The following is a 70084-nucleotide window of genomic DNA, read 5'->3' on the forward strand; positions in this document are numbered from 1 at the left end:
CAAATCTAATATTTTGTGGGTCCTGTATTTTATATGCCTTGTTTTTAAGTTTCTTTTTTCAGTAAATCATTTTTATTGTATTTTACATAACTGTTAGTCTGCAGTGGGTTGGAAATTGTTTTCAATGGCCTTCCACACAGACAGTCTGAGGAGCCCGGTGCTAGAGAGCGTGGCTGGCTCAGAGGGGTGCGGAGCTGCGGGTCCCTCCGAGCATGTGGTGGGAGGCTCAGGAGGCTCCCCTGCAGCCTCAAAGATGTTCTCACCGCCTGAGAAGCAGAGCAGATGCGGCAGAAGACTGCGCCCAGGGCCTGACGGTGAGGGTCGCAGAGTGGTAGTGACAATTAACTGCTCAACCTTGCTGGCATCAGTTACACATGGTAAGGACATAGGGACCCAGGGACATGGGATAGGGACAGTCAGAGAGACACAGAGACTGAACTATGAATCCCCAGATGCCCCCAAACCCCCTTGACAGCAGAGGCCCCTCCTGCCCGGGATTAGCCTCCCTACATAGAGGCCCCCCAGTGGCTGTGCCTGGTCATACCTGTGTCCCTCAGGACCCGTGGGCCCACAGCAACCACAATGCACCACACCCCCAAAAAGTGACATGGCTTTGCTAGTCCATCCAGATGGCCAGGAGCCCAGGGAATATCTGTATGGGGGTCATGGATTCTAATGCATTCGACCAAGGGGTGAATGTCAGACTCAGCCAGCCCCAGTCAATCATGGATGCACCTTATAGTCCTGAGGGATGTAATGTGCTGGCTTGCAACAGGGGACTGATGCTGTCAGTTAGCCAATGGGAAGCCTGAAGGAATGTGGCTGAAATGTTGGAACCTCCTGGCACACTGAGCAAGGAGACTGGAGGCCTAGGAAGATGGGCATTTGGTGTCACATAATAGGTACAACCTGTACCACCACTGCCCAACCACCATGATGGAAAGGCCTGGAGTCAAGCCCTTCACCAAGGCGCTAAGCCAGGCTTTGGTGAGGGCCACCCATATCTCCAGAAAGCTCGATGGTGGCTGTCTCTGTGGGCTAGAAACACAGTGGGGGATGTTGCAGTGGATCTGGGCTTCCCAATCTCAGTGGGAATAATGGGATGCTGGAGGCCAGATGGCAGCACATAATCAGCAATAACGGTAACCAGGTAGCACAATTGTCACAGGCACAGAGTCAAAGCAGAGTGGTGTGACCATGGGGACCTGCAGTGGTGGCTAAATCACCACAGAACCATTGAGATGAAACTAACAGAGAGAAATGTAACTCGAGTTGGCGCCATGGGGATTCACCGCCTCTTACCAAATTCCTAGGCCAGGCGTGCCTGAGTGGACGGGGAGGCCGTGCTCTGTCCGGAAGACGCTGAAACACAGCGTCATGCTGTAGAACTTCCCTTCTGCATTCCCCAGTGGGACTCGCTGTCATTTGCCAGAGTGACGATGCCCTGGGGGGAAAATACCTAGACCTTCCAGGAATTAGATACCAGCTCTGAACTGACGCTAATCCTCAGAGCCCTGAGACGGCCCACTGGTCAGAGAGGGCTTACGGATGTGAGGTGAAGGTGGAATCTTGGCAAGGTCCACCTTATAGTGGCTCCAGTCATTGTTTCCTCAGTCCCGGTGTGCACAGTGAGAGCGACATGCTTAATGCCCAGACAAATCCCCACACTGACTCCCTGACTCGAGGCTATTATGGCAAACAGCGCGGAGCCTTGGCATGCTCCCATGTCCCAGCAGGATACTAACCTGAAAGCAATGCTTTGTCACTGGGGGTTGTGCAGGGATTGGCCCACCCTCCAAGACTTGAGAAATGCAGGGTGGTGGCCCCACATCCTCACTTAACTCAGCTGTATGTGCAGGGTAAACATTGGGGGTGGTAGAGAATGACAACAGATTACTGCAGACTCCATCTAGCGATGACACTGATATATCTGCAGTTCCATCTGTGGGGTCTTCACCGAAACAAATAAACTCAGCTCCTGGCACCTGTTATCTAGCCAGTGGCTAGGAATTTGTTTTTCCTATTCCCGCCAATAAAGGAAATCTGAAGCAGTTTGTCCTCATGCGTGTGTCCATTTCACTTTCATCTTGAAATCCCACAAAACAAAGTACTGGTCCACCTCACTGATCACATTGTGCCCCAAAGGTCTGAGGGGCGGGGAGCAGCAGGCCTCTAAGGAGCCCTAGCAAGACTCATTCCCACCGGAGGGCCGGAGGGGAACCATGGACAATCTCAGGACTTCCACAGCAGTAAGTCTCTCAGGGTCCAGTGAGCTAAAGTGAGACTAAAGTCGCTATACCTCGCTCCGCCCACCAGGACAAGGAGAGGCAAGAATCTTTGGCTTTTGGAGGCAACGTATGCTACCTTTGAGTGTGCGTTGCAACCATGTCCTGGACAAACGGTGGTTGTGAATGGGGCCCGGAGCAGGAGAGAGCCCTCCCAGACGGATGCTTGGGTCTCCCTTCTGCCAACACGCTTCTCCACTTGAAACAAGTTCCTGATTTACTCCTGGGCCTGGGCACAGCGGGTCTTTCGAATAACCCAAAATGTCCAGCAGGAACTGGGTGTTATCTGAACCAACAAATCACAAAACTACATGAGCAAAACAACCTTCCATCTTCAAATGGAAATGGCAAGTGTAAGCAGGTCTGTTCACTGAAGCATATTTACAATAGCCAAGACGTGGAAGCAACCTAAGTGCCCATCAATGGATGAATGGATAAAGAAAAGGTGGTATATGTATAGAGTGGAATATTGTTCAACCATAAAAAGAAGGAAATCCTGGCATTTGCAACAGCGTGGATGGACCTTGAGGACAAACGCTAAGTGAAGTAAGTCAGACAGAGAAAGACAAATACTGTATGAGCTCACTTATATGTGGAATCTAAAAAAGCAAAACAGAACAACCGAACTCATAGATACTCTAGGGAACAGATCAGTGGTTGCCAGAGGTGGGGATGGGGAGTGGGAAAAATGGGTGAAGGTGGTCAAAAGGTACAAACTTCCAGTTATAAAATAAATGAGTCCTGAGGATGTAATGAACAGCATGGTGACTATAGTTAATCGTACTGTATCGTATACTTGAAAGTTGCCAAGAGAGTATCTCACTTGTTCTCATCACAAGAAAAAAAATTATAACTATGTGTGGTGATGGACATTAACTAGACTTATTGTAATGATCATTTCACAATATAGATAAATATCTAATCATTGTGTTGTACACCTGAAACTAATATAATGTTATATGGCAATTATACCTCAATTTAAAAAGAAAAGAAAAGTTGGCCAATCCCTACTATCACTACTGGGAATTATTGGAGCCCTTGTGGGACACAAAGTTTTCCCTGGATGGATGAATGCTGAGGGCAGGAAGGGTAGACTGTTTGCACTGTCTTCCATGTGCCCCTCCCCTCTCTGCGCTTGTCCATCCTATTCTTCATCCCAGGAGGCCGATCCATGTGGACACATCAAAGGGCTCTCTTTTCTTCTGACCTCCCTTTGGGTTCAGCAATGGGAGGCAGGAGCAGGAGACTGGAGGGAGAGAGGAGAGTGAGGGCTCTCCTACAGGGTCACCTGCCTCCCAAAGCTCAAGGTCACAGCTTCTATCGGACGACTTTCTCCACGTGGCCCTTCCAGTCTCAGAATTCCAGAAGCTTCTCCCCTTCAGCCCCAGGAACGGTAATGGTTTCCTGATGTTACTAGCACCAGAAGACTGCCTGCGTTTTCCCTCCACACTGTCCACCCCTTCACAAAGAGTCCTTTTACAAACATCTTCTCAAACCACCCAATTTGAGGGTGCTACCTGATCCTGCAGGAACCCTGACTGATACAAAGTATAGCTTTGTTTATTTTTTCTATAATTAAACTTAATTTGAGTCCACTAGGATTGGGTTCAATTTTGGTAGATTTCTGGTAATCTCTGTTAATTCAGGGTTTCACACACGTGCATCACATGCACCTGCCCTGCCTTCTCTGGGTTGTGTGTCAGCGGAGTGACCCTACAACTCATTTGCGGGGGATAGTCCCAGTTGACACCTATCTTGGCACCATTATTAACAGTGCTCTTTTCACTCTCAGAATCCCTGTTTAGACAAGAAATGATGTGGTGACCCTACATAGAAGGTGCTGGGTCAGTCTAGGGGACAAGCTTACTCTTTGTCCAGACTATCCAGCTGGCATGAACCACATTCCCCCTCATCTAGTCCGGCCCCAAGCTTTCAATCCTTGCAGTTTCCAGTGGCATCCTCCTCCTCTCCCCTGACCACACGGCCTTCCCTGGTCTGTCTTTCTCTCAGCTTTCTCTGCTTTCTGTTCTAGGCATTTAGGATTTATCAATGAACAAAGCAGGGAGAAAAAGCCCTGCTTGCACAGATTTTTCTTCTTTCTGATTTTCTAAAAGATGTTTTTAAGGCTATGAACTTTCCTCTGAATACCACTTTGTATGCACTCCTTGGGTTTTAATAGGGATGTTCTTACACAATTTCAGTTCTAACTTCTCTTCTGATCTAGGGTTATTTAGAAGGATTTTATTTTTTATTTTCAAGATTTTTTTCTTACTGTGCTTTTATTGTATTCATTGTATTCCATGAATTTTCCTGTCACCATCTCTTGTTTAATCCTCACAACAACTCACCCAGGTGAAGCACCATCCCCATTTCACCTATGAGGAAACGCAGGTCCAAAAAGGGCCAGCAGTTAAGGGCCTGGGGCAGAGCAGGACCAACCCTAACCCAGCAGGCTGGAAGAGGCCCTGCTGCCCCCAGGGAGGGTCCAGTGGGGAGACCGGGGCTCTGTGCAGGAGGAGCCTGCTGGGCAGCTGTTCTCAGCCCTGGCCCGAGCTTTGCGTCTTCTCAGTGGGTGACAGCAGACGAACGAGGTTCTCCAGTCAGGAATGTCCAGCTGCTCTCTCAGGCCTGAGATGCTACCCCCAGCTCCCAGCGGCAGACCGATTTGCTTGGCCCTCCCTCTGTGCAGCACAGGGAGCGAGGTGCCAGTGGGGGGCTACCTACAGCCCCATCCTCCCAGAGGCAGTGGGGTGACCCAAATGGGGGCTGGTCCACAAGGGACACCCCAGGAGCACTGAGTGGGTGGTGGGTGTCAGGCAGGTAGCCAGGACCATCACACGGCCACTGGCAATAGCGACAGTTGCAGGGGCCTTCTCTGAGAGACGACGTGAGCCCGCCCTGCGTGGTGACTGGAGTTGGGGAGCTTCCAGGCTGAGGGAACAGCAAGGGTCAGGGCCTTGAGGAGGGAACAAGTGACTTCTTGTGCCGTCCACTCCTTGTCACTAATCGAGCTTAGGCATCTGAGCACGCCCATCAGGTCTTTCATGTCATCTCCGGGCCTCCAACTTGCTCTTTGTTCACACACACACATGCACACGTATACATGTCCACTCATACACACACAACACACACACAACTGCCCAGAACACTTGGGCCCCTCTAATAACATTCTGAAGCAACATGGGCCATGGGTAGGTTTGGGGGGTGATGGAACGTGTGCCAAACCCGGGAGCACCACCCCATCTGAAGGGCCAGTGTCAGCACCAGCCAGCGGCCGTCCAAGGGTCCCCGACCCAGCAGTGACTGCACGATGCACCCAGCCTCTCCAGCCCCTCCTCTGTCTGTCCATGGGGCAGATTGGCCCAGAAGGCCTCAGAGTCCCAGTGGCCCCCATAGTCTGACTCACTCGACTACGAACTCTGCAAACAGGCAACACACAGCTCGTTTTCCTCGTCTGTTGATGACAAGACAATCTCCAAAAATCCCACTGAGTTGGGAGGGCTGACAGAAAGGCCATCTGGCCAACACCCGTCCCTATGGCCAATGATCATTCATCTCCCAGCTGTGTTTTTACGAGAAAATAATTAAGGCTTCGAACACTGCCAACAGGGTGGCTTCGTGCCTGTCCTTGGCAGTGATCCCGAAGCAGGGCTCCCACTGCTTAAGCTCCCTTGCCCTGGCTGGAGCCCCATCTGTTGGTCCCTGCCATGGCCACTTCAGTTCAGCTAACAGGGCACAGACGCAGCCCCTCTCTATGGGCAGCCCCAGCCCCGCCCTGGGCCGCAGCTCTCAGACCCTCTCTGGCCTCACCCAGCCCTGCCACTTGCCTGCTGTCCTCTGGGCACCTACTGTGTGCTTCCTGGTGTACAGAGCTCATTCTCATCTGTCCTCACCATTGCCTGGGAGCCCGGCCTTCTCAGCCCCATTTTACAGACGAGAGAGCCAAGGCCCAGGGAGATGAAGGGGCTCAGGGTCCCAGGCCAGTGAGGAGGAGCCAGAACTCTGATCAAGCCTCCAGACCGGAATTCCTCAGCATCCCGTTCCCCGACACTCTCCACCTCTTCAAATCCACGTTCCTCAACTTTGAGTCCTGTCACAGCACAGTCCCCTCTCTGAGCTCCGGACTCATATACAATGGCCTTCAGGACCCTCCACTGGGGACAGGAGTCTGCAGGAGGCTCAGATTCAACAGAACCCAAACAGTCGTCTCCACTCCCACCCCTGCTGCCATCTTGTATTCCCAAGACCAGCAGCCCAGGCTCCTACAGCCCCAGAGACCTCTCTGAAGTGCAGGGCTTGGGGTCACTTCTGCTCGACGACTCTCACTGACCCTCCCTCCTGCCCCTGCCCTCCCTCGCTGTGCTCCATGCAGTCGGAGGTCTGGTTCCACCTGGTGAGCTCCCCAAACACCTCTCTTCTGCCTGACCCGACTTGTCCAGATGTCTCCCTCCCCCCAGGCAGACTCCTACCCATTTGTGATGGACAGAAGGTGTTTATAACCCATTAGCCATGTTCTCAGTCTTATGACAGCACCTCAGATTTTACTTGGGGATGTTCTCCCCGCCCCCACAGTGGGTCTGTAACCCAGACCTATGATGACTGGCTCAGGGATGCAAGATTCCCAGGACAATCTGAGGAAATCACAAGATTTCTGCTGGAGTCTTTGGGGAAGGATGCTCCTGCTGAATCAGTAAGATATAAGCCTGGAGCTGTCAGGGATCCCCAGGTGAGGAAAGCTGACTTGAAGCCAATACGGAGAAAAGTAGAGCTGAGAGACTGAAAGAGAAGAACACATTATCTGAGCACCTGGATCCAGCTGTACCTGCACCTACCCCCTGACTTTTTCAGTCATGTGAGCCAATAAGCCCCTTTTAATTTGCACCAGTTTGAGGTTTTTTCTCCCAGTTACACACCATCAAGATCAGCTCAAATGACCCTCTACTTTGGGTAGCTTCCTCCACTCACTCCCTGTTCCCCGTTGTTCTTTGCAGCACAGTAAGGATTTACATCTGCCTCTCAGCTTGACCATAAACTGCCAAGGACAAGGATGGAGCCTGATTATCACTGTCCCTCAGTGCCAGCACAAAGCCGGTGCACAGTTGGCCCAGGAAGTGCTCGAAGGATGAAAGAATTCTCTCCCTGAGTGGGAGAGGAAGCCATGAGAGCGAGAATTTTCCCGAACAGATGCACATCCTTGCCTTTGCTGTTGCTACACTCCCTACCCCTGCCCCCAAGAAAGAGGCAAGTTTGTTTCTTTCTTGAAAAAGAGGAGAAACGGAGAACGAAGGTTTGCTGCCTCTGCAGCCTCTCCCAGTCTGAGCCCCCCTGCGACCCTCAGATGCTCAGTGAGTGCAGTGGGTGGATGTGGTCCTGGACCACCCAGCATCTTCTCCCTTTCCTAGCTGGGGACCGTCCCCTTCACCTCTGGTTCCAGGTGGTTGCAGGGTGAACTCCAGTCGCCGGCTCCCAGGACTGGTCCGTGACTGAGTAAGTGAGCTCACGTCTCATCCCTCACATTGCATAGGCCGGCCACCAGGAAGGGACACCTGCCTGAGCCCCAAGACCACCCGGAAGCAGGCTGAGTGGGAGAAGCAGCGTGAAGACACGTTTGTGTCCCTGGAGCTACTTTCCAGAAGAGTAAATTTCCTCCCTTTTTCACTTGAGCTGATGTCTTAGTCAGCGCGGGCCGTGGTAACAGAACAACCATGGACCCTGAGCTTAAACAGCAGGCCTTCACTTCTCCCAGTTCTGCAGGCTGAGAAGTCAAGATCAAGGCGCTGGCAGATTTGGTTCTTGAGAAGGGCCCGTTTCCTGACACAGGCAGCCACCTTCCCGCCGTGTCCTCACTGGCCTTTCCTTGGTGTAAGCCCGTGGAGAGACAGAAATCTCTCTCTTCCTCTTCTTGCAAGGACGCTAACCCCGTCATGAGGTCCCCACCCTCATATCTCATCTAACCCAATCACCTCCCAGAGGCCCCACCTCCAAACACCAGCACATTGGGGGTCAAGGTTTAAGCATACGAATTTGGGGGGGACACAAACATGCAAACAGCCAGTTTGAGGCACATTTGTGCCCCATAAACTGAGCAGAGGCCTGAGGCCAGTGCTGTGTGGGCCTCCAGGCTGGCTGCATGGCAGGGGTGGTAGAGGGACAGAAGGCAGGAGGCGGGCCCACCCAGAGCCCTGTGCTCGGTGGAGACCTAGGGGGACCCATCACAATGAGCCGTCGAGGTGCCCTGGTCACAGGAGTACAGGGATTTCTGGACTGCACATGAGAGAACACAGTGTCGCATGCCAAAGTATCTTCAGTCAGCCAGGTGTGGAAGGCACCTGCACAAAGCCGCACAATGGCCAGAATCCCTGGAAGGGGCCGTCCCCATGACCTGCGCGTGTCTTTAGGGTCAGTGGGCGCTAAGACAGGGTTATCGTGCCCCTTCCAGGAAAGGCTTCTGCGGCCTCTTGTTACCAGTATCTCTGCCGTGATTCCCTCTGTGCACATGGACATGCTGGGCTGGAGGGCTGGGAGTGCAGATGTCACCTATTTTCAGTTATTTTTGTCCACCAACACCTGCAGACTCCAGAGAAGATCCCAAGCATTTCACTCAGCAGACCAAGATTGGTCAGCTTCCTGACAGGAGACAGTTTGCACCCCTAGAGTACAGGGAGCCCCCCTGGGCCTCAGTGGGCGGGCTGAGCCAAGAGAACCACGATCTCAGCTCAGTGGGCAGGAATGGGTGGGAGGGGTTCCGGGGACCACTGAGAGGAGCTGGTGGTGGAGGGGAGGCAGGGCCCCATCACCCCTCTGTGGGCACTGTCCCTCCAAGGAATTTGAGGGCCCTGGCACTCAGGGACATGGTTCCCAGAGGGCCTGCACGTGCCTCCACAGCCCTCGGCTCACAGTGCAAGCAGAGGCCTGAGTCACAGGCCTGCAGCCCCTCACTTTGCAGGCAGGACAGGAGGCCCACACTGCTCCTCCCAGGCGAGGGGCTGGCTCCATGCTCCCCAGGAGCACCAGGCCCCTTAGACAAGAAGCCGTTCCGGCTAGGCTTGGAGGCTCTTGATCTCTTTTTGCAGGAGGATGATGAAAATGTTCTGAAGTTGATTGTGGGTCACACAACCCTGTGACTATACTAAAAACCTTAGAATCTTATGCCTTAAATGCGTGGCTAGTATGGCATGTACATTATATCTCAATAAAGGTGTTACATATAAAACAAAGCACAGGGAGAATTACACACTGCATGGCATTGTTGTAGCCTCCTTTTCTGCTCAACAGCACACCTGCACACACATGGGCTGCCCCCTGATTCTCAGGGCTACATTTCATGACGGGAATGCTCCATTCTTCATGTAACCGGTGCCCTGTTGATAGACGTTACCAAATTTCTCTCTAGCAGCTTGTACCCACTGACACACTCTCAGGCAGTGCGTGAAAGTTTCTGCTATCTCCATCCTGTGGAAGAAGAGAAAGCCTTGTTCAAGTCCCCACCACGAGGCTGCAGAGAGCCAGGGCTCACGCCTCGCCAGCCCCGCTCTGGGGCCAGAGCCTCTCTGCTCTCCCGGAGCCTTCTGGCCTGCCCTGGCATCTCCATCCTCCCTTGTCCCGCACCTCCTGCCGCTCCAGGCTCTGGGACTGCTGATTTTCCAGCTGCGAATGGTCCCCGCACAGCCTCCTGCCTGCTTGGAGCTGTTGGCATCCTGATTTGAATCAACAACTCTAAAAAGACATTTTTGAGACAACTGAGGAATATTGAATCTATTTTAATATAAATCAATATGGAATATAAGGTGAGTGTCAGATAATATTACGGTATTACCATTAATTTTGTTTGGTGTGATCCTCATATTGCAGTCATAAGAGCCTTTATCTGTAAATACACATAACGAATTATTAACGATTCAAACCATATCAGGACTTATTCCAATGAAACAAAACCTGGAGTGACAGGCGAGACAAGATCCATTAAATGTCGGTCATTGTTGACTCTGAGTGATGAGTACATGGGGTTCATCAGACTACTTTTGAAATTTTTCATAACAAAAAAAAAGTCTGTGTGTGAGTGTGCCTATCTGCCAAAATCAAAAAGATTTTCTAAATATAATATTGTTAAGAAGGGAAGTGAAAAACTGCACACTCTGGTTTCCGTTTACAAGAAAGAAAGATGGTTTTTGTAGATGGGCCAAGTTACTCCAGAACATGAACATGAACATGAACATGAACGGAGCCTGGCTTTACCGGCCCGTTGTCTTGTTTGAAGGAGGCGTTTTCTCTCCTGGAAGCATCAAGGCCCCTTACTGTCAGCTCGGGCCAGGAAGAGGAAATCTCCAGCCCAGGCAAGGACTACCTTATGCCAAAGCCAAGCAGACCAGCAGCAGACCCAGGTGGGCGAGCCCTCCGGCGATCTCAGGCCGGTGTCCTGGGCACTGTGAGCTGGGCACCCACTCCCCACACTCCACAGAAGGTAGGAATTATGATAACAATCAGCTCACAGGTTATATAAACAGGCCATTGTGCTACCCACATCTAGTGAGAAACCTCAAGGAATTTCACAAAGATAAATGCTTGGAGGACCATGTCACAGGAAGGACCCACTCCTGCAGGGCACTGCACATGAAGGTAATGAACGCCTACTCAGTGACTGGCAGACCACCTGGAGGCCCCCAAACATGGCCAAGTGTGGGGCAGTAGGGGCTGGGGAGGGGGCAAACAGTGCAGTAGTCCCTGGGGGCAAGGGTCAACCTCACCAGGTAAACCAGGGCCCCCACCCAAGCAAGGACAAAATACCTGAGAAGTCCAGTCGTGAATGCCTTCAGGTAGGGCTGGATCCAGGTGCACAGATCTGCTTTTCTCTATTTTGTCTCCTCTCCTGGATTCTCCCTACTTGGGGTCAAGCTGGCCACGTTTTAATACCTCAGTAACTTCACTAGAAAGAAAGCCCCTCTTCTGAGGAATCCAACAAAACTCCTCCAAGAAGACACTCGCTGGTTCTCGAGGGCCTGATTCAGGTCCCTTGCCCAGCACAGATCCAATCCCCCTGCCCTTCATTCTCCAGGCCTGGGTCATGTGCCCACCCCAGCAGCCAGGGGACAAGCCAGCCCCAGGTGACCCACCAGGCTGAGAGAAGAGAAGGGGAATCCAGGTGTGATCCTAGAGGGGAGGGAAACAGGCCCTGATGTCCCCTCTGTCCCCTGGTCACTCCAGAAGTCACCATTGCTGGCATGCCTACTGACACCCAGGCAGGCCCTCCCTGAAGCCTCCTCCTAGCACCAGCAAAGTCTGGGAAGGTCTCATGACCCAGCTGCCTCAACAGACAGGGAAACAAGGCCACACATGGCACAGGAGGGGCTCCAGGCACACTCCGGGCCGGGCCCCCTGCCCTGTGGGTCTGGAGTGACACTTGCATAAAAATGCCCTCATTGCCCTGTCTGCATGGCCCACCCAGAAGCACCCCGTCTTCACTGTCTGATGGAGAGGGACATCAGAGGAGTCTGGGAGCCCAAGCTTCACCCTCTGTCCCTGCCCTGGGCTCTAAGAATCATAGCCAAATGCCACTGCCAGACTGGACAACTTGGAGGGGGCATTAGCCACCACCCTCGGAGAGCCCCCTCCTCCACCTGCCCCTGTCCCTGGGAGCTGTCGGACAGCAGCAACATGTGGAGGGGCCGGCTCAGCTGCCTGCGGGGACAGGTGGGAAACCCAGGCAGGTGGGACAACCAGCATCAGCCGAGGAGGGTGACAGGGAGAAGATGGGCGGCAAGCCCCTCAAAGGACACAGCCATCCTCAGTGCCAGGCAGCTGTTGCCCCTCGGAGCGGGGCCAGGATTGCCAACTCTTTAATTGGTCACGAGAAACTGGAAGTCCAGAGCACTGCCTGGGCCCTTCTTAACCTCGGCTTAGCAGACAAGAGGGTGAGGAAACAAGAATGTGGCACCAGAGCCTCTGCAGGAATCGGTGGCATCTAGAGTGACCAACCATCCCAGGACTGAGGGATTCCCTGGCAACGGGCACTTCAGTGCTAAAACCAGCACAGTCCCAGGCAAACTCAGGCAGCAGTCACCCTGGGCCGTGCCCTTGGACAGGGTGATTCAGAGCGTTTCCTGCAGGGGTGTGCAGGGTTAAGGAGACCCACAAGGCATGTCAGCCACGGGGGTGCTCAGCCACAGCATAACCCACTCCAGACCTGAGGGGGCCGGCCTCAGACAGGGCAGCTATGAGCCGCCACCAGAGAGAACCTGAAGCCTGGGGGAGAGGGTGAATGTCCTGACCACACCCTTCCCTCCCCAGACCTGCTGCTGGTTGTCTCCCGCTGGCCAGAGCCAACCAGAGCCAGAGGACCTGGGACTCTGATGAAGGCCAGCCCCTGGGGGCACAGGGCAGAGGGAGGGGTGAAGGGCATATCTGCCGGGGCACAGAGGTGAAATTTACGCCAAGAGATCCTGAAGAATCATCGGTGAGGACAGGGTTGGGCAAAGGCCCCTCAGAAGAACACAGCCTCACCAGGCAGGCTCTATGCTGACCTCCGACCCCCAGGTGTCCTCAGTCACCATGGCGGCTCAAGTGAGCAATCCAGACAATTCTGTGCTCCCCTCGCCTGCATTAGAACACCCCTCCCAGGAGGATGTGCTCTGGGAAGCCTTGAGTTCCCCATGCTCAGGGGTCCTTCCCCCGGGGCCCCTGGACAGGGCTGCAGGACAGGGCCAGCAGCATGCACTCATCTTTCTGGGAATAGCATCCAGACCTGGCCCTCTGCGGGCCAAGGGATCCTTGTGCAGCGTGGGGAGGCCTCTGGCGTGTCAAGAAGGGCTCTGCACTCCATCTCCTGTGGACCCCGCTGGTCTCCTGAGCCTGCTTCTCTAGACTTCCTACTGAGTGTGTGAGCTCCTCACTCCTGCCAACAGCAGCTGAAGGAGGGGTGGGCTCTATACCCCATACTGGACCAACAGGGCCTTCCTCTCCTGAGGGTTTAACTCCGTGGCAGCCCGGGGCTGAGGGCTTCCATCAGAACAAGGGTCAACAAACCTCCGCCCACAGGCCAAACCCTGCCGCAGACTTGGTTTTCTATGCCCAGCAAGCTAAGCATGGTTTTCATATCTTTAAAGGATTGTAAAACACAAAAGAAAACAAAAAGAAGATGTGACAGAGAGAGATTCTGTGGCCCACAGAGCCTGAAATACTTACCTAATGAATTCCCTGCTGTCCCACTTCTCTGAGTCACCACCCAGCCTTCATGCCCCAGGCCAAGCTTCCCAGCCAGGCTGGCCGGGGCTGCGAGGGCAGCCTCCCCTCCGGGATTCCACAGGGGAAATGACCCCAACAAAAGCAGAGGCTCGGGTTGGGCAGTGGGCCAGCGTGCACTGGGACTGCTGCCCTGTACCTTTCAGAGCACCGGAGGGGCCGGGCTTTCTCACAGCTGCCAGGTCAGCACTGGCGTCCCCAGGCAGAGCTCTGTCCCCAGCAGCACCGTGCTCCGGGCTTCCAGGAAAGATCTGTTTGTAGAACAGACAAATGAATGAAACGTAAAACACCTACCTTGAATTGTTAAAAAAGAGGCTCATAAATTTGGGGGTCCTCTCTCCCCTAATTGATCTCTGCTCTGTGGCCACCCTCACCCGCACAGAATTTTTTTTCTTCTTTAATTATTTTATTGAGGTCATAATGGTTTATAACATTGTGTAATTTCAGGTGTACATTATTATTTATCAGTTTCTGTATAAACTACATCGTGCTCACCACCAATAGTCTAGTTTTTGTCCGTCACCGTACCTATGTGTCCCTTTACTCCTTTCGCCCACCTCCCAACCCCCTTCCCCTCTGGTAACCACTAATCTGTTCTCTTTGCCCCTGTATTTGTTTATCTTCCACAAATGAGTGAAATCATGCTGTGTTTGTCTTTCTCTGCCTAGCTTATTTCACTTAACATAATACCCTCGAGGTCCATCTGTGTTGTTGCAAATGGGATGATTACGTCTTTTTTTATGGCTGAGTAGTATTCCATTGTATAGACATACCACATCTTCTTTATCCATTCATCAGTCATTGGGCACTTGGGTTGCTTCCACATCTTGGCTATTGTGAATGGTGTTGCAGTGGACATAGGGGTGCAAAAGTCTCTTTGAATTGTTGATTTCAAGCTCTTTGGATAGATACCCAGCAGTGGGACAGCTGGGTCCTATGGTATTTCTATTTTTAATTTTTTGAGGGACCTCCATACTGTTTTCCATAGCGGCTGCACCAGTTTGCATTCCCACCAGCAGTGTATGGAAGTTCCCTTTTCTCCACATCCTCTCCAAAACTGGTTATTTCTTGTCTTGTTAATTATAGCCATTCTGACAGGTGTAAGGTGATACTTCAGTGTAGTTTTGACTTGCATTTCCCTAATGATGAGTGATGTTGAACATCTTTTCATGTGCCTTTTGTCCATACATATATCTTCTTTGGAAAAATGTCTGCTTATATACTCTGCCCATTTTTTGATTGGGTTGTTTGTCTTTTTGTTGTTGAGATGTATGAGTTCTTTACATATTTTGGAAGTTAATCCCTTATCAGATATATGATTTGCAAATATTTTCTTCCAGTTGGTGAGTTGTTTTTTCATTTTGTTGATGGTTTTCTTTGTCTTGCAGAAGCTCTTTAGTCCAATGTAGTCCCACTTGTTTATTCTTCTTTTGTTTCCCTTGCCTAAGTAGACATGGTATTCGAAAAGATACTGCTAAGACCCATGTCGAAGAGTGTACTGTCTATATTTTCTTCTAGGAGTTTTATGGTTTCAGGTCTTACATTCAAGTCTTTAATCCATTTTGAGTTAAGTTTTGTGTGTGGTATAAGCTAACGGTCTACTTTCATTCTTCTGCATGTGGCTGTCCAGTTTTTCCAACATCATTTATTGAGGAGACTTTCCTTTCTCCACCGTATGTTCTTGGCTTCTTTGTCAAAGATTAGCTGTCCATAGATGTGTGGTTTTATTTCTGGGCTCTCAATTCTGTTCCATTGATCTTTGTGTCTGTTTTTCTTCCAGTACCATACTGCTTTGATTACTATAACTTTATAGTATATTTTGAAGTCTGGGATTGTGATGCCTCCAGCTTTGTTCTTTTTTCTCAGGATTGCTTTGGCTATTCGGGATCTTTTATTGTTCAATATAAATTTCAGAATTCTTTGTTCTATTTCTGTGAAGAATGTCATCAGGATTCTGATTGGGATTGCACTGAATCTGTAGATTGCTTTAGGTAACATGGGCATTTTAACTATGCTTATTCTTCCAATAGCCTCATGCCCTGTTTTGGTACCAGAAAGAGGTTTAAATGGAACACATGGTCCTAGTACCCACAGTCCCTACTGCTCCCTATCATTTCACCCCCCGCCCCCATCTTCCTTATTTACATTACCTGCCTGGACCCCCGTGGGCACCCCAGACAGGTGTAGAGGGTTAACAATTATGTATGCTTACTTCCCGTGCCTGACATGGTTTTTCCCACCCCTAGGCGTTTGCATACACTGTCCCCTCCGCCTGAAATGACCTTCCCCACTTCACTTGCCAGTTGAATTACTTCTCAACTTACAAAACTCCGAATCTGAACCACACCCTCTATTTTCTGTGTGCGTGTGTATATGTGTGTGTGTTTGCCCACTAAGACTGTAAGTTCCTCCAGGGTGGAAACTAGGTTGGTCTCCTTTCCACACCTCCTGGGCCTAGCACAGGGCAGGCATGTGGAAGTGTCAAGAACATTTGCAGGATAAATGAACAACCATGCTTTATTTTACCGAATGATCCATGAATGTGGGGCTTCCCCTGCTCTAGTAGGGACCTCAATATGTGCCTTTTTATCCCAGATGAGATGCCTGTCTGAAGTAACCGAGCTTGAACTACTATGCCCCGAGTGGGGTGCCATGCAGTTGTGGAAAGGCAGGCAGAGCCATCACCAGCCCCTGCCCCTGGGCCAGAGAGCCTCCAGGGCGCTGGCAGGAGTGGGCCTGCGGTGTCTACTCACACTGTCCCACAGCCACTGCTGGTGCGATCTCAGGTTCTGCCATAGGCACCAGTCCCACACAGGCCCCTCCACTCTCCTGGCGGAGTAGATCCCAGCTTTTCCTGGGTGCAGTGACGCCAGGAGTGCACTGGGGACAGCACTGGCACTCCTGGGACAGATCTGAGCTTCGCAGCACTGTTTAAAATTCTTTCTGATCAGGGTCGAACTCCAGCTACAAAACAGTATTTGCAGTCCAGCCACAGGGCTGTTTAAATAATGACTATAGATGAAAAGGGGAATGTTGTGAGGTGTAAAAAGTTGACAGTGGTTAACTCCTAAAATTTTTTATTGTTTATTTTCTAAAAAGAATATGTATTTCTTCTGGAAGAAAAAAATTATAAAGATTTATAGTTAACCCTATTTGTTTTACATGAACTTGCAGTCATACAAGAATACACAGGTTCAGCCTGTGGCAGACCACCTCCTCAGGCCCTGCAGGAGACAGGGAACAAGCTGTGGCTCCAAGGACCTCCTCAGGAGGCCACCTCTGTGCAGCCCCCACCTTGCTGCAGGGGGGGCCCTTCTTGCCTCAGAGCCGGCATGAGGGTGGGGTGGAGCCATCTGGCAGCCAAAACTGAGCTGCACAACGCTCCCCCTTTTCCAGGCCCCAGACAAACTTGAGGCCTTCCTCCCCCAGGCTTTCACTCTGTGGAAGAATTCCTGCCTCAGTTCCCCATCCTGCTCTCCATTTCTCGCTATCCTCAAACCCTGGCCCCAGGCCAGGCTCTCAGACCCTCCTTAGCCATGGACCTTTTGAACCCCACCCACCCCATCCCAGCCCCACAGGAGGGAGGGGATAGGGGCTGGGGGTTGGCTTCCTGCCCCACCCCAGGTCTGGCCTCATGTCTTGCTGCTTCCTGTCCTCTCCACCTCAGGTCTAAACTGAGGACCAGCCACCCTGAGGTGGGGAACGCCATCCAGGTCATGACATCTGGGATTTCTGGCCTGGTCTCGCCAAACCCTGTCTGCTGTGAGCAATACTCAAGGTTCCCCTAGAATCTTATGTCCCCCCGCACACTTGGAGTTATCCAATGCAGGGATCCAGCTGCAAGCCTCAGCTCCCTGGACTCCCAGCTCCTCGGACCCTCCACCGAAGCCTGGAAGCCCTGTGATCCACAGTTCTGGGCTGGCCTGAGTCTCTGGGCTCAAGGAGCCAACACTGAGGTCTGCTTGGCATTTCTGCTTCCAGAGGGGAACAAGGAGATCAGGAGGAACAGGTGACCGTCCCAGGTCAGCTAGTGGCCACAGCCCAGCTGGGGCAGGTGGAGACTGGTGGTAAGGAATCTGATGACCACATGGGAGCTGGTGAAAGCCCAGTCAGGACTCCTGCTGGAGTTAGAAGGCAGCCCTCCTAATACCAGGGACCCTGTAACCCTCCCAAGGCCCCAGCAGAAACATCACAGGGAAAAGCAGCTGAGCAGGGCCTGTGGCGGGGGCTAGCAGGCACGTTCCATGTCTACCGGGACAGCCATGAGACTCGGCTGGCTTGTCGGGGGAGGAGGAGAAAGCAGATCCCTGTGTTGTTTGGGAGAATCCAGATCAATGAGCAAATCTCCCAACTTTATAAAAGTTAACTTGAGGTTTGAAAAAACTGTACAGGGGAAGAAGCCATGTCTGTGGCTGGTATTTGCAATCCCAGCTTCTGGTCCCACCCTGCTAGCCAGAAGGGTCGAAGTCTCTCCTGGAAAGTAGGGCCACAGCCAGGGCACTGGATATCTGGGACACACAGGGAGCAGGCACAGGGCCCTTCTCTGCGAGGCCCTTTGGGCTTTGGACTCCAGCTGCTCAGGCTCACCCTCCTGGAAGCACAGGTAAGAGGCCAGGCTGGGGGCAGCATCTACGTGTGGTCCTACATCCTCCCTCCTTTGAAAGAGACCAAGCCTGGGCCTCCTGATTCAGACCAGTCCCCACTTCCTGGCTGAGTAACTTTGGGCAGATTGCTTAATCTCACAAACCCCAGGGGCCTCCTGGGCTCCACCAGGTCCCTGACAAGCCTGGGGGCAGGAAGGGCTCCAGCCAGCAGGACCTCAAGGGCTGAGGACCAGCTGCCTAACTGCTCCCTGGCCCTCAGATCACAGTTTCAGCAGTTTGAAGGGGCCAGGACTCTACTCGGTTGCAAATAACAGAAGTCACTTCAGAGTGCCTCAATCAAGCATAAGAATTTATGGAGCACTGATACTGAGAATTCCAGAGAGAAAGCCTGGCTTCAGACCCAGCAGGATCCAGGGGATCCAAAAACATTCTTCTTTCTCCATCCTAGGGATCTGCTTTGCTGTGGATTGCTTCACTCTCAGACGGCCTTTCCTCATCCCACTCCAAAGGTGACAAGAGGGTCCCCAGCAACACCAGTCTACTCTCCTGCTGGCTGCACCACCTGGCAGGGGACAAGCTCATCCTTTCTGCCAGTATCCCCCATAGGCCACATGCTGATTCCTGAACCAACACCAGGGCCAGGAGGATCTAGTGCCTTTACGGCAAGACCCAGGCAACTGGCCTCCCAACGGACTCTTAGGGGCTGGTCCCCAAAGCAGGGGGGATGCTGGGCCAGCAGCAGCTGCAGATACCTCCACAGGGGTCCTCACATGGTCTCTCCTCCCACTCATAGGGGGCAGTGAATCCCCATGAAGGGTGGGGAACAGATCTGGACCCTGCTAGGACCCCAGGGCTCCTGGTGTCCTGGTGCTAGAGGAAGGCCTGATGACATCATCCTGTCCCCACCTCAGTACAGAGTGTGGAGGCTGGTCTGGGACAGAACAGCCTGCTTGCCCGGCCCCAGCTCTAGTCCTCTGCAGTGGGAACTTTGCACATGTTCCTCCCTTCTGGAGTCTGCTAACTTCCTCTGGCAACCTGCCCTGGCTCCACTCTGACCTGCACGAGCCCCAGCCCCAGCCCAGTCCCAGGCAGAGCCTGGCATCCCCGTCATCAGCCTGGCCTGCCCCCCTCCCTGTGTCCCACCTGGAACTGTCTGCCTCTCTGTGTGACACTGGATAGTGTCTGCCTCCCACCACTTCGTAAGTGCTTCGAGGACCCGGGTGGGATTATCCCCACTCATCGTTAAGTCCTTAGCATCAGGACAGGCACGAAGCAGCTTCTTAAGAACGCAGGGAGGAAGGAATGACAGTGGCCTGCGCAGGGAAGGGTGAGGCCCCTGAACTGGCTCTGCTATTTCCCAGCAGGATGACTCAACCAAACCCCCTCCTTACTCTCTCTGAGCCTCAGTTTGCTCAACAGGCAAATGGGTACAGTAAACACCTCCTCCTACAGGGCCTGCAGAGCCGAGGTAAAGCTAGAGAGAGATTATGTCAGGAAAAACGCTCTAGACAAGACGCGAAAGGCTCGTTTTGTTCTCTAACACGACTGGGGAGGAGTTGTTTAGAATTTCAGGATTCCTTTTTTTTAAGTAAAATAAAAAACACCAGATGGCTTCAAAGTACGCAAATGTTGGGCCAGTTCTCGTGACCTTCCTCGGGAGACCCGGCCAGAGCGCAGTGGGGAGGGAGGGGACGGCCGGGAACCAGGGCGGGGAACGCCGGCCCCGGTGACGCTGGCGGGCGGATCCGGGCTCCAGGCTGCGGGGGCGGAGGAGCCCCGGCGCGCTCGGCCCAGCTGCGCGGAGGAGGGTCGGCCAGTGCCGCTCCGGGGCTCTGGGGGCGCGGGGGCGGCTTCCTGGGTCCCCCCACCTTGGCTCACGACCTGGGGAATCCCTGCCTCGGAGCTCCGGCTCTGGAGTCAATGCCGGGTTCGAATTCTGCCCTGTTGAGCACAGTCCTTTTCCTTCTGCGAGGAGCGTCAATTTTGTCATCAATCAACGAGGCCCTGGAGTCCTCTCCTCACGGGAGGGAAGCAGGTTTGAAGGCCCGAGAGGGGTCTGCGCGCAGAGGGGCGCACGCCCGGAACGTGGACATTGCACCCGACATTGCGCTCTGCTCACCCCACAGACCGCCTCAATCCTCACCCCGGTCCGGGAGCCAGGGTCCATCGTTATCCCCATTCTACAGACGGGGAAACTGAAGCACAGAGCGATTCAGTCCCCTGCCCAAGGGCCACGCCTAATCCGTGGTGGTGTCCGGGCCCGAAGTCAGGCGGTCTGCCACCCCAGCCCATCTCCAGGACCTAATGCCCAGCGCCCTCGCGTCACAGCAAGACCTGCGCCTGGAAGCTGCCCCTAGCCCCTGCCCCTACTCCTGGGGGCCCAGTCCCCGCCGTTGTCACGACAACCGGCGACCAATGGGGAGCAGGCGGGGGGAGGGCCCGCCCCCGCCCCGCCCCCGCCCCGCCCCCGCCCCGCCCCCGGCTGAGGCTCCGGGCTATAAGAGCAGGAGGCCGAGCCCCAGAGCGCGAGGCGCGGACCGAGAGTCGAGCGTCCGGAGCGTGCGGAGCCCCGGATCTGCGAAGGGCGCGGGCAGTGGCCACGATGTGCGGTGAGTGCGGCCTCTCTTCCGTGGCCACCGCGGGTTCCGGCGCCCCAGCGTCTCAGCGCGTGGGCGGGAGAGCCCGGCGCCGGGGCCCGGCAGGCGGCGCGGGACGGGGGCGTCGGTCTAGCCCAGTCCCCGACCGAAGGGCTTTCACCGGCCCGGCCTGCCTCCTCCTGCCCCGCGCCCCCGAGTGGGTGTCTCAGGAAGATGTAGGGGAGAGGGGTGCCCAACCTTGGTCCCGGACTTGGTCAGGGCCACCCTGTCTTCCACAGAGGGGAGGGAATTGGCCCTTTCCCGGGCCTGGACCCTCATAACGCAGAGGTGTCCGCGTCCCATGTCCAGTAAGGAATGCGCCCCCAAGTCTCCCACAAAGGCGAACACGCGCAAGTTCGCACATCCCGGGCGCCGGGTGCCCAGCCCAGCTCTCAGCCCCCCGCAGCCACCGAGGAGACGCGACCCCACCTACACCTCCTGGTGCGCTCGGGAAGGGCCTTCGCGTCCTCCTCGCGACCCAGAATGAACCCTCTGTCCCTAGCAGGGTCGATTCCGTGTTGCCGCCTCTTTGCTGGAAAGAGCTCTGGGTGAGGCGCCGGGAAGAGGCAACGATCACCGCCGAGCCTCGGACCGAAACTGGGAGAGGGCGTCCAGGGCGGGGAGCGGGCCGGGCTCTGGGCGTCCCTAACACCGCGGCGACCGGGCGCTGTCCGGCGGGGCTGCGCGGCCGAGGCCCTGCGCGCACATCTGCAATTCCTTACACTCCTGGCTGGGCCGCCTCCGCCGGCTGGGAGAGGGCCCGGAACTTCTGCTGGGACAAAAGGTCACTGTGCCTTTTTTTTTTTTTTCTTCTTTGAGTGGGATTCAGTTACCCATTCCAGCCTCCTGTGGCTGGAGGACCTGGTGGAACTTTTGAAGCCATGAAAGGCCTCTGTCTGCTTTCTCCGAGGGCCGTGGGGTGGGGTGGGCCGGGCCAGCGGTGAGCGCTGGCCCAAGGCCTGTCCGGGCCTTGTTTCTGAGGCCAGGCGCTCCTGAAAAAGTGAAAAAGGAGCGACTGACCAAGAAGGGAGCAGCCAACTTTGGGGCGCAGCCTTCTCCAGACCAAGCAGGCAGCAATTTAAATTCCGGAACGCCCAGCGAATGTCTCAGGACTCGTGGCCATCGTTCGCAGTGTCTACGGCTTCCTGTGGGCATTTCTGGGGACAGAGATGAGGCAAAGGTGACAGTTTTACCAGAAGCCCTTTGGGTTCCAAGCCCTTCAGTGTGGTGTTCAAGGCCCTTGACCACGTGGTGGCCTTAGAGTCAGACTAGTGCACCAAGACCTTGCTGTGGGAGAGTCTGCCCGTCCAGCTCCAGCAGCTTCCTCTCTGCGTCATTCTGTCTCCAGCACCACCCCAAGCTTCCATCCTGCTTCCTACTTGCATCCAGCTTTATCGGTTGTCTTTCTGAGCCTGGGAGGGGAGGCGGGCGAGGGTTCCATCTCCAACTCTCAAAATCACCAGTTTTGTTCTGCTTTCTTAAAGGGCCGCTCATGTTCTGTCCCCTACGGAAAGGATGAACTGTCGGTTGTAACTACCTGTGTCCTGACCTTAGGGCTCCCTGCTGGCACAGCCCACCCAGCAGCTCTCAGCGAGTCAGGGAGTCACATGGAATTCCTACATGGCAAAGTTACTTCCTTTTCAAGTAGCCAGGAGAAAGTCGCAGCTGGGTGCTAATGTGTCTTTACATCTCTCTGACACTTGCCAAGCACCCCTTGCACTAAGGAAGCCATCCCAGGCTCAGCGCACAGGGGCAGCTGCCTAGAATTGAACACACTGGTCTGGTTGCTTTTAGATTATGGTCTGTGTATGTACGGCAAGTGGTACTGGTTTTCCTTTTACGGTTACTTGCTTTTGTAATGAATTCATATACATTTTTGAAAATTCAGTCAATTTTATAGAAAGAGATTAAAGAAATGATTGTGCATTTGGTACAAGGATACAGCAAAACATGTGAAGATGCTCCTGGAATAAACCACTTACCCTCTTCACTTTACTTTTGGGGAAATTGAGGCCCAGAGAAGTCTCTGCACACCTGTGTCTGAGCAGGAGTTGTTCCAGGTCCTTTCTCTGGGTTGGCCATCTCCCTGCTGAGATCCACTACCTTGAAGCCACTTCAGAGCTCAGCTCTCTGGGCTGTCTGGCAGGAGTCAGCAGGATCTGAGCTGAAAGGCCTTCCTGTGCTCAGATTGGCTCTCACTCTCCCTGGTCTTCGATGCTTCTCCCGCAAAAAGCCAGACCTGGTATTAGCTGATCCTCCACACTCTACGCAGATGACCCTCACAGTTCCAGTGCACTGAGAGTTTAGCTGAAATGACACGGTATTCATGGGTGGTTTTGTTGACATCAAGAGTTGCCGTCATTTTGCTGACTTTCTGCCAATAGAAAGGTTACTATATTCCTTCTCTCCCTGCCTCCCTCCTTTTCCCATTTTCTTTCCTTCTTCACTCAGCCATTAGTGAATGGCTTCTCCTAGAGAGGCCCTGGGGCTGTGTGGGCGTGATCCTCCCCAAGAGAAGGAGCAGGTAGTTGGAGGGATAACGCAGGAGATAAATGCTGCCGTGGAGGGAAGAGCCTCGGGCACAGGTGCAGCCTGGCAGCCCCATGGCAAACCAGCAGGCAGACATCTTTCTGTTTGGTGCACAGGGTTCAAATTTTATTTTTTAAATTAGTTAACAAATTACAAAATTGGGAGATTTCACATAGGTAGGTGGGATTTTCTACTTCTCTTGAAAAAACCCAAGGTGAGCAACCTGTATTTCTGAATAGCGCCCCCAGGATGATAGGTGCAAACTCCTCAATTCTCCCAGCCCCTGCCCAGCTGCCTCGCTCACTGATGGTACCTGTCGGGCCCTGTGCAGTCTGAGCTTGGGACCCTGGCACAGCAGAGGCATGGAGCACTGACTCCCAGGAAGAGAGGGAGGAAGGGAGGAACCTGGGACAGTGCCATGAGGGCCTGGCCTCGTGTATGAGCTCTGCAGAGAGAAAGAGGTGATGGGGTGCCAGGCTGCAGGCCCAGCATATGCAACGGCACGGCAGCATGGACTGTGCCTGCACGGGGATCTGACAGAAAGGACTGCACTGCCCATCTGTGAATTCTTAAATCTTCCCTGTGCTTCACGGCTGCGTTTAGTAATCTATGGGGGGGGGGGGCAGGGGGAGGAGGGGTGCTGGCTTTGGAGAATTGGATAATTCTCAGTTTTTGCTAAAAGGTAAAGCCCTTGCCTTGCATTCATCATCTTTTGTCTTAGTTGGTATGTTAGTTTTCTCTGGCTGCTGTAACAAATTACCGCAAACTTACTGGTTTAAAACAACATAAATTTATTTTCTCATAGTTCTAGAGACTAGAAGTTGAAAAATCAGTTTTACTGGGCCAAAACCAAGGTGTCAGCAGGACCCCACTTCCTCTGGATGCTGTAGGGGAGAACCTCTTCTTTGTCTCTTTGAGCTCTGGTGGCCGCCGGCATCCCTTGGCTCGGGCCACATCACTGCCTTCTCTGTCTCCCTGGTCACAGCGCCTTTTCCTCTTCTGTGTCTCTCCCTTATAAGGACACTTGTGATTGCATTAGGACCCACCGGTGTAAGCCAGGATAATCTCCTATCTCAAGATCCTTAACTTAATCACATCTATAAAGGCCTTTTTCCATATAGAGGAACATTTATGGATTCTCGGGGAGAGGACCTAATATCTTTGAGGGCCGTTATTCGTCCTGCTACAATTGGGTTCTTGCTCTCAGGTGCCTTCCCCAAGAACAGCCCAGTGTTGCCAATCCCACATGCTTAAGTCAGGGCCACAAGGACATTGACCAGAGGGCTGCTAGGACCCCTCCCACACACACCCCCAAGTCCCCTGGTCCCAGCACCCTCAGACTGGACTCAGCACAGTCAGAAGGTGAACACAGGCATCAGTTAAATACCCCATCCTGCACTGGCAGGTGTCACACACCCAGTTGGACCAAACGGTTTTCACAGTTTCTCTACAAATCAGTTCTCGGGTCACGTAAGTACGGCGCTCAGAGGATCTTGCCCTCCGTGCACATGCATACCCTTTCCACTCATCTTCCATGCAAGCAGCACGCATGGTTTTATTCCCCAGAATCAAGAGGAGCCAGGACATGCACAGTCTGTTTACTTGCACGGTGGTCTCTCGGGAGAGCTTGCCCCTCATCTCAGCAGATGAAACAGCAGTCCAGGGAGGTTATGTGACCCAGCAGACAGCTCACCCTTTTGTCCCAAACTACTTCTGGCTCTCAGAACCCCATCCTATTGACACTCCCTTCCTCCCTATACCAGTTCAGTTCAGGGACAGATGCCTCACAGGGGACTGGGCTGGAGTTAACGGTGCACAGACTCTGGGGTCAGATCACTTAGCTTGTTCTCTCTCCAAGCCACAGGGGCCTCTCAAAACAGAGCCCCCTACTCAGTGATGTGCAGAAAAAATGCTTAACAACAGCTCCCTGGTTTGCCCGTTTCTGTGGTGCCAGTATTCTCCCCATGGCTAATTTCTGTTCATCAATATAAGGTCCCTGAGCGTGGAGCTGGGAAGAGGTGCACACAGTTGGCTCTCGGGAGCTGCTGGTCCTCCCACACAGCTCCCACACACCACTGCTCCTGCTTCCGGGACTGTCGGGACCGCCGTGGGCATTCTGGGATAGCGGCCGGTGGGCAGGGCTCGCTCAGCACTGCCTGGTATCCCCCTCGCCTTCCTCCTCCTCCGCGTCATCATGCCGTTTCTCTATCAGTCGGTCTTATTCATCAGGGGTTTCCCAAATTTAGGGAAACCTTCCGGAAATTTTGTAATGTGGCATGAGTAAACAGTGCTTTTAAATTGAGGCGTTATTTTATATTTAGCAAAATTCATTTATAAAGGGAGATTAGCATGAGGTTACAAACACTCTTGAGAGAAAATCTGAAGATCAATTTGGTAAAAACAAAATTAAGTAATTTAATCTTATCGTCTCCCTCTTTAATTTTCAAAGGAAATATTTCTCTCACAGAGAAAAAAAAGGTCTAGTTTTTTTTAAAGCCAAATTCTGGCAGTTTAAATAAGACTTCTGGTTTTTCTCTTAAAAGTTTTTTTGGTATAATTTAGAGAATATGTTGCTTCCCCTTTGCTCTTGGTGATATCTTAACCTGATAAGGACACCAAGAACTCTTCTATTAAAAATAGAAATGCCTTGCCCACGTTTGCTGCAGGAGGCAGTCTCCTGTCATCTCAGGGACTGCTGTGGGGCAGTGACTTTAACCCACAGAGTCCCAAGGAGGCCTGAGGCAGGGCGAGGCTGTTCCCAGAGGAGCCAGCTGCTCCCGATCCTGAGCCAGGCCTGTGGGTCCCTGTGCCTTTGTGTGAGAACCAGCCTGTGGGACCTCACGCTTCCTTGACACCCCCACCTCTGCTCTCACTTCTGCCAGGAGGCAGCAGAAATTGTCATCTCCCCCTCATCAGTAAAGTGGCATTCCTCAGTCTACACGAGTGAAGACTGGACGTGGAGAGAGGCCGCAGCCTCCTGTGCAGCCCTCACCTCTGGCCCAGCGGCCTCCCCAACTTGGGGACCTCCTGCAGAAGAGTAGACTTGTCCCCCCGCCCCCAGCACACCACACAACCCCCCGACACTCAGACACAAACCCGCGCACTTACATGCACGCACTCACACTCTTAAGCGCTGTTTGCATGCTGCACAAAGACTCCAGGAATTCTCGCAGCAACCCTGGGCGGGAGGTGCCGCCACGGCCCTGCTCTGCCGGAGGTTCGGCGACTTGCTCCCAGCCACACGGGGGGCAAGGGGCGAGCTGGGATTTGAAATCAGTATTTGGCGCAGCTCTGTGCCTCCTGCTGTCACAGACAAGTGAGCAGGCGAGGGAGGAGGCCCTCAGGCGGGGTGACCCAGCGCGTCCTTTACGCTTTGGACTGTGTGCTCGGACTGTGCTTTCCCCCTTCTGTGGCTGTTGTTCCTCCAAGTGAGCTAGGGAGCCATGGTGAAGTCAGAAGGGCTAGATGACAATCCTGTGCCCACTGCCCTCTGGTTCACATAGTGGCACGTGTAAAATAGTGTATCCGGGCACGTGTCGAAATGTCCTGAGCATACAAAGAGCACATGTGCAGTCGAAGGGACTTTCTGCCCTGAGTCCAGCACCTTCCTCAGAAGCACCCCTGCCCCGGGGTCACAGGTGTCATTCCAGGAATACTGTCTGCGTCTCTCCAGCCCACCCTGCATCATTTACTTGTGTTCTGCAAGCTGCTTTTCCCCTTGACACATCTTGGAGGTGTAGCTTGTTTTCCAAGAAAGCACACAGCTTCACCTCATCCTCTGTGGAGGGCGCCTGCCTGTGGCCCCGTGGGCCCCACCATGTGGCTGCATCGTCGCTTACCTGGTCCCTGCCAGGCATCAGGCTGTCTCCAGACTTCAGCTGCCACACACAGCACTGAGCACTCTCCTTGTACGTGCACACAGGCATCTCTGCAGAGATGGCTGTTGGATACATTCCTAGAAGTGTAACGGCTCTGGTCAACAGATGTGTACATTTTAATTTTGAGAGAATGCCAAATTGCCTTCCAACCAGGGTGCACGAATTCAAACTCTCACTTACTGTCAAACTGTTTGCTCTTTACTGATCTCATAGGTAAAAAATGGCTTCTTGGCTTCCATTATGGATGGAAGAGGTTCAAGGAGGGAATTCTGACGTGAATAGCAAGAGAAATTCTATTTCATTATTTTTTTTTTAAATAGTAAGAGCACAGTGTCAGTGCTGTTTTAGTCACTTCATCTCAGTAGAGTGCAGGGAAAATCCAGCCAGGAGGGTGAGCTGCGAGACAAGAGAGGTTGTGCTTGGTTAATGAAAGAACTTACTGAATAGATGTCGGCATGCAAGAGATTTTTTGTTGAAAATTAGATTTATGCCTTCTTGCAAAAAGACCTTAAGAAACACTCCTTGGCAGCCGCCCTCACCGCACTGATCTCCCAGTATGTGCCTGAGTGGCCGCCGAGCCTCTGGCTGGGTATGGACACAGCTAGTGTCCTGAGGACAAGGACCCTTTAACCGCCCCAGCCCACCAGGGGCTCTGGTGGCGGCACCCCCTGCACCAAAGAGACTGTTCTGGATCTTTGAGCCAGAGACGCATCCGTGCCTGACGTGAGTCCAGAAGTGAAGCTGCCCGGAGGAAGGGGCATGGCCGGGAGGACTAGAGAGCAGAGTCATAGAGCACTCACGCGCTCGTGAAAACTTTTCAGCAGTTAAGTGCGTTCCGCTGGTTCGGATCCCGGATGCGGACATGGCACCGCTTGGCAAGCCATGCTGTGGTAGGCATCCCACTTATAAAGTAGAGGAAGATGGGCATGGATGTTAGCTCAGGGCCAGTCTTCCTCAGCAAAAAAGGAGGATTGGCAGCAGATGTTAGCTCAGGGCTAATCTTCCTTAAAAAAAAAAAAAAAAAAAACCTTTCGGATTTACAGCTTTCCAGAGTTGGGGTATGGCCTTTGTGTCACCTGCAACATGCCTGTTGGCTCCCCTTCCTGAGGGGCAGCTGTAATTCTAGAACAATTCCCAGGATGCCGGGAAAATTTGGTAGTTTAAAAGACTCCAAAAATGATCTGTGAGTTTGTAGAACCGTCTCCCAGAGGCGTGTTCCTGATGGTGACTGGAACTTGGCCGTGCCTTTCCAGGGAACTTTCTGAAAAATTAATGTTTTGGGAAGTTTCACGAAACAGATTGTGGTGATGGTTACACAACTCTGTGACTATACTAAAAACCATTGAACTGCACACTTTAAATGGGAGGATATTGTGGTCTATGACTTATATCCTAATAAAGCAGTGAAAAATTTGTTAATGTTTATATTAAAAGGTAACTATTGGGTTTTTTAGTAAGGAAGGTGACAAAAATACATCCCCTGCCCAAGTGTGTTTAGGTCAGAAGTGTCGGTAGAGATGAGCCCCTGGCGCACAGACGCTCGGCCACCCCACCCGACGGCGCCTTCGCTGGGCAGCGCCATTCTGACATATAGCCCTCGCCTTCAGCATCTCGCCTGACCGAGGCCACCAGGAAGACAAAAATAGCTGACCGCCAAAATTCCCCTCAGCCGTTTTTAAAAGAAAACGTCTGTAACTGCTCAGAAAGCACACTATGCATCTTTTTATACATAAACCCTGCACCTTAATAGTTGTGTGCAAATATATCCTGTGTACAGTGACATACAGTACATAAGAATGCAAAATATCATTTTTAGCACTGTTTAAATTTATCGCCTGTTTTTTGACTGACTGTCCAGATGAATTCTAGCAAGTTAAATGTCCACATGGTGTGACCCTACTTACTGCTGAGGAATGTAAAGTTCATTTAATTGAAATGTAATCATTCATTTGGATGTACCACATTGACTGGAATCTAATCTGCTGAATGACAGCGATACTGCAGATGGTTTTGCACATGGTCGTGGTTAACTCTCGATTACCCGCAGGCAGGCGTGCACTCTGAGGTTTATCTCTGGCAAATATTTTCCCCTGTTTTATTGAGATATAATTGACATATATCATTGTGTAAATTTAAGTTGTACAACATAATGACTTGGTATATGTGTGTAGTGCAAAATGATCACCACAATAAGATTAGGTAGCATTCATCACCTCACATAGTTAAAATTTGTTTTCCTTGTGATGAGAACTTCTAAGATCCTCTCTCTTAGTGACTCTCAAATACACAGAGTATTGTTAATTATAGTCACTGTCCTGTACATGACGTCCCCAGAACTTGTTTATTTTATAAATGGAAATTTGTACCTTTGACCAACTTTACCTAATTTCCCCACCTCCTACGACCCACCTCTGGCCACCACCTGTCTGCTCTCTGTATCTATGAGTTTGGGGTCTTTTAGATTCCACATATAAGTGAGGTCATACAGTGTTTGTCTTTCTCTGTCTGACTTATCTCACTCAGCACAATGTCCTCAAGGCCCATCTACGTTGTAACAAATGGCAGGATTTCCCTCTATTTTATGGCTGAAGGAGATTCCTTTATAGATAGATAGATAGATATAGATATAGATATCTAGATATATAGACTTTATATATGTATGTCACAATTTCTTTATCCATTCATTCGTCGATGGGCACTTAGGTTGTTTCCATCTCTTGGCTATTGTGAATAATGCTACAGTGGACATGGGGATGCAGATTATCTTCTTTTTTCTTTATTTTTCTTTTTTCATTTTTTTTGGGGGAGGATTGGCCCTGAGCTAATGTCTGTGCCAATCTTCCTCTATTTTGTATGTGGGGTGCTGCCACAGCATGGCTTGATGAGCGATGTGTAGGTCCACACCCAGGATCTGAACCTGTGAACCCCAGGCCGCTGAGGTGGAGTGTGCAAACTTAACCACTGTGCCGCTGGGCCAGCCCAGATCTGGCAAAGTTTTAATCCTAGTCAGACCTTTCTGTCATCCCAGCCAAATGTAGTTGGAAAAATAAACCTTCTTTTAACCCTATTCCTCCCCGAGGCGGCACTGCTCAGTGGTTTGGAGCATTTAAGTCCTGAAGTCAGGTCTCCTTGACCCCACTCCTGACTCTGGCCCAGTCACAGGCCCCCAGGCTCCTTCTCCAGAAGGTGAGGGGAGGGGAGTGGCAGGTCCAACCTCCAGGACGCTGTGAGCTTTGAGTGACAGCTGTGCGGGAACGCTTGGCCCAGTGCCTGGCACACACTGAGGTCTCAGTAAGATGAGTTACTATGAATGTCCCTGAAGCCCAAAAGCTTTTTCATGATTCAGACTATCGCTTTCCTGATTAATATAGATTCATGGTCACTCTATTCCACATACATTTATTGAACAAGGACCGCATGCTGATACACAGTGAGAAATATAAAGATAGAAGCGCCAACCTGTGTCCTTGTCAGGGATGTAGATGCAAGCGCCCGGGGGTTACCCAGGGCTGGGGCGTGCTTCTGCTGGGGCCTGGACAAGCTGCCCTGGGAGGTGGGGTTTCCCATGTGGGGCAGGGAGGACGAAAGGACAGAGGGATGCTGGGATGGGGCGCTCACAGGGCAGGATAGCCGTTGAAAAAGTAGTGTTTATTGATGCTAAAGCCTCAAGCAGGAGGGCCAGTGGGAAGTGGAGCAGAGGCCCAGCCCTGTCCCACCTGTCTCTGGAGGCGGCTGCGGCCTCCCGAGGACTCTTCCCAGGCATGTTCTGTGCCAGTCAGAAGTTCTCGGAGGTGGGGACTTCCGGATGGTTGGGTGGTTGGGCTGTGTTGCTGACCTTTACTATTATGAACATTGCCCCCGGACGTAGGTCCCTGGAGAGGTTCCGTGCAGTGGAGCTGAAGGCCGTGGTGTGTGTGTGTGTCCTTCACGTGTCTCGTGAGTCTCTGGTCACAGAGGGAGGGCTGCATAGGACACCCTTCCAGAAGCAGGAGGGGCGCGGCTCTTCTCCAGGGATGTCGGGAAGGCCCCGTCTTCCTGTGCAGGCAGCTGGGAGCCTCCCACAGTGCAGGAGCGCTCAGGCATTTTCTTCTAAACATGAACCAAGTGTTTTATAAACATGCGGTTTTCCCCTCTTTTAACAGGAATCTTCGCCTACATGAACTACAGAGTCCCCCGGACGAGGAAGGAGATTTTTGAAACCCTCATCAGGGGCTTGCAGCGACTTGAGTACAGAGGCTATGACTCGGCAGGTAGGCCCTGCAGGCGGCTGCAATACACACATAACGCTTCTTCAGTAAAGAAATTTGAAAGCTGTAGAAAAGGAAGAAGAAACAAGGATAAAACAATCTCCATCAGAAGTGTCCCCCATCAATATCTTTGCGTCCCTCCTCCGGTCATTGACATGCGTATATTGGGGTGGTCTGGTGGAAATATCATGCATAGATTTTTTTTTTGTCTTTACTGAATTGAAATTATGCAATTCTGTAATTTTACATTCTTTTTTCACTTATCTTAGCGTTTCCCATTATCCTAAACTCTTCCTAACGATCTTTCCAAGTGGCTGCGCAGTCCTCTGCTGGATGACTGTCTCAGAGTTCACTCCTCCATCCTCTAACAGGTGGATATTTAGTCTGTTTCCCATTTTGTTATTAAGCAGCCTCAGAAGGAAGGGAGAGCCGGACCATGTTCCATCCCTATCAATTGTTAACAGAAGCAAGTCAGATGAAAGGCTGCAGGAACACTGATGCGATGGAGATAGTGCTGAAGAATACAAAGGATGCAGCAAGATAGATGCCCTCCAATGAGCCACTGACTTCAGAGGCGGGCATGGGGGCACCTGTCCCGCAGGGCTCGAGGGCTCACCCTGGTTCGAAGCCGGGGAGGCAGCCACAGCTCGGGTTCCAGGCGCACGCTCCCTGCTCACAGTTAAGCATTGCCACAGCTACAGCCTATTGTTTCCAAGTCGATATCCCGAACACTGTTGGGTTCTCTTTTGGGCAGCCCGGGGAGCAAGAACTAATGAAGTGACAGCTCTGTGTTGCCCTCGCCCTGGGTGGTACCCTGTAACAAAGTGTGCAGGCAAATCTTACATTCCAATACAAAAAATCATGTTTACACTACAGGTGTGGCAATCGATGGAAATAATAATGAAGTCAAAGAAAGACATATCCAGCTAGTCAAGAAAAGAGGAAATGTCAAGGCTCTTGATGAAGAACTTTACAGTAAGTGGAAAGCACAGTGAGTGAGAGCAATGCACGTAGCCTGGGTCACTTTGCAATCTTCTATTCCAACAGCACTTGAGATGAAAAGTTCACTCACCCAAGCGTGGATGCACAGGCAGAGGGTTAAGCCCAGGCTGTAAAACTGAGTTTCCCAGAATGTGGGACAGTTTATTTTAGGTGGAACTGCATGGAGAATCATTTTTTTAATAATTAGTACTTATCTATTTATTTTATTTTTTTCTGATAAATGGTACTGCTTTTCCATTATGGTAGTGTTCTATAATTTTCTTTTTAAAGTAAACTTGTTTCGGTTAAGGTGACTGATAAGTACTAAATAAACAGCAGCAGGGGGCTGGCAGAGTCCCCAGGGTGGGCTTTGTGGTTGAGGGTGGCTGTGCTTTGGGCGCAGCTGGTGGGTCTCCCTTCAGTGAGGCCAGCTCGCCCTGACTGTACTGTGTCAGTGTTTATTTACACTGCAGCAAACGGATTTCTCTTTTATCTAGAACAAGACAGCATGGACTTAAAGGTGGAGTTTGAAACCCACTTTGGCATTGCCCACACACGCTGGGCCACCCACGGGGTCCCCAATGCTGTCAACAGCCACCCACAGCGCTCAGACAAAGGCAACGGTACGTAGTGTGGCCTTGCTCTCCTGTGCCGACGGTTGTGCCCGGCCCTGAGCTGCACCAGGTTGATCCACGCCCACTGCCAATTGGCTCCACAACTGGCCCAGATGCAAAGTGGTGGTACTGGACCTCAGCCTGGCCCCTGAGCAGTGCTGGCCCCTTAGGCATGCACAGAACAACGTGGCCTCTCCTATGAGTGCTGCTGGCTCTTGGGACCCAGCCTGAATGGGACCTGGTGGTGTGATGGGTTGAAGGCCTGAGCCCTGTTCCTCAACAAGGGACCCAAGTGTCAGAGGGCTGGCTCTTGAGGGAGGATGGGGCTCCTTCCTCATCCACCTAAACCCACCCCTGCCTCTGAAGAGAGTGACCTGAGCCAGGGCAGATGGCAGTGCTGATCTCGTTCGGCATCCGTGGGCCGCAGCAGCTGAGGGCTTGAGGTTTGGAGAAGCAGAGGCTGCCACTGGCGGCCCAGGAGCTCCTCCCAGCAGCAGACCCCTCGACTTGGCTTGCTTTGCTTTTGTAAAAAATCAGAATAGTTGTACATAAAGTCCAGACTTCCGGCATCCCTTGACCAACTGGAAGGTATGGTAACTGGGCTCTGACGCAGCAGGCCAAGGTCACAGAGCAGGGACACGGCAACTGCTCAGGGCAGCCACAGGGGCACAAGGCCCTCTTTAGTGGGCTGGGGGCTCACCAGTTCTCCCAGTTTCCCCTGTGCCAGCTCCAACTCGTGGGCCCCAGGACGGTTCTCCATGCCCGCTTTCTCTTAAATGACGTCCCCGCCCGCTCTCATGAGGGAAGGGCTGGTAGGTCTGGGGCTCCCAGTGGCAGCTCTTAGGGGCTCGTGTTCAGCCCCCAGGGGCAGTGGGGCCTCCTGCAGTAGGATACAGTGAGCATGTGAGATGGAGAGAGGGCACAATCTCTGACTCTTCCCAGGGCTCCAAGGGCTGGCTCCAAGGGCAGACGAGAGGCCAAGACATCATCCGGGCCTTCCAGTGAATCCCAACTCTGGGTTGGACCCAGTCGTGTCAGAAGCCCCCAGTGACCCACACCAGGCACAGTGGGGAGGGTATCTGGTGGAGAGAATGATCTCTGGATCAGCTAGGATGCCCACCCAAGATGCCCCGTGGCGTAAGGCAAGTTCTTGCCAAACCCCACATTACAGCAGGGATCAGAGTCTTCAAAGCAATTTTGGGTGCTTCTCAGCAGGCACTTAGCTAATGCTGGACCAGCCTCACTACACTTAATTGTCCTGGAAGTGAGGCCACAGCAGAGAGCAGCACCTCCCTGTGCAGCCTCCTGTCCACTGTGGACGGTGGTTCCCCAAGGCAGGCAGTGTGCCGCCCTGGGTGGAGGGACGGGCACCCCAGCCTCAACAGAGCCCGTGTGCTGCACCCTCTTTCCGAAGCACTCTGCAGAGTGCATCACCTGCCCAGATTGAAAGGGAAGGCCTCCTCTGGAGAACAGAAGGAGAGCCTCACATGCCCTGCTCAGCAGAGCAGCTAGCGGTAGCACAGGGGCTGGGCTGCACATGTGTCCCCACGGTCAGAGTCTCGGGCAGTGAGGCTTTGGCTGGGGACTGATCCTTGGATCCGGTTTGTTCCCTGAACCATAGAGTATCCCACTACTGGGGTAGGCACCCTACACCCAGGAGGGGGCAGCGGACCCCATGGTCCTGAGGACCCAGAAGTACATCCAGCCAAACCCCAAGCCAGATGCAGAGGCTGGTCCCTGGAGCAGCAATGTTGGCTGGAACCACGTTCTAGACCACGTGCCCTCAGGTAGCACTACCCCAGCCACAGCCTCCTGCCCACCCGGCCGTAAGGTGAACCCTCACGTCAGTGCAGATGACGATTCTGTGTCCCTGAAGCAGGGAGGCTCCAAGGAGATGCCCCCACCACCCAAACTTGGAAGTGCCTGCCCTGACTCAGGATGAGTCATTGAAAGAAAATAACATGAGAAATAAAACATTCATAAAATTTCTGTAGCAACTCATCAGTGATAGCTGAAGAGCATAATTTTAAGACTTAGACCCAGCAACTTCACAGCACAAGGAAATTACACAAGGAAGTTTTCCCAATGAAAGAAAATGTGACAAGGTTAAGAAAATAATGTAAAGAAATAATGTCACAGTAGATAAGGAAAAAAATAGAGAAGGGGATGGATATGGAGGCAGTTAATAGAGATCCAACAGGTGGATAACTGGTGCCCCCCCAGCGAGATCCGAACAAATGAAACTAACAAATTCACAGAGCTGTAGCGGAGACCAGCTGTGGCTCACACGCCTGCTGAAAATGGCTTTTCTTACTCAACCGACAGAGTGTTTGTAGGACCTCTCGAAAGTAAACAATAGGTTGTAAAAAAAAAAGAGAGAGACAGAAAATTATGGTAAAAATAAAGAAAAGGAATAAAGGAAAAGGGTTTAAAAAATATAGTAGGAGAAATCTGTCCTGTCCTGAAGAAAAACTTGAATCAGAGATCCAAAGATTCGCTGAGTAATAGTATTTATGAAGAACGACCAACATCTAGGCACGTCCTGGTGGGTAATCGAATCTCGAGGATAACGAAGAGTCTTTCTGTCATCTAGGCTGAGTGGGAAAGGAGGTTATTTCCTCAAGTTACTGATTCAACAGCTATTGATGGAGGAAATGCAGAGGCGACTGAGGTGGACGTTCCTCACCCTCCCAGGGTCGACCAGGGGGTCCCAGCTGGGCGGGAGCAGCCCAGAACCAGTGCATGGGGTGCGGAAGCGCGGCCGTGCCGCAGCGTGCGGGGAGCTGGGAGAAGCTGTACCCGGCGACCTGCAGAGAAGCGTCCCTGGCCACACAGGAATGTGGGTGAGCCCAGGGATGCCAGCACCTCTGGGAGTTTCCCCCCTAAGAAAACCCGAATTTTTAAGTGAAAACAAAATTTTAGACTCAGATCTTTTTACGGTTGCTAGCCTGTGGCCTCTTTGAGCCTGAAGCCTGTTGGGAATGCCTGGAATCGTTTCCATTTAACCAGGGGTTAAACGGGTTTGGTGTAAATACCAAAGCCTGTTTGAGGATATTGCAGACCAGAGCTCCATGGTGGTCAGATGGGTGGGTACTTTGTATCAAAGAGAAATGTATGTTTCCTCGGGTTCAAGTCTAGACACAGCAGACATCAGCTCTATCACTGCAAATGAAGTTTGCTTAACAGAAGTCCCTGGAGGAGCAGAGTTTGCAGAGTTTCAAGCTACTGAATCATTTTCCTTCGCATCTGACTTGAACTTCTCTTCTTCATAGCATTTCTCTCTTGATTAAACTTTTCCTCCAGAATTTGTTGTCATCCATAATGGGATCATCACAAATTACAAAGACCTGAGGAAATTTCTGGTAAGACACCTCCCCTGGCTAACATATGAGTCGAGTGGTATTGGTCTTCCCCGGGAAATTTCCAATTGGCACATCTCCCTCTGGAAACAAAGGCAGGAACTGAGTGAGACCCACATGGGACAGAAACCTCACCCCCACTCAGCCGCCTCCCCAGATCTTTCTGGAGGAGATGGCAGGGGATTTGCAATTACCTCAAGGGCTGCCACAGACTCGAAGAATAAAAAAAAATGCACTTCTTTTTATTAAAGTATCTGCGCTAAATAGCATATCAGCTCGTACCCCAAATGGAATGTGGAGTGGGAAGGCAGACAGCAAGTGTGTAAAGTATGGGACGGTCACGGTGTTGGTTGGGATGTGGGTGGCTTTGACTCAACACATTTGATCATTTCGACTGCTGTTCTTATGCAACGTCCAGATTAATGGCAAGGACAAGCTTCTGAGGCAGGGTGATCTCAGGGAATACCGGAATGACTCAGCCATGTTGGGCTGTGTGATTCTGGCAAACATTTCTCATCCCCTCCCTCTTTTCCTTGTTCTCGCCTTAAGTCTTTGCGAGGGCAAATCATAAGGGAGGAGAGGGAGCTGGCCGGGCCGGCATTGCGCAATGACAGTTATCTGACACTCTCTGTGCAACCAAATATTCCAGGAAAGCAAAGGCTACGAGTTTGAGTCAGAAACAGATACAGAGACCATCGCCAAGCTGATTAAATACGTGTTCGACAACAGAGAAACTGAGGACATTACATTTTCAACACTGGTTGAGAGAGTCATTCAGCAGTTGGTGAGTTATAAGTTCCACCTGTCTAAATCATCTCTTCATTCCCTCATTTTTTATAAGCATGTATTAGCCAAATTCGTGCAAAGTATCTAAGTATTAAAGATGGCTTGTCTACGGCGTCTGGCCTTAAGATGTTACACCCTTGTGGAATTGGGAGAAGTTCTGAGATTTTGGTGGTAAACATCAAATAGAACGTGCCTTGTTTCATTTTAACCTCTGAAAATGTGATTGGCCGTCTGATCTGTGGCTTCTTGTGATGGCATGTTGCTCATGGGACCTTGGTCATGGCAGTTCGCTTTGTCATCTTGTCAGTTGCGTTGTGTGTGCTGTTAGTTACGTACCTGAGATGAATTTAACTGATGTTGGAGACTTAGAATTGTAGTCTGTCTTCCTGTTTCAGTAAAGCAATTATTCGTCCAGGGGAAGAAACGCCCACGCGTTCTTACTGAGTGGAGTTGAAAGGAAGGTGGTAAAGACAGCAAGTGCGGACTCTTGAGAAGTTTGACTGCAGAGGAAGGGCACAAGGAAATGGCCCAGCGGTGGAGAGGATTGCAGTTCTGAGGGAGGATTGTGTATCTGTGACAGGAGATATCAGATCACATCTGTGCGCTGAGGGGAATGATCTGGGAGAGAGAGAGAAATTGGCGATGGCCCAGAGGACTGGACCCGCAGAACGAAGTCCCCTCCAAGGGGCACAGGCGGGGGGATTGTCCAAGAGAGGCCTTTCCCTGGAGGAGGCGGTGGAGCAGACGTAGGCCCGTGTGGGGTGTGGGGGCAGGGGAGAGGGCTCCACACCTCCTAGAGCTCGTCCTCCGGGGCATCAGGGCCATAAATAGCTCCCCCCAGACAGCAGGCACCTGTGTTCAAGGCGAGACTCTGGAACATCCAGGGTCACAGGGGGCTGCGGGTACGACACTGTGGTTTAATATATATCACCCTTCGGTGTTTTCAGAGTGTTTTTCAAAAAGTACATCTACTGTTGAAACCCTTTGCTCTGTGACTCCCCTTTTTGGGGGTCCGAATTTAGAGGATGTCTTTATAAATAAGAGTAATGTACAGTATAATGTACAGACTAGTGCACAGTAAACCAATTTGGTTTGGCAACACGGTATGTCTTCTTTTCCATTTGTAACTTTAAATTTCAGAAATATCAGTGATGGCACTTTGAAAGTTCAGTGACTTCTCTTATCTGAAGCAACACGGGGTTCTTTTTGGCAGAAAATGGGAGGCATTTTTCTATTCAGTTCTACTTCATTGTTGACAAAACTGGCAGAGGAATGTCACACTCCTCAGAGTCTGCCTGAAGCCCCTTCGTTTTGGGGGGTTTCAAAGGCCCTTAGTGGCCTGGGGATGCTGAGTCTGGCTTTCTCTGGCTGTGTGACTGAGCTGGCAAACCAGCTGTCACATGCTGGCTGCACGGCGGGGCCTTGGGTCTGCCCAGGGTTCCAACCCTTGAGGAATTTCAGATGGAAATCCAGATTTATAGCTGGTCGTACATAACCACAGTCTACTGGGGACATGGTAAATTAGCACAGGATGGTCAGAATGTAGGAGAGAATTTTGCACCAAGGTTTTAAATAGAAAGAGTATTTGAAGTCTTGAGTTAGGAGAACTAGATTCTAATTCTGGTTTGCACAAACTAACAAGCTGAGGCACAGAGGGCAAATGACGGTCATCACCATAGAAATAGTAACAAGAACAATGATGACAGCTCATGTTTCTATTGGTTCTCCGTGTGGCAGGCACTCTTCTGAGCACTTAGAGTGCATGAACTCACAGAAGCCATCCTAGGGTAGGACTGTTCTGGTTTCCCCTCACCACAAGGCGCACAGAAGGCTGCAGTGATTGTCCAGTTAAGAGGTGGAGCCAGGATTTGAACTCAGGCTCTGACATGTGTCGAGTTGAGTCCAGGTCATGGATTAACCCCTCTAATCCTCACGGTTGCTCCCTGAGTCAGTACTGTCCCTTAGGCCCAGCACAGGACCCTGGCCCCAGTTCTCATTTCCTGAGGTTCTAACTGCGCCAGTCCCCCCAGTTCATCACAGAGCTGGGAGTCATCCCTTGTGGGCCTGGGCAGGGGTGGTCCACATTGCTCACAATGAAATCCTCAATTTCTGGTGTCTGGTCCTTCAGCGTGTACAGTCTCTCTCACTTCCTCTCCTGACGTCACCCTGCACCAGCTGTCCTGCATTCAGCACCCTCCTGAGTGACCCCAGGACTGCCCTCAGTGAAGAGGGGCCGAGTCCTCAGTGGCCTGGCTCAACCAGCATGAGTTATTCTTCACTCTTTTCTCCTGTGTTTTCAGGAAGGCGCATTCGCATTGGTCTTTAAGAGCATCCATTACCCAGGAGAAGCTGTTGCCACAAGGTGAGGCAAAACACATTGACATTTCCAATAACAGATAAATAAAATGAAACTGCTCAGCTTGAGGCACAAGGGAGGGGTAGGGCCTCTGGCAAACTGGAAGGTACTCAATCTAAGGGACAACTGTGGCTTAGCCACAGAAAAGGTACCCCACCATCTCTGTGGCTGAAGCTTCTGATTTTTTAAAGATAAACTAAAAAGTTGGATTTTTTTTGAAATCTCCAGATTTTTAGAAGTTGACAACAAATTCAAATTAAAAATAAAATTGTATAGCAAGGGCAAGATCCAGGTTTCAGATAAATTTCAGAGACTTTCTTTATAAAAGCATGCAAAATTATGAACAGAAAACTAAGAACAAAAATGAACATTGATTTGAATCCAGTAAAGAAGAGGCCTGTCAGTCCAAGAGCTCAAGTTTCATCACCTTCATGCCAGCAGTGTCCTGGGAATCAGCTGAGAGGGCCTGAGTCAGCCCACATGTCCCTCTGTTAGAGTCCCTGTGGCCCCCAGCACTGTGTGGATTCACACAAGTGGGCATATGAGTGCCATCCTATTATTTTATATTCAGATAGGTGGATTATCCATCCATCCATCCATGCATTCATCCGTCCATCTGTCCATCCATCCATCCGCCATCTATCCATTCATCCACCCATTCATCTGTCCATCTATCTATCCATCCGTCTATCCGTCCATCCACCGATCAGTCTGACCATCCATCCATGTGTCTATCCACCCGTCTATCCATCCATCCATACATCTGTCCATCCATCTAATATATGTTGACTACTTACTGTGTGCTGTGCCCTGGGAATCTAGTGGCACCCAACCTGGTCCTGCCCTTAAGGATGGGACAGTTGTGCAGGAGGACAGAGCAGGGCAGAGGATGGTGATGTTCTGCAGTGGGGGCTGGGAAGTAAGGCACTGGGGGCCTGAGCAGGAGCAGGTGTCAGCCTGAGGGAGGCAGGCAGAGGGACCAGCATGAGCAAAGGCAAGGGGCCCAGAGCAAGCATGGCATTTTGGGGATCTGCAGTTAAGACAGGATGGCGGCGGGAGGGGAGCACTGCTGGGACTTGAGGCTCTTGCAGTCTCAGTGTGTGCTTACTGACACCTGCTTTGTACCAGGCATGGGGGACAGCAGTGAATGAGATCACACAGACACCGCCCCGCAACATTGAAAGCTAGTGGAGAGAGGGGATGTGGGCAGAGGGCGAGCTCTGCAGGGCCTGGGATGCCATGTAGGCTGCAGGCTTCATTCTCAAGGCACTGGGGAGCCATCGAGAATGCACCTGTGGCCCTGGGAGACTGAGCCAGAGACGGCAAGGCTGTCCCTCGCAGACTGTCACAGTGTCTAGGCAGGAAATGATATGAATGTATTATGATTTTAATTTTCTGGGACAGGAACTCATTTACCATTCCGAATTTAATTCCTTCCAATCATAGAATTCTAAAATACCAGTTGGTCCTATCAAATTTAGAAACCCCTTTTGAAATCTGATATTACCATGATATTGCTGTTTTAAATGAATGCAGAAGAAGGCAGCATGAAGGAGCAATGAAGCTTTATTTTTCAAATTGTCTGTAACTGGTGGCTCTGTAACCTCCGGGACAATCTTGGGGATGTCTTGGGAGCATTATATGTCACAAAATCTGGAGAAGCCACAGAGCTCAATCTACAACAATAAATTTGGGGAGACATTTGCCACGAAAATTGGATGCCACAGTGCTTTCTCACTGTCATTGTTATAAAGACTCTTGAAGCTCGTTCCCCGTGGGGCCCGGGACTATACTCTGATTTGCTTTAAATATGATCAGAGATTGTCCCAAATAGGCAAGGTATTCACAGCACCTTCTTCAAAGCTACAGACTTTGTCCCCCACTCTGAGAAGTCAGAAGTGGGGTCCAAACAGGGCAAACTAGAAAACAAGATCTGTTATTGTTGAAGAAATATTTAGGGTCTGTATGGAGTCAGGTTAACAGACCAAATGGATATATGCGGGCTGGATTCAGGCTGGTTTAACCATAGGTCATTAGTTCATTGATCTAAGTTGGTAAGAAACTGGTTGAGGTAAAATATTACCTCATTGTATTCTAATTAATGTGTTTGAGACAGCGCTTCTAAATTGTCTTATTAACACATTCTCAATGTTTTCTTCTTATTAGTGAGCCAGCGTGGAGGGGAGAAAAGGCATGCGTTCTTTAGTAACTGTGAGAATGTTACTGTCTGGGTTCTGGCTAAAAATCGCAGGTCTAAAGAGAGTTACAAAAGTGAACAGCTCATTACACTGCACACCCACACACCCATTGTGAATTTGATTTTCATGCTGTCATTTATAAGAACGGGCAAAGAGTTAGGTTTCAGAGGCAGGATACCACTAAAATCATGGAATAATACCTTCACCACAGTAACTGCAGGAGTCATGAACCATGAAGCACTTTTTACTGAAGATTACCTCCTGGCACGGGTGGCTAAGCGGGGGGTCTGGGGATGAGACCTGAGTTAGGGGCCCTCACTCCCATCAGCTACAGGAAGTCCCCAAGGCTTTGCCTTGTGAAAGTTGCCGTCCCCTTTGTGATGGAGTCTGCCATTTGCAGACCGAAGAGTCGGAACTTCACCCATGGGTGCCACTCAGGCAGAGAAAAAACCACCTTGAAAGTGCCTCCAGTGGCCCACAGAGTCAGGTAGACCCAAAGCCAGTCAGTTTAATCCCCCAGAGCTGGAGAGCAGCTGAGCGAGGTGAAGGGGGCAGAGAGCCTCTGGGCAGGTCTTGGGCATCAGGGGCTCCCGCCACAGAGATGTGCAGCACACGGAGGCCAGCTGGGGACCAAAGTGCTCCTGTGTGCCACCAGGGCCTCCAGGCAACTCTGTCTCTAACGTGTGGGGATTCACTGGGCAGCTGGGTGGCGCCATGAAAGTGAGCTTGGATTGTCGTGCTAGCCTGTTGGTCCCTGCTCCAAGCCTTGGGAGCATCTTCTCGTGGCTGAGGAGGCCGTCTTGTGGAACTCACCAGGACGCTTTGCCCCAGGGAAAGGGCTAGATGTGGGGACCCTTCCTCAGTGCTCAGAGGACATCCGGCCCCGCCAGGGTGTCAAGGTTGTGGGTAATTCGATTCCCTCTTGTCTCTGCAGGAGAGGCAGCCCCCTGCTCATTGGAGTGCGGAGCAAATACAAACTCTCCACAGAACAGATCCCCGTCTTGTACCGGACACGTGAGTGTCTCAGAAGGCCCGGCCCAGGGCAGGGCTGCTCCGGCAGGCAGTACCCTGGGAGGCAGGAGGCCTGCCCGCCGCTGGGGCCAGCCTGCATGTGGTTCCAGGTCAAAAAGGCTTTCATGCAACTGGCTCCATTTATTCAAAAGCTTTTTACTATGGATATTTTCAAACATATACACAAGTCGGGGAAGAGGCACGTGGCTCCCTCATATATAGCACCCGTGCCCTGATCTGAGTGTTGATTTGGTTTGTTTGGAGCCGTTTAAATGCTCTTGCAGCAGCACTGTGTTATTTGGGGATCTTTTATATGATTTGGCTGATGCAACTAAAGCTAAAAATTGCAAATTTCTCCCACACATTCAAAGAGGAAATTGGCTCCATGCTGTGTATTATTCAAACAAAATAGTTTAACAGGATTTGCAATCCTTTCCTTCCTTTGCTAGGCAATATTGAGAACGTGAAGAATATCTGTAAAACAAGGATGAAGAGGCTGGACAGCTCAGCCTGCCTTCACGCCGTGGGTGATAAAGCGGTGGAATTCTTCTTTGCTTCTGATGCAAGGTAGCTAACCCTTGTTTCCTTTCTTTCCTAGATTATGTACTCAAGAATGACTGGCTAAACACCATTTCTTACTCATCCCCTGATTTGAGTTGTTTTCTCATGGCTCAGCAAGGGGTGGAGATGATGGCAGATTTCAGCTCTCTGTGGCCCTTGTCCAAGAATCCTTGTATAGTGAGCACCTGCGTGGCTGTTGCTGGCAGCCATGGTGGCCAAAGGCCAGGTCCACTGACCAATACAACGTTTTGGGCCTGCATAGAATAATTGTATGAGTTGCCAACACTTTAATATTGGGAGATTTCACATAAAAATCTGGATTTCTATCTTCTTGGGAAAACCAGCAGATCTGAGCACACTGGGCTGTGCTCCCTCCTGCCTCAGTGGTCTGGGGCCACTCAAAGGCTGCTCCCTTCAGATGGGGCAGGCGTCTCCAGAACTTTGGTCCTTCCTGCACCCCACCTGCCTTGGCCTGAGTTTGACCATTTGTAAAAGAGCCAAGATTTAGGGTTTTAGTCCAATTGATTCCACAGTCCATGTTTTCATCAGTACACAAAACAATAATTCTGAAATTTAAGTTGGCTTCATACCGTTTTAGGACAAAATATTTATACACACACTCAGAAAAGACCAAAAACTTTCCTGCTAGTTGAAATAAAAAACCACCGCAAACACCACCACTGCCTCCTTCCTCCATGTCTTTGTTGTGCCACTTGCCCAGCGGCCTCTCACAGGGCCTCGCTGTGAAGCCGGGAGGACACCACGGAGGTCGCCTGGGACACACGGAGCAGAAGGAGCCTAGCGCCCACGCTCAAGGCCTGTGTCAGCCCACAGCCAGCATCGCCCTTGATGCTGACAGGACGGCCAGCGTTTCCCAGACTGTGTTCCTTAGAGCACCATTTCAAGAGAGATGTTTCTCAAAAAAAGAGGCATGAATGCCTGAATGGAGATGCAATCATTATTAGTAGGCAATAGGATTATATACTTTCCCACTGAAAGGCCATTCGAACTAATACTGCGGCTGGTCAGAGAATAAAGGTGTGGAAATGTGAGGTCCCAGTGGTAGCCACTGAGCTGAGCTGAGGGCCACGCCCGCCTCGCTCCTGCTTGTGTCTCCTCACGTGACTGGGACAGTAGGCTCTCAGCAAACCCTTGTTGAACAAAAAAGTAATCTATTTACCACAGTTGAAAAAAACGCGTTTTTGTTCGTTTGTTTGCTTTAGTGAGGAAGGTTTGTCCTGAGCTGACATCTGGGGCCAGTCCTCCTCTTGTTTCGGTTGGGGACCATCAGCCCTGAGCTAACATCTGCGCCAGTGTTCCTCCATCTTGTATGTGGGGCACCTTCACAGCATGGCTGATGAGTGGAGTAGGTCTGCACCCAGGATTCAAACCCAGGCCGCGGAAGCAGAGCACGTGGAACCTTAGCCATTCAGCCACAGGGCTGGCCCCTGAAAAAAAACTTTTAATCCCTTAGTAAAAATAGTGCAGAACCTGTTTGCAGAAGACTACAAAAGTTTACCATGAGAAAGAAAAAGAAATTTGAATAAAGGGAGAGATTTCTTTGGTAGGAAGGCTTAATATTATTTTTAAAAATAATGTAATAACAATTATTTTTTAAAGATATTGACTCTCCTTAATTAATCTGTAAATTCAATTCTATAATTAAAATCCTCAAGATTCCTTTGTTTGTTTAGATTTTTTGAACTTAAAAAAGTGATTCTACAATGTATGGTATATAAACAAGAAAGCAAACACAGGGGGCTGGCCCCATGTCCGAATGGTTAGGTTTGTGCGCTTGCCAGCCCAGCATTCGAAAGTTTGGATCCTGGGCGCAGACCTATGCACTGCTCATCAAGTCATGCTGTGGCAGCATCCCACACCAAAGAACTAAAATGACCTACAGCTAGTATATACAACTATGTACTGGGGCTTTGAGGAGGTAAAAAAAAAGAGCAAGATTGGCAACAGATGTTAACTCAGGGCCAATCTTCCTCACCAAAAAGAAAAAAGAAAGAAAGAAAGCCAACACATATTGAAAAATAAGAATGATGAACCTGGGTGACCCTCCAGGTGTAAAGGTGCCCTGTAGAGCTCTTATGACGACAGTAGCCAGCATGTGCTTTGCACTGACAGCTGGACACTGTGCTGAGGACAGGATGATCCCATTTAATGACCATAACAAACCTCTGGTGAAGGAAGGCACAGCAGTCATCTCCCGTTTCACAGATGAGGAACCCAAGACGGGATTTAGAGGGATCATGTCTGTGTGATCTGAGGGCACAGTGTGAGGCAGAGGTGAGGAGTCCACCTCGGGTCTGTCTAATTCCTGGGCCAATAGTCTTAATGACTATCACCCATTTTGTAAATAAAAAGTAATAATTATTTTTAAACATACAGAGGTACATGCACACATAAATACAAACACATGTATTAAACGCTGTCTAGAGGGCAATACAATGTAAGCCGGGTTTATCTCTTGGAGATAGGATCTGGCCATTTTCTCCTTCTCGTTATTCTGTGTTTTCTACTTTTTGAACACTGGCTGTATATTGTTTAAAGTATTTTTTCCCAGTGCAGTGGCTTTCCATCCTTCTTAATCTTTTCCCCTAGGATCTATCTGGAGACACCTCTCTTAGAGCTACAGAATTTGATCATTTTTCCCAAACTTTGCATCAGGAGCTTTAAATGCTCTTTGTTCTGAGCAGGACTTGCGTGGGTGTGACACTTGATAGAATGAGGTTTTTTGCTCGTGTGGCCCCTCAAGCATCGCCTTCATGGTTTCCACCGTATCCGTGGACCACTTGTGCTGTTGATTACCCAACTTTCTTTTTCATTTACTGACTTTTCCAACAAATTTATTTTTAAAAGAAACTTTCTATTACCATCTCAAGGGAAAAATCATTATTACTTTCTCTATAAAGCTGCTCTCAGCCTTTCACTTCTTAGTTTCAACAGCCATTGATGGTGGGTGACTAGAGCTATTAATAACTAGGAGTTAATAGATTGGTTATTCTAAGTCTATCCTTCCTTCTTTATTAGCTATGTTCCTCCTGTAAAGAGAAACTTGCCTTCGTAAACCATGTGATTACTCTGAAAGACAGACCATTTGGAAAGGCAAGATAAATACTTCATTCTTTCCCTTTACAATTCAGAATAAGGTGCTGGTTGCTGAGCATTCTCCAAAGGTGACACTGTGTGGATCCTGATTTGAAGAAAGCAATTCTAAAAGGACATCTATGAGATTATTGGGAAAATTTGAACATCCTAGATGTTTGATGATGTGAAGGAATAACTATTAATTTTAGATATGATAATGGTATTGTAAGGGGAGGCGGCCAAGGCAGGCAGAGTGAGGTGAGGTTAAAACCTCACACAGGTTAAAAAATAATCCTTATCTTTTAGAGCTATAAGCTAAAATATTTACAGATGAAATGCTGTGATATCTGGGCCTGGCTTCACAATCATGCTGGGGGGAGGGGAGGGAAGTGTAAATCCATGTGTATAGTGTAGTGTGCCTGGCCCTCCTAAAATGCCGTCCCGTGCTACTGATAGGGACCCCCCACCGGGGAAGCAGTGAGTGACTGCGTCTTGTGACTGTCGAGGGCAGGCCCCGTCTGTGACGCCTGTGTTTTTGTTGCTCCAGTGCTATCATAGAACACACCAACCGGGTCATCTTCCTTGAGGATGATGACATCGCCGCAGTGGCTGATGGGAAACTCTCCATTCACCGGGTCAAGCGTTCGGCTAGTGATGACCCATCTCGAGCCATCCAGACCTTGCAGATGGAACTGCAGCAAATCATGAAAGGCAGGTGTCCTCTGAGGGCCCCTGTGCAGCGGCCTCAGGGGGCAGGTGCTCTGAGACTCTCTGTGCCCTGCCCTGGCGGGCGCCACGGCCCTCCTGCCTGCCGTGGCCACGGGGGCGGAGCTGTAGGTGCTCTGTGGCTCACACAGCTCAAGGGATGTGGGGAGCTCCTGACTGTATCCATCTCTCTGCTTGAGCTGACCCCGTCCATCACCTGCCTCCCTTCACTGACTCTCTGGGACACATTCACACACTCCTGGCATCATCTCTTCTCCGGGTGGGAGGCCTGCAGTGATGGCGGACTGTGGATTGCTTTCTCCTTGCAAGGGGAGCCTGTCTCCTTGACCCACGTCTGTCTCCTTGCATACTCTTCTCCACAGGGCGGCCTGGGTAAACTTCTAACAACATGAATCAGACCCTCTTATCCTGCTGGGGAAAGCCCTCGGGTAACTTCCGCTGCTCACAGAATAAAATCCACCCTCCCTGCGGCCGCCTGGCCCCACCCCACTGCACGCCAAGAGCTTGCTCCCCTGGGAGTCATTGCACTTGCTGTTCTTCTCACGAGACTGGCTCTTTTTTGATCATCTCCCCGGAGATGGCACCCCTCAGAGAGCCCTTCACTGATCCTGGTCTGCAGCGGCCTTTTTACCCTGCTCACCTGTCTTATGTGCTTCATGGCACCCTCTGTGCAAGGCCTCTGTCGAAGGCGTCAGACAGGGAACATGGCGATGTGTGGCATCACGTGCTGTGCCTCCCAGAGAACACTCCTGCCCTGTCTATGGGCACCTCCAGAGATCAGGCTCAGCACCTGTCAGGGGCCAGATTGTCCCTTTGACATCATCCAATTCCATTTAAAGCAGAGCCCTGGAAAAGCATGTGTGGCTGAAAAGTTTTTCTTTAATACAGAAGCTAGGAGGTTATTTGTTAAAAAGAAAATTGCCTGTTTCTTTGGGCTTGCTTAATTTGTACTTCCCTAAGTAGGTGGGTTTTGGGAAGTAAAGTATTTTCTGGCCTAGCTAAGAGGAGTGTGGCCCAGGAAGACCAGCCACGCATTTGTCACTTCCTCCCTCCCTCTCTCAAGCTGCAGGGTCTGATAGGTAAATTGGAGACAGTAATTGTACCTGGCCTGCTTCTCCCTCACTTGTCACCATGAGCATCAGGTGGGACAGTACCTGGGGATGCCCTTCGTAATCTGCAGTGGGCTTCATATGTGTCACTGTGACTACCTGCATAACGATGTTTCACCCTGATTAAAAGTTAGGCAGTGGAAATGTAATGAAATTAAAACCGACCCACTTTGTTCGTTTGACTAGGTAACTTCAGTGCATTTATGCAGAAGGAGATCTTTGAACAGCCAGAGTCAGTTTTCAATACCATGAGAGGTCGCGTGAATTTCGAGACCAACACAGGTAATGGCTTGCCTGTGCCCTGGGCCATCGCGCACTCCCTGTGTGCACTCAGCCCTAATGCCCTGCCCGCATGCGCCCTGCAGTGCTCCTGGGTGGCTTGAAGGACCACTTGAAGGAGATTCGAAGATGCCGGCGTCTCATCGTGATTGGCTGTGGAACCAGCTACCACGCCGCTGTGGCCGTAAGCACGCGTGGGGGGGGTGAATGGTCGGGGAGGGAGCAGTGGTCTAGGACACTCGTCTTAGATGGTACCCGGCATCGGGCCTTGCGAATTCGGTGCTCTGGAGCAGCCTGAGAACCAGCGTGGAGCCCTTTCTCCTGCAGCATGGCCTGTGAGTTCCTGCAGTTCCCTCAACACCTGGACGTGGAGCCGCCACCTCACAGACTGCCCCCAGAAGCCAAGCTGCTCGTGGCCTGTAGTGTCCGTGACTGACTTTAGTCCCCGTTCTTGTTGGCTTCAGACACGGCAAGTTTTGGAGGAACTGACCGAGCTCCCAGTGATGGTTGAACTTGCTAGCGACTTTCTGGACAGGAACACGCCCGTGTTCAGGGACGATGTTTGCTTTTTCATAAGCCAGTCAGGTAAGGGGTACAGGTTTGCGCCAGTGCATCTCAGGGCGCTGTCCTCCCAGCAGCACCCCATGCGCCTCCCTCCCTCCTCCGTCCAGTGAAGTTCTCTGCACGCTGACCCTGTGCCACACTCTCTTGTGCATAGGATCCTTTCATCCTCAGCAGCATCAGTTACTGCTCCACTGTACAGGGCGCTATGCGGCTAGGGCTTCTCCTTCTTGCCAGTCTAAGTCCAGTGAGGGACCCCTCACCAAGGTGTTCATAAATGTGTGCTGGGTTTAATTTAGTGGAGAAAAAGTTCTCCTTCAAAATTCTGCTCATCGAGAGTCACTTTAAGGACTGTGTGTGCTCTCTGCACTGTCCACACTGCCCACCAGGGGAGGTGAGGAGAGACACTGCTCCCTGGTAGGGTCCAGGGCACCCTGGGCTCAGTGCCGCCTGGTGTGGTCCTCCCACTCGGCTTGGACATTTGTTCCAATCGGGCCTGGCAGAGGGTTGAGGATGTCATCTAGGGCCTTGTGCTTGGCGTCCCCATGAACTCTAGGAGGATTTTTAAAACATTTTAATTATGGAGAATTCCAAACCCTTACAAAAGCAGAGAGATTCACATAAGGAATCGCCTAGCCTCAGCAATGATCAGCTCGCCCCTCCTGCGTCATCACATCCACATTAACCTCTCCCCTCCACTGGGTTATTTTGAAGTCAGTCCCAGACATCGTTATTTCATTTATAAATACTTCAGAATGTATCTCTAAATTATAAAAGAAAAAACATAACCACGATGTCATTATCACAACTAAAACATTGATAGCAATGCCCTAATATCTATTGGGACTTTTAATGCTGCTTCCATTTTGAATTTTTAATACCATTTTTATTTTGATGACAAACTAAGAAAAACTAATACAGACATGCCCACCATCTGGCTCACTGCCTGGCACCCAGGTGCTGCCATGTGACTTCAGGTGACAATGTTTCCTTTGGGTTTATGATCCCATCAGAGCCCATCAAACATTCGTGAAAAGCGTTTCCTGAATCAGTGGGAGCCACTAACCAAAGAACAGAGGTGGATTTAATGTGAAAATAATGCAGTGACAGCTCCTAAGTGTCACATAGAAGGGGTTTAAACTTTCATTTTGTTCAGCCCTTTACCTTAAATTTTAAGAAACTGTATCAAAAACTGGGGAGCAGGGCTGATAAAGATGGCGCTGAGGAAGGGCCCAGTGATGCCCTGGCACAGTGGACAGAGTCTGAAGAGAAAAAGGAGTGGAGGATTAGGCCATACAAGCACCAGCCTGCACCCCGGAAGAGCCAGGACAGGCACAGCCAAGAGCAGCGGCCATCACATGGGTTTGGTTTTATGGTCTGGATCATATTTAATTTAGCTTGAGTTCTTTAGGACTTCAAACATAGGGAGTTTGTGCTGGCTTATGCATGAACCTATTTAAGTAGTTTTATTGTATTAGAAAAATAATTTGAGTCCACATTCGGAGGTTGCAAGAAGTGTTTTCCTTTAAAACAAGATCTATTTGAGAAATGCCATTTGGGGGCATTCTTGCTTTTTAGATGTTAAATCTCAGGACATTCTGAATAGGGCAGCTTAGAGTCCTAGAAAGGGCACTGGGGGCCAGGCCCGCCTGGGTGGTGCCGACTCTGGCACCACAGCCACTTGGCCTTGAGTGAGCAAGTCACTGGCTTCCTCCATCTCTAAGCATCTTATCCCCAAGGGAAATGGAGAGGATGGCCCCAGGCTGTTGTGAGAGCTCGGAGACAGTGGATGAGAAAGTGCTTGCTACGTAAATAGTAGTGAAATCTTAAATCTAAGAATCAACCCAAAAAACCCTTGAGCATACATTTTTCTTTCTGAGCACACACTGACTGTGTCTGGACACCAATTTCTGCATAAGAGTGGGGAGTAAATGAGTCGGAGGCTGGGGGTCCGGGCTGGCACAGCCACGCACCTGTGAGCTGAAAGGAAGGGCCTGTGTGGCAGGGGAGACCGCTGACACCCTCCTGGCGCTGCGCTACTGTAAGGACCGCCGGGCTCTGACCGTGGGCGTCACCAACACCGTGGGCAGCTCCATCTCCCGAGAGACCGATTGCGGCGTCCACATCAACGCGGGCCCAGAGATCGGCGTGGCCAGCACCAAGGTAGAAGGGCCTGGGCTGGGTGGATGGATGGAGGCCGTTAGGGGCCCAGCGGTGTGCCTCCTCCCGCGTGGTTGCCGTGCGCACTTTCACTCCTGCTCTGCCAGCGCCACTGTTTTGTGCACAGGCTTACACCAGTCAGTTCATCTCCCTGGTGATGTTTGGCCTGATGATGTCCGAGGACCGAATTTCTCTACAAGACAGAAGGCGGGAGATCATTCATGGCCTGAGATCTTTACCTGGTATGTTCCAGAACTCCATTTTCCTTATTTTCAAATCCAGTGGGCTTTTCTTGGCTGCTCTCTTCCTGTCCTCTTCCTTACGGAAGAGTCACGGTGCTGTTAACCGTGCCTTCCTCCTCACCCCTAAATCCCTGCAGCGGCTCCCTCTGGGCCGAGAGAAGGCCCTTGGAGCCCTACACGCTGGGCCCCTGCTGCCTGGGCCGTCATCGCACTCCCTCCCAGTCCTAGGGCTGCCTTGCTGCCCTCTGACCCTCAGGAATGCCAAGCTCGTTCCACCGCGGGGCCTGCAGACTAGCTCTTTCCTCTACAGAAACCCTCTTCCTCCAGCTCTTCATACAGCTGAGGGCTTCTCATCACCCAAGTCTCAGCTCAAATGTCACCTCTTGGGACCCTCCTTGGCCACCCTGACTAACAAAGGCCCCAGCCGCCTGCCCCAGCTCCCTGTGAGACAATAGCCTGTTTCTTTTCTTTATAGCACATGCTGTGATCTGAAATGACCTGTCCACCTGTGTACTAGTTTGTCTCCTGATTAACGTGTCAGCTCAGTGAGCACACAGCCCTGTCTGTCAGAGTCATGGCTGGAGGCCAGGTGCCAGCCAGGGCAGGCACGCAGTAGGTGCCCAGGAAACCCCTGAGAAGGAGCAAACGGCCCCAAGCCTCTTCTGTCCAGACTGCTCCTTCATAGTCTCACCAAACTCTCCTCATTTGCTGTGTCCCGTCTGTCGTAGTCAGTGAGCTACAATGTCTGTTGCACTAAAACTCAAGTTCTTTAGGGGGCCATGGTTTCAATCACTCATTCATTCATTCACCACACATGCATTCAGGATGCAGCGTGTGCCCTGGCGCCTGGCCACCCTGGCACTGCCGAGACGAGCATGCTCCCTCCAGGCAGTCACTCGCTCTCCGGGGAAGGAGAGAGGTCTCTTGGGTTTGCTTTGTGCAGCGCTGACAGTGTGAAAGGAAACAGACGTCACCCCATGGTGACACGGTGACATGGAGCCAGCACTGGGGGCAGGATGGTCACGGGGCTGAGGGGTGGGCCCTCTCAGAGACAGGGAGGGCACTTAGTTCTCCCTGGGAGCTCAGGGCAAACCCCAGAGAAGGCAGTCAGGAAAAGCCACCATCCAACCACACAAGGCCCAGGGATCTGAATCTGACCAAGACAACACGCTGAGCATTTCCTGACAAGCAAAGTATTCTTAACTTTAAGGCAGTTAATAACCCTGCAAAAACAGTACCCTATTCTGCTAAGTCAGCAGTTCTCAAGATGTTGTCCCGAGGTCCTGGGGGTCTACAAGACCCTTTCAGCCAAAACTATTTTCATAGTAATATATTATTTATAACAAAGTGTTTTTGCCTTTTCCACTGTGTGGACATTAGCAAAGGCAGTGGTGGCTGCCGATGGCGCCTTAGCACACTTCAGGGCAGAGGCTGCACACTGTTCTCGTGGCGGTTGTGTTCTTCACGGCCTGGACCCAGCTTCACTTAAGAGCGTCCTTGAGGATGCAGTCAAATGCTTTAGTCTTATTAAATTGCAACACTTTTTAATATGCTATGTAACAAAATGGGAAGGATGCATAAAGCGCTTCCTGAAGCGGGGACGGGTGTTTCAAAGAAAAGCACCTGCAGTTGTTTCAGTAGCAAGCCAACTTGGCTATTTGGTAGACAGTTCGAGAAATACAACTGACAGTTTTTGTTGCCAGTGATAAACTTCGAGCTTTCAACTGAAACTTAGGATTTTGGAAAACTTGTAGCTTGTCAACATGAGCTTGACCACTTCCCAACTCTTAAAGACATCTCTGATAAGATCATGGTGATTTTAACAAGTGTGATTTTTAAAAAATGTTTTATGATGAAATGTGTCCATTTTTAGAAGATTTGCATAACTCAGTCAACCGATATTTTCCAAATAGCCAGTGCATGATGTTACAAAATTATGTACATGTACAACATCCATTTAAATAAGTGCATGATAGACCAATAAGTTTTAATGTAATAAGGTAGGAGAAGTTTATTCATATGATTTCAAATTCCACATTTGCAACTACCATTTTAAGAAATTACCACTTCTGGGGCCGGTCCGGTGGCGCAGCGGTTAAGTTCACACATTCGGCTTCTCGGTGTCCCAGGGTTTGCCGTTTTGGATCCGGGTGCGGACATGGCACCGCTTGGCAAGCCATGCTGTGGCAGGCATCCCACATATAAAGTAGAGGAAGATGGGCACAGATGTTAGCTCAGAGCCAGTCTTCCTCAGCAAAAAGAGGAGGACTGGCAGTAGTTAGCTCAGGGCTAATCTTCCTCAAAAAAAAAAAAAAGAAATCACCACTTCTTGAGTTGGATGTAGTATTAAAGAAGAACATTCACAATTATTTGAAAACGTTATTTAAATACCCCTCCATTCTCCAACTACAGATCTCTGCGAGGCAGGATTTTCTTCCTCTCCCTCAACCAAAAACCAAAATGCATCACAACAGATAGAATGAGGAAACAGATGTGACACTCTTTTATTAAAAAGTCAGACATTAAAAAGATTTGCAAAAATGTAAAACAATGCCACTCTTCTCACTAATTTTTTAAAAATATATAATGGGTTTATCATTATTTTTAAATGAATAAAATATCTTTAATGTTCTCAGTTTCTAATCTGATAAATATTGATAGATATAACGCACAAAAACAAAGGGTAAGGATTCACAATAATTTTTGAGTGTAAAAAAATCCTTAAACCAAAAAGGAAAAGTGCTGGTCCAACTTACTTTGGCTTTATCTGGAGACCTAGCAGTGGCCTGGACAACGGGCACTGATGTGGAGAGTCAGCTCCGTGGCTGGCCAGCTGGGGAGGGAGCCCCTCTGAGCCTCAGTTGTCTTGTCTGTAAAATGGAGCTAGAAATAACACTTCCCCGCTTAACTACATGCCCAAGAAAGTCTGCACACAAATTTGAATCACCATCCCAGCAAGGTCCTGGCCAGTAAGCCAAATTCTTTCCCATAATGTAAATTTAAAACCCATCTAAAGTAATGCAAGGAACCCAAGTGCACTAAGTGATGTGAGTTCCAAAACCTTGTCTTATACACCCTCATTTTTCTCTGTGAATCTTGTTTTAAAATCGCTGTGACTGGCTCTCCCCCACTGCTGTGTGCATGGCTTAGGGCTGATCAAGGAAGTCTTGTCGCTGGATGAGAAGATCCATGACCTGGCCCTGGAGCTCTACACGCAGAGGTCACTCCTGGTCATGGGGCGGGGCTACAACTACGCCACGTGCTTGGAAGGAGCCCTGGTGAGCCCCCTCTGCCCACCCCCCACCTCCACCAGCCACTGCATGAGGGCAGGCATGGGAGAGACCCCGAGAAACACGCAAGAAGGAGGGCAGAGCATTGAGCTAGGAAGGGGAGTGATTGGGGACCTGTTGGCCACCGTGTGAGGCTGCACTGAGCACCAGCTCATGACCAGGTGGTCTAGCGCTGGGGACTGAGATGGGGGCTCCAGTTTCCTGAGGAGAAAGGGCAGGGTACCCTTGGGGCTGTGCCAGGCTCCATCTAGGAGAGCCCACTCACACCTCATGAGCATCTTCCAAGAGGCTGGCAGTTACTGTCCACACTTTACCCAGGACGAAACTAAGTCTCCTTGCTCAAGAGGCCATGATTGATCCGAGAGTCAAACCCAGCTCCATGTGGGCTTTGCTTTTGTCCACCCCTACAAGCAGCCTGTGTGGGAGGATTGAGGTCTCAGCACAGTTTCCCTGTTGCCTCTCAGACTTTCAGGAGACCTGGAGATCCTGCAGGAATTGGCTTCGCAGTCCCTGCCTTTTTTAAGTCAGTGACTGGCTGTTTTGCCCCCTGTGGCAATAATGATCTGAACCAGAGTAAGAGAGAGCTGGTGGAGGGGGTACAAGGGCCCAGGACCACCGGCTACCGAGAGGGTGGACAGTGCTGTCCAGGGGCCTGAGTATAGGGCCTGTGCTTTACTCACTGTCCACTTGCTGCTTATGGGTCGGAATGCCCAACCAAAGTCCACTGGACACAGTGTCACAGGTGAGGCAGCACTTGGTGCTGAGACGAGGGCATCATCCATGACCCAGTTGGGTCCTCTCCTCTCCCAAGGGGAGCAAGTGGCTGCTCCCATTTGAAAGTCAAGCGGCTCACAAGAAACACTCGCAGAGTTTTACATATGGTGGGGGGTGGGGAGGGTGCAAGCCATGATTTGCCTGACCAGGAGTGAGCTCCAACTTCCACAAGCTGCCAGTGGAGATTCTGCCCCTGCCAAAGGAGGTGAGGGCTGGGCACGCTGCTTCTCAGTGGGCACAGTGGAAGCAAGGCCTGAGTGGGGTGCCCTTTCAGCGCCCCCCATGACTCTGCCTCCTGGAGGGGCTCAGCTGCAGCGCCTGAGTATGCTGGTGAAAGATGCGTATTCAACTGTGGCTCCAAGTTAGTCTTTGGGCAAAGAAAGAAGCTTTCACGCTGCTGCTGGCACATGTCAATGGCTCCTCTGTGGTCACTCGCGGGCCGCACTCCAGCTGTCTGTGGCACCCAGAGTGGAGCCACGCTCCTGACAGTGTTTCCCTGACCCAAATAAATAGTTCTAGGGGAGTTAAGAAATGTTTTCCTTGACACTCTTGCCAGTTCAATAACGTGGGTTTAATGGTAACTGAACAGAAGTGGATCTCCCCAAATATAGGGAGAAATCCCAGTAACAGCCCAGTGTGGGATTTCACTTCTTAGGTGAGCTGGAGCAACCCTTTGGAAGTTATTAATGGTCTAGGATTAGGGGGATGGTTAAGCAGATAATGGAATGAAGGCATATCTCAACAGAACACAATGCTGTCATTACAAATGATAACTGTGGGGAGGCCATCTGGCCAGCCACAGAGCGGGAAGGGGAAGCTAGATTGACAGTGACTTGTCCATCCAAGGGGGTGGCTGTGCCCGAGGGCTGGTCTGGGGACACAGGCTGTGTGCTGGGCTTTGTGCAGTCTCTGGACAGCAGCCAGCCCTCTCCCCTGGCCCTGGCCTTGCCAGCTGCCTCCAGTGTTGTTGACTGCTCCGTACGTCCATCTGCCTTGCAGCCCTCAGCTCCCTGCCTTCTGGCATCATCCCTCTCCCAGCTCCCCTTCCTCCCCTCTGGCTGATCTGCTCCAGCCCCTTGTCTGCCCAATGTCACACTGATCCCACCTCATGTCTCCCCAGAAAATTAAAGAGATAACCTACATGCACTCAGAAGGCATCCTGGCTGGGGAGCTGAAGCATGGGCCCCTGGCGCTGATTGACAAGCAGATGCCCGTCATCATGGTCATCATGAAGGATCCTTGCTTTGCCAAATGCCAGAACGCCCTGCAGCAGGTCACAGCCCGCCAGGTGAGGGCTCTCAGCTGGGCTGAGGCCATCTCTCCTGTTCTCTTCCACACATGCCCACCTTGCCAGCTGTCTGTCAGCACCGGCTATGGGTGGTCCTGCCAGTGAGTGGGTGTGACTACACATTCTCTCCTGGGCCCCTCATGAGTGATGCACACGTTCCAAAAGGGACTGGCCAGCCTGTGGAAGTTACAGCAAGGTGAAATCCAATCCATGTGAGCTGGCTGCTGCCTCACGGCTCAGCACAGTGGTCAGAGCGAAGTTATAAAGCAATTGCTACACTTCCCTGCTTAACACCTTCCGGCGGCTTCCATCAAACTGCGCTGACCCACAAGCCTGCGTTAGTTATCTGGCCCCTTCCTTCTGTTTCCCACTCATGTGGAGGTGATTCCTGCCTCCAAGCCTGGGCGCCCGCCCTTCCCTCTGCCCGCCATGTTCTTCCCTCATATCTTCAGCGTGGTGGCCTCTCCTCATTCATGTCTCCATGCACATGTCTCCTTTTCAGAGAGGACTTTCCAGACCTCCCCAGTGCCTCCCAATATTATCCTGTTTGATTGCCTTTGTGGCATTATCTGAAAGTCATCATTATTTATTGGTTTGCTTGTTTATGTTTTTGTTTTCCACCACTTGGCTATGAGCCCCATTAGAGTAAGGAGTGGTTGTGCCCTGCCCTTCGTACGGCACAGTGAAGCCACTCAACAAAGGGGCGCTGAATGATTGCAGCAGGATGGTGGTCACCCACCGGGGAAGGGAAGGAAACCCACCAAAAAGCATCAAACGCTTTGTCCTCCACGTGAATTGTACACATCATCTCAGCCATAATTCCAGCAGAAACAAAAGATTGTTGTCATCGTTTCAGTAACGTTGATCTTGGAAACTCTGCTGCGCGTGAAGGATTGCTTCTTTCCGAGGCGATCTGCATTTTGTGATCACGTTTCTCTGCTTTAGGGCCGCCCGATTATACTGTGCTCCAAGGATGACACTGAGAGTTCCAAGTTTGCATATAAAGCGATCGCGCTGCCCACCACCGTGGACTGCCTCCAGGGCGTCCTGAGCGTGATCCCGCTCCAGCTCCTCTCCTTCCACCTGGCTGTCCTCCGAGGATATGACGTACGTGAGAAATTGCATCTACCCCCCCAAAGAGGAGAAATACAACCCCAGAGTAACTTTTTGTTCTTAAATACTTAGTTAGTGTAAATATTCATAGGAGAAATACTTTCATTTAAAATAACTCTCTTTAAAGTAACTTACACCCCCTGAAAAGGAGTTATGAACTGCAAGATGTATAAAGACTGCACCATTAAACCATACCTCATCACCCAGAGGCAATGTTCATTAGCAAATTTAATATTTTATTCTGGTCTTTTCCTTGCATATGTGAATTTTTTAACATTTTTCAAGATTATATCAAGAATACAATTTTACATCTCCCTTTTTATTATATTACAAGTATTTTCTCACATCTTGAACTTGTTGTAAGCAACATTCAATCATTACATATTTCACCACAATCTTATTACATGGATTTTAACAATTACTTATCCAGTCTTCTATTATTTAAACAGTTTCTAAGTTTTTGGAACATCTGCATAAATAACAATGCAGTGAACATCTTTACACATACTTCCTCATCCCACATGTAAGATTTGTCCTCAGTCTAGCAAATGATTCAACATTTTGAGACTCCTAACATATATTGTCAGCTTATGTTCCAGAAAAGAACCAATTTATGATCTCACCAGCAAGTGTGTAAGAACACACAATTCATTGCACAAAGAAATAGATGTTTTATTACAATTTTATTTAGAGCTTCTAAAAATACATAACAGGGGCCGGCCTGGTGGCCTGGTTAAGTTCGTGTGTTCCGCTTCGGCAGCTTGGGGTTCGCCAGTTCGGATCCTGGGCACAGACCCACACATCACTCGTCAAGCCATGCTGTGGCAGCATCCCTCATAAAACTGAGGAAGATTGGCCACAGATATTAGCTCAGGGCCAATCTTCCTCACACACACAAAATATATAACAATACAAAAAACGGTATAGCCAACACCTGACGGTGTAACGTATCATCCAGAATTGACATTTGTTAACATTTTGTCATATTTGTTTTTTCTTTTTCTAAACATTATTACAAATGAAATAAGGCATTGCAGATAAAGTTGAAGCCCACTTTATCAACCATTCCCAGTCACATTTCCTTCCCATCTCCACCCTAAACTCACAAGTCTTGTGGATTTAGTGTATATCCTTTCAAAAAGAGTAAATATTTAACAGTACAAATCGAGCTGGTTTTAATAGCATGAATCATATCCCCTTTTAATAGTGTTGACACTGGCTGACACCTATCAGGGGCACAGTAAATGTTTATTGAATGAACTAAACATTATACAGTTCAGTCAGGTTTCTGGAGTAAGGAACTGCTTCCAAGATGCAGGTCTCATGGGCACTCGTGGCTGGAGGTGACCAAGAATGCCATCTTCTTGTCATCAAGGACTCTGATAATAGTCTTTACAATGCAGCGTGTTGCTGAGACCTGTGGGGTCCTCAGCAGCTACTTTCTATCGTTTTAGGTTGACTTCCCCAGAAATCTGGCCAAGTCTGTAACCGTGGAATGAGAACAAGAGCATGAGGAAACCATCGCCACCTTTAGTCTCGTTCAAGACCTGTCCCAGTGATGCCAAGGGGGAAGAAGAGCGGGCATTCTGCGTGTTCTGAGTAGATCCCAGTAGAGCTTAACAGCTTTGACGTGCCTTGTACCCAAGTGCTTTGCTTACAGCAGATACTGTTTCTCCATGTCCTGAAGTCTCCAGAGGAGAAGGGAATCGTTTACACATGGGGATCAGAGCGGACTTTTCCACTACCGTGCAATAGAGATACAGCTCTCTTCAGAGTAACTGTGAACCTTTTTTAACCAACACTAGTTAGTTTTAAAAGACAAAATATTTATAATAATTGTATAGCTTTTAAGTTATTTTTCTGGTACATGGCTGTCTGTAGCCAAGGTAATGACCAGACTGTGCACCCCAGCTAGGGCAGAGTGCCCAGTCTCCTGGCAGGGGACATTCCTCTCAGATTTGAGCACAAAGCAATGCCCCTCTGGACTCCTTTCTCCTTTCCCATCCTCTTTTGGCTGCTCCTGAATCCTGTCCCCTCATGTCAGGGAGGCCTCCCGCCATCTTCCTATGCGTCCTGTAAGTCTTGTCAAAATCTTAATGTCCTTCAACGGTTTCTTCTTGTCTAAATCTCTTCAACTTTTGTTTAATCTGATCATGGTTCTTTTTAAGCCCAGGCAGCATTTAATCCCTGCTCCTGCCCATAGTAAAAGAGCTTGAAATATCTCATGCAAGAGAGTACTTTCAAGGGGCTACCTTGCCCTCTATTTAAAAGTGTGCACAAAGTACTATGCAATATTAAGACAATAAAGACAGTACAATTTTTTTTGGTCTTGTGTGTTTGAATTTTTGTCAATCTCATTGTATTTGTGTACTTGGATTTCGAGGGCTCTTTAAAACAGGAACTCAGCAGTGTCTGGAGGGAGCAGCCTCATTTGTGGTGTTGACCTTAAAAAATAGACAGCTGGTTATATCTCCAGCAAAAAAGGATTTATTTGAGATCAGCAAAGAATTGCAATGTGAGGTCTACAACCATGGCAAGCCACGTGCAAGTCCCTGAGCACCAAAAGGAGAAACTCTTTCAGAGAGGGAAAGAGGAAGTTGGGAGGGCTATTGCAAACACGGAGTTCAAGGTGTGGTGGCTTTTCACTGGCTGAGTTGGGACAGTGTCTCACTGGCTGAGCTGCTTGCTGGTCAAGAAGAGGAAGTCTTTCTTCTTGCTGTTGGGTTCTGCTATGACGTAGGGCATGAGAGCTCCCCTTTCTGGCCTCCTGACTCCATTTCAATGAGGTTTCTGTTTATTTTCACATTTTTCCCTTTTGACCAAGATCTTTCTCTGAAAGCATGGCTAATTGAGAGCCACATTTTTCCAGTTTCATCAGCCTTTTGCCCCTCAATGTGAGGAAGGACCTTTCCTGGGTGTCGTGTCCTGGGTCAGAGGGAAAGTGCACAGATTGGAAACCTACTGAGGTCACATTTGAGTAAGAAGGAGAGGTAGGAGGGAGAACTCTCAGGCATTTCTCTTTTCTAAAGTCCACATGTTGTCAAGATCGTAAGCATCAGAGGTCATCTGAAGCATTATGTCATCATCAAATGTTTGACAGACAAACCTCCAACAGGCCTGGTCTGGACATCTTGGGGAAGCTGTCTCATCAGAAGTCCTCTGCTTCAATTCTGGGAAATCTTTGCTTTTAAGTCACCAGATGATGTGCAAGTCCACTCAGGGCTTGGTGCTTTCTTTAGGTGTGTCACATGAATCCAAGAGTCTGGTCTCTGGAGTTCTGCAGCACAGGGGTTAGTTAGCAGTACCTGATGGGGCCTTTCCAGCAAGGCTGAGGAGAGTCCTCCCGGAGGTGTCTTTTCCAACAGGCAAAATCTCCAGTTGCAAAGTGTGATGCTTAAGGTCTTTGTCTCCCTGGAGCACACTGAAAAGGTGGCTCTACCCAAACATGGTTATTTTTAATAGAAGCAATCAGGCCTTCGCAATACTAGAGTATATCTCCTTTCTCAGCTGTGGGTCAGAAGAGGCAGGAGCCAAGTGCATTGGGTGTGACTATCTCAAAGGTGGGAGTTTATGCATTCCCGAGGGGGTGGATCTGAGATACAGAAGGACCAACAGTAATGCTTTTGGCCACGGTATTTGGAAGGTCTTGACAAATTCTGACCTTAAATAAATAGTTATTTCTCCAGCAAAAATGGGTTTATTCAGGATCAGCAAAGAATTGCAATTTGGGGTCTGCAACCATAGCAAGCCACAGTGCAAGTCCCCCAGCAGCAAAAGGAGGAGAAACTCTTTTATAGAGGGGAAGAAGAACTGGGAAGGGCTATTGTGAACGGAGTTCAAGGTGTGTTTCATTGGCTGAGTTGCGACAGTCTCTCATTGGCGGAGCTTCTTGCCAGCCAAGAAGAGGTCCTTCTGCTTCCTGTTGGGTTCTGCCATTGACATTGTATGTAGGAGCTCCCCCTTTTGACCTCCTGACTCCAATCTAATGAGGTTTCTGTTCATTAATTTTCACAGTTGGTAGCCACTAACACTGTCCCCACACCTGTGACCTGCATGCTTCCAGTATGAAATGAGGACTATTTTACAAAACAGAACAAAATGCAAGAGATTTTGGAGTCCACTGAACAGCTGTTAGAGGGGTTTGGGCCACATGACACTATTTAAGTTGGTTGTCCTGGGCCTGGCCCTGGGCCCAGTGGTTAAGTTTGCGTCCTCCCAGGGTTTCACCAGTTCAGATCCTGGGCGCGGACCTAGCCTGGCTCATCAGACCATGCTGAGGCGGCATCCGACATAGCACAACCAGAGGCACTCACAACAAGAATATACAACTATGTACCAGGGGGATTTGGGGAGAAGAAGAAGAAGAAAGAAGATTGGCAACAGATGTTAGCTCAGGTGCCAATCTTTAAAAAAAAGATGGTTGCCCAGAGCCTGAAGGTAGCATACAAGGGTGAAACTCAAATTCATACTTTTTTTTTCGAGTCCATTATAGTCATTGATTTTATTAATATAATCAGGCAGGAAGACAGAAAGTCAGAGACGGAGTTCCTGAAGGCTTGTGGAGTTGGAATTGTAGGCTTCCTATGAAAGTGCTCTCTCAGATGGCTTCAACAGTGTCTCCATGATAACTAATTGGTGTGTGTCACTCTAGTATCCCCCAGACCTTTGTTCTGGATTACCTGTGAGCTACTTAGTAATTTCTCTATCCTCTTCTATGTTCTCACCTGTATTACAGGGATTGGAAACCTGAGAATTACATTTCCAGGTTAAAATACACCAGTGAAAGGCATGCGTGGAAGTTGCAGAAGATGGTTTAGAAATCATATTACTCATTGAGAAATCATATTCTTTCTTTCCCCTCTACAGAGGCAGACAGAAGCATGGCTTCAGTAGATGCCATTAGCCCCAAAGCACCCACTAGGATGGTGCTCCCTAAACCCACCCACCACTCAGTGTTCCAGGAAGTGGTGGCCACCAGTAGAGGTTTCCTGCGGCTCCTCCAAACTCCCCATCCTGGAAAGCTGGCAGGACCCCAGGGATTTGGTGGCATCTGCTGACCTCCATCCTCTCTCTTCTCACAAATTATCCCGGGTGTAAGTCCTGCTGGAAATGCCTGCCCTGGTTTCTGCCTTTCTAACTAAACCATGGCCAATATGACTTCTGAGGTTAGGAGACTTTTTACACACTAACTAGAATATTTTTATCTGGTTAAGAGCAGAAAAATATATTTCATCCTTATGTCCTACAGGTGATGACCATCCTGACTTTCATGTTAATCATTCTCTTCTTTTCTGTATGGTTCTACCCACCTCATGTAATCTATCCCTAGGCAATACACCGCCTAGTCTTGAAAATGGAGGGCAAGCACCCACCAGCCTTGCAAGGAGGGGGCAGCACTGCCCCCGCTGGACGGAGGCTCCAGGTGGAGGTGAGCGGAACAGTCTCCTGGTCATGGTCTGCCTTCTGCTTCTCTGGGAGTTGACAAGGCCCCTTCTGGGGAGGTCGTGAGCAAGGTCACGAGCGAGTCTTGGGAAACACAGGGCTCTCTGCAGTTGGGCGCCCGGCAAGACGGAGGTGCAGACCAGGCACTGGACACGCAGCAGGAGTACAGTCAGAGGGAGCGGGCTGCTCTGCACTTTCCACTTCTGAGCCCACCGCGGCCTCCCTGCAGCCCTCAGGGAAAAGCTGAGAACTTCTGCGAGTGATGTGCGTGCCCTCAGCAGAGCACAAGGGAGAGACCCTCCTCAACCATGGCCAAGACAAGCCAAGGGCCGATGAGACTCTGGGCCAAGCTCTCCTGGGCCTTCCGTCCTCGGGGTAAGACGGCCGATGGAAGTGGGGTCTTAGTGATGACAGTCCATCTCTTGGGTCCCACTGCTGCAGTGTGGCTCAGCTGCCCTCCAGGTCTGGTGCAGAGCTGCCATCTGGGGATTGCTTTTCAGCATCATTTCACCAAGGGATTCCTTTGTCATTTCCGTTGTTAGGTCCCCTGCTTCCTGTATCTCATGTCTTCTTTCTGAGTTTCCTTTCTTGTTATAGTGGAGCACATCCTTCTTGAGTAAAGGTGCTTGAGAGGTAAATTTTTTGAGACCTGGCATGTCTGGAAGTGACTTTATTATTCACACTTGATTAGGGTCTAACTAAATATAGAATTCTAGGTCAGAAAAAAAAAAATGCTTCCTTTAGAATTCTAAAGGTAACACTCCATTATCTTGTTCCTAGTGTTGCAGTTGAGGGGTCCAAAGTCACTCTGATGTGCCTCTGTAGGTGACCTTTTTATCTTCTTTTTGTTCCCTGTGTCCTGAAATATCCCAGTCAGTGCCTTGGATCTGTAGTGTTGATTGCAGTCTGGTAACTCATGCCCTTCAGTTGTGGGAAATCTTATTACTTTTGTGTGGATTTCCCTCCATTTCTCTGGCCTGTTGTTCAGACCTTGAAGCTGCTGGACCAGTGTCTACTTTCTTATCTTTTTGACCGTGCATTGTGTTGTCTTTTTGCTCTACTAATTGGGAGATTTCTTCAATTTACTCTCCCACCCTGTTACTACTAAGATTTTTCATTTCTGCCAACACAATTTAACTTCCAAGGGCTCTCTTTTTTTGCTCTGAATGTATATATACATTTTTATAATGCGGATTTTTAAAATTAACTACAGTTCATTCCTACTTCCTTAGTTTTCACCTAAGGTCCTTTTCCTGCGGTCCTTTTCCTGATACCACATTACGTCTCCTTAGGCTCCTCTTGGCTGTGACAGTACTGGGAGGTATTTCATAGAATGTCCCACATTTGGGTTTGTCTGATGCTTTTCTTGTGGTTAGACTGGGTTTATGAGTTTGGGGGAAGAGGACCCCAGAAGTAAAGTGCCATTTTCATCAGTTTGCATCCAGGATATATACTATCAACATGAATGATCACTGCTCACTTTGGTCACCTGTCAGAGGTAGCATTTGTCAGGTACTCTAATTTCCCCCCTTCCCAAAATGAACTCTGTGGAAGGAAGTCACTATGGCATCTCACACTTAAGGAGCAGGGAATTATGCTTCACCTCCTTGAGAGGGGGGTACCTACATAATTTGGGATTTAGTACAGATTTGTCCGTTCTTCCCTATGTATTTATTAAATCATTTATTTCCATTACTGTGAACTCATGGACAGTTATATTGTACTTTGAGTTATAACTCAATACTATGTTCTTTATTTTGTTGCTCAAGTTGTCCCAGCTATGGCCATTGGGAGCTTTCAGCTGGCTCTGGTGTCTCTTTGACATACCCCCTCATCGTGTGTATGTGTGTGTGTGTGCGTGTACTTTGTAAGCACTTCCTTATTTTCTGGCACTACAATACCTCCAGGATTATCTTGTCTATTCCCTGCCCCAGCCCTAGAGTCAGCCATTGCTTCAAGGACTCCTGGTTTCCTTTATTTGAGAATGGCCTGGGGCCGGCCCAGTGGCGCAGTGGTTAAGTGCACACATTCTGCTTCGGCAGCCCAGGGTTCGCCAGTTCGGATCCTGGGTGTGAACATGGCACCGCTTGGCAAGCCATGCTGTGGCAGGCGTCCCACATAGAAAGTAGAAGAAGATGGGCATGGATGTTAGCTCAGGGCCAGGCTTCCTCAGCAAAAAGAGGAGGATTGGCCGTGGATGTTAGCTCAGGGCTAATCTTCCTCAAAGAAAAAAAAGGAAAAAAGGAGAATGAACTTAGGAAACAAGCCCTGGACTCTGGGTGTGCTTTTGCTGCTGGGATGTCATTGCTTCTAGGCCATTTCAGCTAAGAAAGCAAGGACATAATTTTTGTGAATATTTTTTAATGGCTAGTTCTTGTTTCAAGGATGAAATATTTTTTCATTCTCTCTGAGCCTGCAATGATAAATATTTTTTTTTCTTTTGAAATTTCCTTCTCCTCATAGTCTGTTTCTTTCAAGATGCAATTTTCTGTTTGATTGTCTTAGTTTCTTCGCCATGTCTGTCTGGTCAGAGCCAAGGTGATGGGAAAGATCTGAGCACATGGTGGGGCTTGATGCTGAGAGTCACTGCTGGCTGATCTGGGGGACTCTGCAGGGGGCGAGGGTCAGGCCTTTCCTTTAGGCTTTAGGGCTGGTCAGACTTCCAAAGAAGAGCTTTCCAGTCCCTTGCCTGAGCACAAGGGTCTAGTTGCTGGTGCTCTGGGAGATGCCTGGATGAAGAGGGCTGAGAGCCACTGCGTCAGCATTCCATTATACAGCCACCAAACGCCCTATTCTCATACAGCACCCATGCCCTCAGCTGTGCCCCCAGCCCTCTCTTACCATTGCCAGAGAAGAGGGAGGGGGTGGTTTGGGGAGAGGGCAGAGGAGGCCAGCATGAGGATGCTCACCACTCTGCATGCACAGTTGATACCCCACACTTGGTACTTCTCTTCTTGAGTCCTCACAGTATCCCCATCAGGCTGAGATCACCACCCACGCGCCCTCCCCACAGAACTGAGGCTCAGAGGAGCCAATACCTCACCCAGAGGGGCACAACTAAGCAGGCAGCCCAATGAGATCCAGGCCCGTCAAGAGTGGCTGACACTGGAGTCACGGAAACCTGTCGGCCCTGTGGCCCCTGGCCCAGCCCCGGTGCCCCCCTGACACTCCTAGCCTGGGGAGTTGGAGCCTGAGCTCTTCATCCCTCCTGTGCTGTCTTTTCCTTGGTGAAGAGGCCAGTGTGGGGTGGGAGTATCTGCCAGCTGTGGCATCAAGGAATGAGGCAGGGCAGGGGAGTGGCAATGAGGTCTCAGGAGGAGAGAACGGGCTGGTGGCCGTCATCAGAGAGGTACACAGCCAGGGCCACAGAGCTGAAGGTGACAAGAAAGGGAGAGAAGGATAGGTGGCTCGATGCAGGCTCGAAAAGGCCTTCCTCTCCACAGGAGGGTGAGCAGGCCAAGGGGAGAGGTCCCTACTCTGAAAACCAGGCCAGCAACATGGCGTCCTCCCCGACTGCTCCCCCTCCCTCACTCCCACATTCCACCCCTCGCTAAGACCTGAGAATTCCCCCCCTTAGACAGCTTTTTTCTCCCCTTTACGTTGTTTTAGTGTAATTTACACACCCTAAAAGTCACCCTTTTTTAGGTGAACAGTTCTGAGTTTTGACACATATATAGTCATATGACCACCGCTGTAATTTTAAAATATAGAATTTACCCATCATCCCCAAAATTCCCTCATGGCCCCCCTGTAGTCATTCCCCTCCCCCTACTTGAGCTCTGGCAACCACTGATCTGATTTTGCTTTCTCCATAATGTCATATAAATGGAATCACAGAGGACATAGCCTTATGTTTGTCTTCTGTCCCTTAGCATGATGTTTTGGGTACTTATCCACGTTGCATACTTGTCAGCAGGTCACAATCCGCTGTACAGATGCACCAGTTTGTTTATGCACTCACTGGATTATAGACATACGGGTTTTTTCTAGCTTTTGGCTGTTGCAAATAAAGCCGCTATGAACACTTGTGTACCACATTCTGTGTGGACCAGCTTTTATTTCTTTTGGATACATACCCAGGAATGGGACTGCTGGGTGGTGTGACAGTTGTATGTTTAATGTTCTCAGAAACTGTCAAACTGTTTTCCAAAGTGGGTATACCACTTGGCTTTCCCACCAGCAGTGTAGGAGAGTTCCACTTGTTCCACATCATCACTAACAGGTGATACTGTCTGTCACTTTCATTACAGCCATGCTAGTAGCTTACACATAGTAATTACAGTTAGTGGTTACACATAGTCACAGTAGTTCATTGTGATTTTAACTTGCATTTCCTTAAAGTCTTGAAACAGTTTTAAAATCAGTTCCTTCCTTTTGACACCTGCTGCCATGGCCATGGCCCCAGGCCAGGCCAGGCCTCATCTTCTCTCACAAGGGCCTTTGCAATAGCTCCCTAAACTAGTCTGGTGGCCTTAAGCCCCACATCCCTGAAACTTCACGTGCCCTAGCAATCTTTCCACAACAAACACCTAGTCACACTGCTCACTTCCTTCCTCAATAGCCATCAACAGTTGCCCCTCACCTCCACAAGCAGGCCCCCACCCTGCCATGCCCCAGGGGCCAGCAGGTGAGGGACGAGTGAAGTCACAGCCAGGCATGGGTAATGGGGGGGGAGGGAACTGTGGTGAACTAGGAGCCTCACCTAAAAGGGCAGCTGCCACTCAGTTCCTGCTGACCACTGCCCTCTGGCAAGGCAGGCCCCATGTTGCCAGAGCTTCTAACTATTCAAGCAAAAACAATTGAGATTTCTCAAGTGAATGCTCCCAATTTTTAAATGCTGGCAACTAAGTCACTTAAAAAAAACCCAACTCCTCTCTGGGTGACACAAGGCCTACCAGTGAGCTGAAGCCAGCCCATGGGCCTCATCAGAGGTGCCAGTCCACCTCAAGGCCCTCATAACTCTCCAGTCTCTCCTCCCCCATCACCAGCAAGACCACGTGACATGGGGTTCCCTGAACACAGCATGCAGGTCCTCACTTGTAAACTTTGGGTCTGAGTGCCCTTTCCACCTAAACCAGTAGCCCAGCACATGCCTGCTGGCTTTCCACCGTGGCTGGGGCTTCCTCCTGTGCAAGGGGCCTTCCTCAACTGCTTCTCCCTGCCTGGCAGGCTAGGTCAGCTGTCAGTCATGCGCCTGTGTTCCCCACCCCCCTCCACTTGGCAGTTCTCAGCACCTTCGCAGGATCCTCTCACTTGGCTGCCTCAACCAAAATTCTGTGCATTCTTCCGAGTATGGACCAGCCCCCCTCCTACCCTGTCACTTCAGCTGTGTCCATTAATGTTCACTGTATTTCATAAAGCAGAAAAAGGCAGACTGCCTTCAGAAACCTCAGGGTGAAATATGTACAGGTGTGCATGTATGCGTACAATGACTTTTGGTACGCACCTTGCGCAGGGTGAGTGCTGTAAACTCAAGGCTGGAGTGTGTCTGGGAATGGGTGCCCCTTCCAGTCTGAGGGGAAGAACCAATGTGCCTTGGAAAACTGCAGCTCTGACGATCAGCGTTCTAGTTTCCGGCAATCCTTGATGGCAGCCATATTTAGTTCCCTGTTTCTGCTGTGCCCCTGGGGCAGGGGGCAAGTGAGGCTGAGGTGAGGGGAGGAGCCCACCTGGTGGCCCTCTTCAATGCAGGCCACGCTAAGGAGCTAGAATTTCAAGCAGGGAGGGGCCATACTCAATCTTGGAAGACTCCCTCTGGTGGCCTAAGAGGGACACCACGGCTGGCTGGATCTCTTCCTCCACCTCCTCTGAGGCCCTGGCGCCCCCAGCCTGGCCTGGGTCACAGGTTTGCTGCTCTTCCCAAATTCTGCCACCACCCTTCACACCCCTCAGCCCCCTGACCTGCCCATCTGCAGGGTCCTGCTCCTTCCACCCCAACCTGGCCCCCGCCTGGTCGCCCTGTGGGCCCTGGCGTCCTGTGAGGGCTGTTCCTCCTCCACAGTCCCCCACTCCCCCCATCTCCAAAGTCCAACTCCCCCACCCCATCCACGGCCCTCTGGGCGTTTCCCCACGGTGTCCAGCCTCCTTGCCTCACTTCCAGCTTTGCTTACCAAACGCGAATCCGGAACATCCAACACTCGAGCCTCTCCCGTCATTGCATACGTCCCCAGGCCTGCGGAGGCCCGGCCGGCCGAGGGGCCGCGTCGGCGTCCGCGAGCGCAGCCCTGGGCGCCCTCGGCACCGCACTCCCTTCCCCCCGTCACTGCCTGCTCCTGCTCTCGCGCAGAGGCGCGATGCCTGCGCCCTCGTCTGTCACTGCCCGGCCGGGGATAGTGGGCCGCACGGGGTCCTCTCCTCGCACCTTCTCCGCTGATTGCCCGCCGCACCCCTCCAAAGGCCCCGCCAAGAGCAGCGGCGCCCGAGCCCCCGCCCGCTCCGCCCCGTCTCCTCCTCCCGGGAGCCACCGCACGGGCCCGAGCGCCCCGCGGCCGGGTCGTCCCCTCCAGGCCGCCGGCACGGCACCTGCAGCCCGAGGCCCGGCCCTTCGTCCCGCCGGCCGCCCTCTCCGCCGCCCCGCCGCGGGCCCGCCGGCTCCACCGACCCCGACGCGCCGAGCCCGCTCGCGTCCACAAGGCGCCTGCCCGCGAGCCCCGCCCCCCGGCCCCGCGGCCCCGCCATTGGCCGCGCCTGCCAGGCTCTCCGCGCGCTGATTGGCCGGCGCGCG

At 50.7% G+C, this 70084-nt stretch overlaps 1 protein-coding gene across 3 annotated transcripts; it reads left to right on the forward strand.

Moving 5' to 3' along the window:
• The first annotated feature begins 20640 nt into the window (after positions 1–20640).
• Positions 20641–60239, forward strand: GFPT2 (glutamine-fructose-6-phosphate transaminase 2). Of its 3 annotated transcripts, XM_046666625.1 has the most exons (19): positions 20641–20733; positions 31310–31417; positions 32291–32389; positions 32893–33018; positions 36313–36371; positions 37018–37152; positions 39455–39516; positions 42643–42722; positions 43169–43286; positions 46924–47087; positions 48398–48493; positions 48577–48674; positions 48955–49075; positions 51057–51214; positions 51339–51453; positions 54604–54731; positions 56638–56805; positions 57751–57912; positions 59373–60239. In XM_046666625.1, exons 1-19 carry the CDS (start codon positions 20727–20729, stop codon positions 59415–59417), a joined length of 2049 nt encoding a protein of 682 aa, XP_046522581.1. In that variant the 5' UTR covers positions 20641–20726; the 3' UTR covers positions 59418–60239. The 3 variants fall into 3 exon arrangements, with proteins under 3 accessions (XP_046522581.1, XP_046522583.1, XP_046522584.1); XM_046666627.1 differs by lacking the exons at positions 20641–20733; positions 31310–31417; positions 36313–36371; XM_046666628.1 differs by lacking the exons at positions 20641–20733; positions 31310–31417; positions 32893–33018; positions 36313–36371.
• Positions 60240–70084: the final 9845 nt, after the last annotated feature.

Source organism: Equus quagga, chromosome 7, assembly GCF_021613505.1.
Source record: "Equus quagga isolate Etosha38 chromosome 7, UCLA_HA_Equagga_1.0, whole genome shotgun sequence".
Classification (NCBI taxonomy): domain Eukaryota; kingdom Metazoa; phylum Chordata; class Mammalia; order Perissodactyla; family Equidae; genus Equus; species Equus quagga.

Coding starts and splice junctions, on each gene's coding strand:
- GFPT2 (XM_046666625.1), top strand. Junction 32,390..32,892: donor TCTTGATGAAGAACTTTACA/GTAAGTGGAAAG, acceptor TCTTTTATCTAG/AACAAGACAGCATGGACTTA. Junction 57,913..59,372: donor CTGTCCTCCGAGGATATGAC/GTACGTGAGAAA, acceptor CTATCGTTTTAG/GTTGACTTCCCCAGAAATCT.